The sequence below is a fragment of the Protopterus annectens genome, chromosome 14.part0, assembly GCF_019279795.1.
Source record: "Protopterus annectens isolate FY-2018-M chromosome 14.part0, PAN1.0, whole genome shotgun sequence".
Lineage (NCBI taxonomy): Eukaryota > Metazoa > Chordata > Ceratodontiformes > Protopteridae > Protopterus > Protopterus annectens.
The window spans coordinates 688,629,045-688,701,133 of record NC_056748.1 but is presented as its reverse complement, the minus strand read 5'-3'; the positions used below and the strand labels follow the sequence as shown (position 1 = coordinate 688,701,133).

Here is a 72,089-nt window from a genome sequence, read left to right as displayed (position 1 = left end):
CATCTAAGGCCAGCTTCGAAAGAAAAATTGCACAGGACACTAAGGATAATCACAAGGCTTTCTTTAGTTATGTTAGGAACCTGGGTGGGAATTCCCAGATATACTCAGAATTAGTCCAAAATGACAAAAAATACACCAAACCCACAGACATTGCCAACATCCTAGCTGACAGGTTTAGTGCAAACTCCCCCCCCCCCCCACCAAAAGGGCAAATATTTATCCCAGCAGAGTGCTGCCCCCCTGACATCTCAGATGCTCAGGTAAGAGCCGCCCTCTCCAAAGCAAAAAACACAGCATCAATGGGACCAGACAGTGTCCTGGGCTGCGTCCTACATGAACTCCAAGAAGAGCTAAACCCAAACATAAAACTACTGTTCAATCTCAGCCTTACTACAGGATATGTACCCAAAGAGTGGCGTACAGCAACAGTGGTCCCTCTCCACGTAGGTGGTGCCTCAGTGGATCCTGGAAACTATCACCCCATAAACCTGACTAGCTTGGTCTGCAAAGCTATGGAGAGGATCATCATGGACCTCATAAATAAAGATATTGGGGACCTACAGACACTGGATCCTACCCAGTTCGGCTTTAAGGGCAGATCCTGCCTCTTAAACCTAGTCGATTTCTTTGAAATAGTCACCAAGGCCATTGACGAGGGGAAGGTGGTCCACACAGCCTACCTGGACCTCACAAAAGCCTTCGATACAATACCCCACTCGGGCATTATAGATCAGCTCACCAGCTAAAATATAAACCCCTATGTCATAGATGGGTTGCAAACTGGCTCAAGGTCAGAACCCACATGGTTAGAAGTGCTGGAGCCATGTCAGACTCCAAACCAGTTACAAGTGGCATCCCACAAGGCTCAGTCCTGGGACCTCTGTTGTTCGGTATATATTTCTCGGAGGTACAGGCCAACACAGAAGGATTGTGGCTGACCAAGTTCGCAGATGACTGCAAACTGGGCACCATAATCGACTCTCCAGCTGACATAAGCATCCTCCAAAAGGGCCTCATAGAAACAGACAACTGGTGTCAGAGCCATGGCCTCAAGCTATACGCCAAAAAGTGTATAGTCATCCCCTCTGGCAAAAACAAAGTGCCCACAAATTACCACATAGGTGGTAATCCATTAAGTACAGAAGAAGTAATTAGGGACCTGGGGACCCAAGTTGATAGCAATCTCTCATTTGACAACCACGTGGCCAAAGTGGTTAGAAAAACATTTTATATAGCCCACCTAATCATGAAGGAATTCACATCTAGATCAGGGGAGGTCATCGTGCCTCTTTACTCATCCCTCATCAGGCCCATAATTGAGTACGATGCCCGTTTTGGGATGTACCTTACCAGACACCTGCAGCAACTGGAAAGACCCCAAAAGTACCTCACCAAGAGGATCAAAGGGCTCAAACAGATGCCATATGCTGCCCGGTTAAAGAAACTCCAGCTCTACTCAGTGGCATACCGCCTGCTCAGAGGTGATCTCTGTGTGACATATAAAGCCATGTCCAACCCGGAATTAATGGACATGCTGCACCTCAGAAAATCCAAATCCCATCAAACTACGCGCTCGAGAGACTTGAACCTCAGCACTGAAATAAATAGGACATGTTGGAGGGACAGATTCATAACCCAGAGGCTCCCTTTACTCTGGAATAAAATCCCAGTCCAGGTTAGGCAGAGTCCCTCATTGACTATCTTCAAGAGGAATCTTGATGAGTGGATGGGAGATCGTAGGTTTACCCTGGGTATCACTTCTGTGTCACTGTTAGACAGAGGCACAGTATACTAACCTCGAAAAAGGGCATAGCAGAATTAATTTAAAATGGGTGGCAAAAGCCAAACACACACTGGCTAGGCTTATAAATGCCCTAGGGCAGATAGCCTAGTATGAACCTATGAACCTATATGGACGTGAGCAAGAAAAAGATATTTAATATGGTGTAATATTTATGCACAGGAGAAAGCAAAACTAATTTGAAGGGAAATACAGGCAAAGGAATCCAGATATGGGGAATTTTACAATACAAAAAATAAGAAAAGGGAGAAGCAGAAAAGAAGATTAGTAATGTAGACATTGAAGAAATAGAAACTGAGGTTATGTATTACCTCTGAAGTGAAGGACTTTGTGTAGAAAATCTAATTTTGATTACATCACACCATTACAGACTGTTGAAACCCCCAAGTGAGGAGAAACCAGTGGAGAGGTAAGCATCTGATCAGTTGCCATATGAAGTTACTTTAGTGCCTGCAGTAGGAAGTCAGTACAAAAGTTCAGTTAGAGTTGCACAGCAAGGGAAGGAACAGGAAACTGTGACAACTCTGACACAGTCAGTGTTGTAGATGGATAGGCCAGTGGATTCATGTATGAAAGAGCAACATATCATAATAGGTTACCATACCAGGTTATAATATATTAAGACTAGACTTCACTTCTAGGAAAGGAGGAGGAGTAGCTGTTTTGTACAAATCCACACTAGATGTAACCATATCTAGTCCTCCACATGCTCCCTAAACTAATAATGCAGAAATACTTATTACGAAACTGCAAATTAACAAACATAAATCTATAAATCTTGTTTGCATTCATATTCCACCAGGTAACAATACAGATATTTTGGAGGACTTCCTCCAATGGCTATCCATAAATTGTCCACAAGAAGCTATAGTGCTCAGGGACTTTAACATCGACTGGAATACCTGTTCCTCAGACTCCCCTACCACCCACTTAAATTTGTATAACTTTATCAAGCTCATATCCTGCCCCACCAGAATTAGTAAGCCCCATAACAAAGAAAGTATACTAGACTGGATTCTCATAAACAACCACCCCCGCATGTATAAAACAGACACCCAATCTGAGGATATAAGTGATCACTACCTCACCTATATACTTAGGCAGAAAAATGACATCCCTCAGCTACCTACCTTTAAACTATAAGGAGCAATAAGAACTTTATTCCAGCTAATTTCCAAAGCGAGCTCATGTCATGTGACTGGACTCACTTAAGACACCCCCCCCTAGATAAAGCAGTTGCTTCCTTTATCTCTAAGTTTCTTGCTATCCTTGACCAGCACATTCCTACTAGAACAGTCAGAACCAATAAAAAAGTAGCACCATGGCTATCAAAAGATACTAGACAAAAAAATCATAAGAAGGAATAAAGCCTGGGCCTCATGGAGGACCAACAAATCCCCAAAGGACCAACTTTTATACAAACAACATAGGAATGATACAAAAAAAGTCCATAGCGATAGACCAAAAAAACTATTACTGTCTCCTACAACAGAAACACCAAAATCACCCACAGAAAATTCTGGTCTACTTTGAATAACCTCCACCCAGGACATTTCACTATGCCTAACCCCTTGACTACACTCCAAAAACCTCCAGTAAATGTGGCTAACACCTTTAATGCCTTCTTCACTGAAATTATTCAATCCCTCGCCAACAACCTGGTCCCCAGTAGCCCAAGTACTGTCAACCCCACACACAAATCACATCTGTCCTTCAGCTTTCAACCAGTACCAACATCACTTATCAAGTCACTAAGAAACTAAAGCCCACCACCCTATCGGCGGACCTCCTCCCAGCAGAGTATCTTTCGAAAGCCGCAGATGAAATAGTATGCACCATCTCAATACTAATCAATAGATCTATTGTCAAAGCCTATATCCCCTCCATATGGAATATCTCCCACGTTATTCCTCTTCATAAAGGGAATACTTCCACCAAAATCTCAAATTATAGACCTATAGCCATACTGTCACCCTTGGCAAAAATTATGGAAAAATGTATCCATAAACAACTCCTACCCTATCTCAATCTGAACAATCTGAACAATCTTCTAGCCTCTATCCAACATGTTTTCAGACCAAACCATAGTACAACCTCAGCTCTCCTTTCCTTTTCTCATACAATAAATCAAAATTGCAATAACAACAAACTCTCCCTGTCCTTTTCTTAGACCTTTCCAAGGCATTCGACATGGTAAACTACCAGTTATTACTATGTACACTAAAAACACTCGCACTGGATAACCAAGCAATTCTCTAGTTTCAGTCCTAAGTGGCAGACAACAAGCTGTATTATGGTAGGGGAATCTATCCACCCTATTACCAATCACCTTTGGAGTCCCTCAGGGGTCCATATTAGGGCCACTCCTTTTTTCCATTTTCATTAATGATTTGAATACTGTCATCCCAAAAGCAACTTGTATTAAGTATGTGGATGACTCTACCCTTATCTGTTCTGCTACCTCTCCAACAGATTTACAGAAATTATCACAAAGCACCTTTAATAAGGTGGAAAACTGGCTCACCCAATGGCGGCTCCTGTTAAACCCAAATAAACCAAAGCTGTTAGTCTTCACCCCCACTCGAAAAGTTCTTTTGCCATCACTTACCATAAAATCCAACAATGGAACCATAATTTCCCCAGAACCTACTAATAAGCTACTAGCCATATTAATCGACAACAAGCTCAGGTTTCATGCTCACATCAATCATATTATTAAGACAGTAAATAAGAAACGTGGCTCTTTATATAAGATTAAACAATTCCTTACCCCATCTGCTAGGACAGTAATTGGCTGAGCACATTTACTTTCTACCCAGCTATATGCCCCCCCCCCCAATTCTTAAAAATGTAAGTAAATCCAAACATAAATAAACTCACTTGCTGCTACAGTAACATTGCCAGATTTGCCACAGGTTCATCATATAGACAAAACCATTGTCTGAACCTTGTAGCTCTAGGCTGGCTAGAACTACACTGTCAAATTCAGTATAATCAACTAATAGTTGCATACAAAATTCTCTATCAACCAGAAATTACACCCATACTTAAAAATATCATCGTCCTATACAGCAACCTAAAAACTCTCCACTCCTCTAATAGAACATTGGTTCAAATTGTTAAAACCAACAACTTAGCTGGTGACTCTCTATTTACTTTGTTGGCAAACTCTGGAACTCACTTCCTGCTGAACTTACTGTAGTCCCCTCTTTAACTTAATTTAAAACATCTCTTAAAAAACACTTAAAAAAAAAAACATTGGCTATGCCCTTGTACAAATCCTGACTAACCCCTTCACTATTTACCATGCATCTCTTAAAACTAGCCATCATGTCGGAACTATCACAACCATAGCTCCTATACCTCAGCTGATTCAGATGTTAGATTAGTTAGTGTACTGATGAACTACCAGAGAACTTACACATCTATGTACAACTAAAATTACTTTGTTCATGCATAAATGTTTATAATTCTCAAACATATTATATATTCTTGCGTAACCAGAATACCTTTCTGTAAGTGTTTCTGTACAAGTATATAAGTGTCAAAGTATGAATCTGTTCTTGTACATAAGTATATAATTGTCATAGTCACACTGTCTTCATGTATGTAACTATGGAGCTATTCTCCCTGGGCCTCTTCTGAAAATGGACCAAAATCCAGTTGTACTCTCCAGGTTAGCAAATGTAAAATTAAATAAATAACTATATAAATAAATAAAAGTTGAAGAGATTATGGCACAGGAAGATTTTCTTGAACTTTCTGTAGAATGCCCACAGGAAAAGAAGATACAAAAAATGTGCCTTTAGTTTAGATGAAAATGATCTAAGGGAAGAATTTCTTAATTTAAAAGAGATGGATAGACATATTAAGATGTGTGATAGAAACTGACTATAGAATGTCAGTAAGACCCCAAGTGCTAGAAATTTGATAAAACAAATGAACACAGTAATTAGGACTGTCCATAGATACCCATGCAGTATAGCAGAAGTAAATAGGATATATTACTGTGCAGCTAAATTTATAACAGATACAGTCTTACCACAAAAACAAAGGGCAGGAAGGGGAGACGTCAAATGCCATCATGGAAGTACTGAAAAAAGAAAACTATAAAGCAATTAAGATAAGAAGTGTCACTGTTAGAAGAGAACGGAACAGGGAACAGATCAACAAAAATAGAAAGCTAGACATGGTAAAAGCAATGCACAGTATCAGAAAAAATAAGATCTATTGTACACTATTGCAAATAAACTAAAGATGTCAGCACAGGCAAAAAAAAATAAATAAATAAAACTTAGAATATATGCAGACAAAATATAAAAGAAAAGTAAAAAATAAACAATTTATCAATGACCCAAATAAATTTTTTTCAGGAGTTGGGAAACAAGGCAAAAGGAATAGAAATACCACCAAAAAAAAAGAAGAAACAGACATATTTTGGAGAAACATTTATGCAGATCCTGTGGAACATAAAGGTGCTGAATGGATAGAAGATGTAAAAGAAAGAATAAGATGTTCAAATGTACAGAATATGGCATGGGATGAAGTAACAGCCAGAAAAATTGAAACAAAATTAAGAAAAGCTCTTAAGTGTAAAAATATCCCAGGCCCAGATGCAGTATGTAACTTCTGACTAAAACTATTAACATCTGTACATTAAGATTTAGCAATGAGTAAGAACTATTTATATGTGCACCCCGAACCAACACCAACCTGGTTAACGATAGGAAAAAATGATACTTCCCCTCAAGAGTGAAGCTGCAAAATATCCTAAAAACAATACACCAATAACTTGTCTTCTGATGATGTATAAACTATACACTGGAATTGATGCTGACAGAGTTTATAGTGATTTAGAAGAAAACTCCGTCATGGCAATAGAATTAAAGGGCAACAAAAGAAAGTCATATGGAACAAAGGATCATTTGTTGTTAAATTCATAATGGAAAATTATAAAAAGAGGAAGAAGCGTAAGTATGTCATGGATAGACTAGAAAAAAGCATTCAACAGCATCCCACATTCATGCATAAGAGAGTATGTACAAATTTATAAGATGCATCCTACAAAGATCAGTTACATTACAGTGACCATGAAACAGTGGCCAATCACTTTGCAGCTAAGTCATGATAAAGGACAAATTCAAAGGGGGATATTCAAGGATAACTCTTTGCCCCTACTCCTCTTTTTGTCTTGCCCATAACCCATTAAGCTGTTTAGTTAATAGATGAGATCATGGCTACAATTAGCAGGCAGGAATGAGGGCTATGTGGAAGAAGGATACTTAGTTCCAATAGTAGGAGCACTGAGTCTCAAAAAAAGAATATAGAGTTGTATTTAGATATGTTAACAATACGTATAATTCCATATGAATTGCAGGAGTCAGTACTGGTATCATTGCGGGTGCTGTGATCAGCACTTTTGGCTAACATCAAATATTGAAACAATATTAATTTCATGAACTTTAATCTACTTTGACTTGGGAATGGGGTCCACTCCTGTCATGGTATTAGAAACCCAAGTCTTGGAGAAATTAAAGAGGATTGTCAAAATTTGTATAGTCTGCATCTTGGAATACATGTTTGTGTGGAAGTACACATGTGCATGTCTGTGTGTTGTTAACACCATGATGAATGGAAGGCATTCTCCCCAACATTTAAATGAGGGCAAATGTATATCCATCTTTGTTTGCATGCCATTTTCCAGATATTACAGCTCCAACTATTTCGAGTGATTCCCTTTTAGATGAACAAATGCTTAAAATGTTGAGGACGACATGCTCGACAACTTTTAAGCGAACGTTCATCTAAGCAAAACCTAAGAATATCGAAACAAAGAGCTTCAAAGTGTTATAGTTGGCCAGCCATCAGGAAGCCAACAGCTGACGTCAGAACTTTCACCTTGTCTAGCTCTTCTTACAGTCCTCCACTGTGGTGCGATGTCATTGTTCACCCTCTGTAATGTTATGACAGTCTTCCACTGTGGTGCAATCTCGGAGCTGGTTTAGTTAAGTAGGGTGGGTGTGGGGCACAACCCCCCCCACTTTGTTGATTTGTTTTTTGGGGGGAGGTTTTAATGGTGTACAGTATATTTTAGCCGTCAGCCATTGGCTTACTGATGGCTGGCCAATGATAACTTTTCGAAACTGTTTGTTTCGAAATTATGGGGTTTCGCTTAGATGGACTTTCGCTTCAAAGCTGTCGAACATGTCGTATTCAACATTTTAAGCATTCCTTCATCTAATATAGACCCATTTCTAGTTATATAGCATCAGCTAAGGAACAGCTGTATCCTTTATAAATCAAGTGCATAAATCAGGCTTTAACTGCATGTCTTGTTAACACATCTGACTTTTCCTATATCTCAGTGTTAAGGTGATGCTGGTGTCTTTTTTTTTTTTATTTTATTTTTTTACTATGCCTGAAATGGCAGTTCTTGTATATGTTAAGATTTGTATATCTAGCTTTTTATTGTGAGGTGAGCTTATATGAACTTTCATGATGGTAGAGACTACAGATACATCTCTTTCTAGCTGAAGCACTGTACTTAGATAAATACAGTCCAGTAAGTTGAATGACTTACGCTGGAAGAAGTAAATGTAAATGCTTTTAGAAATAAAATTATACCTGGATCCGTGCTTGTCCTTTACAGAGTGCTCTGCAAATGATTATGGGATGGCAACACTGCAACTGTTTAGCAAACATATTTTAGCTTCAAGCTTCTCATGTTTAAAATATCTTTGTTTCACATATATTTGCATTTTCCATTTAATATGTGCATTCAGATTGCAATATATAAGCCACAGCAGTAGACTAGACACCCATTTATGAATATTTCATGTGAAGATTCATAAAAGATATTTTATGAGTGAATTTTAGATTCTTATTCAGTATGATTTTTTTGTATCTAAAAGAATACAGTTAGGTGATGATATGAAAAGTGTGCTCAGCCTTTTAATTCAAAGTAAGCATTACTGCTTTAACTTTTACCTTTATATGCGTAGAGGGAAAGATGAAAAAGAAACAATGAACTATCTTATTCCCTAATATGCATTTAATTTGAGAGATCATGCCATGTTACAAAAAAAAAAAAAACATGAGCAAGTGATCTTTCTGCACTGTACCACTACAAAGTGGTCCAATCTAATGTTAACATATGGTAAGATTAAACCTGCCAGCATGCCATCATTTTAAATTTATTAAAGAAATGAGTTCTGCCTTTTTCTTTGCAGTTTTATGTTATTATATAAGAAGATATCTCACTCACTGACAGCAACATGATATGTGGCTGAGAAACACAGGATATAGTACTTTCCATGAAGTTAATACCATATGATATATTTTAGAAAAATGTAATGATGGCAGGTGGTACCCAACTCAGGATTTTTAAACAGCAGTTACCTAGAGGTTTTGCTGTGGAACACACAACCTTGGATATTTTATAGAATAAATGACTTGCAGTCATAAATATACTGTCTTAATCATGAACTTTGCTAAAACATCGCTTCAACTTGATAAGGGCCAAGTATGGAGAAAGTTACTGCAATATTCACAGCTGAGAAAAACGGAGAACATATTTACTGCGTGCAACAACTTTATAACAATTATGCCTAAAAAGATAAATTCTCAGCCAACCTTTGGCTTTTTAGTAAATGTGAGGAAAATGTAAATGTATTTAATAGTTATATGCCAAAAACTTTATACAGGTACAAGATAAACCCATAACTATGTTTTTTTTTAAGATCAGTATGCAAATCAAAATTATGAATAAAAGGTCTTAAAAGATTTTACCCGTTTGAGTTGTCATTTACATGTGACAAACCAACTGAAAGACAGATCCTGTTCCATTCCTACATTGGAGCAATAGTCCAGATTCTTTCAAGAAGAGCTTCCTGATCACACAGAGAGTCTGTTTTGAGATTGTTGGTCCTGCTTGGTACAAAAATCAATGTAACTTTCGCTGCCAAGCATGTTCCAGGAGAGTGGAATATTATAGCTGACAACGTATCATATTTACAGCTTAGCAGGTTAGCACATTCCAGGATGGTGGAGTACTGAACCTGGCAGCTTATCCTGTTTACACCTTTCCAAGTTAGCACTTCCAGGAGAGAGAATAGTATAGCTGACAGTTTATTTACAGCTTTCCCGGTTAGCATGTTCCAGGAGAGTGGAATACTGCAGCTGACAGCTTATCCTATTTACAGCTTGTTTGTTTGTTGGCTTCAGGGGCACAAACGTCCCTCTCTCCAGTTCCTAGATGTGACTAGTTAGAGCAGAATGATGGTGGCCTGCTACAGAATTCCCTGGTGGGGAATGCTAGGAAGCCCTACACCATTGCTATTTTGAAATTTAAAAGCTTTTATCTACAGTTACTGTACCTAGAAATGACATGCACTCAAGGCTGTTATACAATACTTCCTGCATAGATGTAATGTCCAGAATTCCCCTAGCTCATTATGCCCTCAAATTACAAGCATAGGCTGGGCCTAACCAATTTTAAAACCCATTGGTCAGTGAATAGACTATTAAAATGGCAGTGCCACTTTAAGGTGGAAGGTAATCATTCTAGATGCCCTACGCAGATTAGTTCACTTTGCATTTTAATAATAGGGTTAAACTTATCAGTAAATGATTTTTATTCATTTACATTATTAGCATCTTTTTTACATGGCTATATGCTGGAGCTTTTAACGCTAGTAAATTATTATGTTCACTAAGGAGGGAGATGTTATGGCATTAGGTTTAACAGTAATAGTATGATTAAAGAAATCCAGAACTGATCAAATGAAAATGGATAAGAACATTTCATTACAGTGATCAAAAATCTTAGCTTCATGTCCAGTACACAGGGCTGTAGCAGTCTTATGTTTACTAAATGAAGTGTCCCCTGGTGACTGTGTAGTTAGACTGTCAAATGGCCAGCCATTGATGCCTATGGATACTAATGCTGTGCTAAGAAAGCCATTGGCTAATCAGGGTATTGCTCATGAAGGTCTGAATTTACACTCCTTTAGGATAGGGAGGGCTTCAGATTTGTCCAGGGAAAGGTAAACAATTGAGGTTATTAAACCAACAGGCAGATAGACATTCATTGTCTATTGCCTTTTTAATCTATATTAGATGATTATAATAAATAGCAAAATGACTGGCAGTCCTTGGAATAAGAGCTCCATGATACAAATTCAAAAACTCAATTAATGATATCAGGTAACTGAACATGGAGCTGTCAAGGCTGAAACATCTCTTATCACAACTGCAACAGCAAGCAAAAGTCCATAAATATAAAAATAAAAATAAAAATTCTATGTATAAAACACAGGTTGGCCAATTTTGTTGGTCAATGATGCTATTGGTAAGATAGTAGGTAGTCTGCCCAGGTTCAGGTTTAAAAATCATAAGAGTTTGAAGAGACTTTTATGCACTAGTCAAAGGGGTATGGAAACGATAGGTTTTGGTTACACTGAACAATGTGGTTCCTGCAACTTTTGTGGTTATATAAATACCATAGAGGTGTTCCATCATCCAGATTTAGATAAAGATTTTAGGTTTAGAGGTGATCACAATTGCATGACCCCCCCATGTGGTATATCTAGTGGAATGTGAATCCTGTGGGGCATTCTACGTAGGAAAAACTGATAGAATATTACGTGATAGAATGAGGGAACACTTGTATAATATAAAGAAGAATCTTTCTAACAATGCCCGGTCAAAACATGTCACTGAGCAAGGAGTACATCACACTTTCAGATTTAGGGTTGTGGAGGCAATTGAACCGAGTATAAGGGAGGGAGATGTTAGAACATATACTGAATATAGGGAAACATGCTGGATTATCATTTTAAAAGCGGACAGGGGTAAGGGCTTAAATGAGAGGGCATATATTAAGCCCATCCTAATGAGGAGGAGGTTGCACAAATAGTTTAGTTGTTTTAAAATGTCTTAAAAATGTATGTACTTTCATGTTCATGACATCTTTAGTGTTAAGAATCAGATATGGATGTGTTGAATTATTGTCTTGTACAGTCTTATTTTTATATTATATATATTTTTTTTATATTTGTTGTACATAGATGTGTAAATTGTAGTTCTACCTTGGGTATATAGCTTTAATGGAAGTTTAATTGAATGATTGATATTGTCTTGCTTCCTATATATATCTGCGTTTTTTCTTATGTATTTCTTGGTCTGAAGAAGCTCCTAAGTGAAAGCCATGAACCAAAAATAGGGTGTTTGGCACAAGTAAAACCACAAAAGAAGAAAGATGCCAAAACTGCTGGAGCCACGGATGTCAGCAACATTTTTTTATTAATAAATCCACCAAGAACACCGCTAAAAACACATGAATACATAAACATTGTAACAACATCTTAAACCAATTAATATTATTAAATGTAAAAATTATATGCGTAATTACAAAAATAGTCCGTATTTATTATTATAAAATACTTTAAAAATCATTTTAAAAGGAATACTTTATATAAATGTAGCCTGCCATCTGCTGGTTAAAATGGGAAAATACATCTAAAACATCATATTATTCCTGCTTTCAATTTTAAAAGTGGCATAATTGAAATAAAATCAAGACCAGAGAAATTAGTTGCATCAAGTGAAATCTGCCACCATAATTCCCTAAATTCCAATTTTTCCTCCCATAGTCCACCCCTTACATCCTTTTTAACCTGTTCTAAAACCATCAGTTTTTAAAATTTACTTTTCATGTATCCACTGAGAAACTTCAATTTTTAGATGTGGAAATTTATAAGAGAAAAGATAGGTTTGAATCTAAAATATATAGGAAACCCACTTTTTGTAATTCATTCCTACATTATCAAAGTGCCCACACTTATTGTTGTAAAAAGAACATAGTGAAGGGACAATATGTCCAGGGTAGCCTTGGTTCTTGAATATAATGCTTTCAACAACAAAGTTACAAGGAAGGTTGTCGAAAGAGAATGGTCTAAATTTATTAATTTAACTGATTTAGACCAGAAAAAAAATAAGTAAAAATGTTAAAGTAGTATATAAAAATTCACTATCATTTAAAAATATGTTGGAAAACAAAGGCCCCCAAAGAACCAATAAGGTCAGGAAGGGTACCTTTAAATGTGGACACTGTGGGTATTGTAGTAATATAGTTGAAAAAGAAAAAGTTTTTTTAGAAATCAGTCAGAAATGGATCATAAGTGTAGACTATTATAATTGTGAAACCAAAGGTGTGGTATACTTAAGTTTATGTTCAGAATGTAGTGCTTTTTATGTGGGAAAAACTGAGAGAGTCCTAAAAAAGGAGGATATATGAACATAAATAAATATGAAATAGCTAAAAAAAAAGAGACTAATGCTTTGTATAAACACACCTGGGTTTGTCCGGATGCTAAATTCCATTTCATGGTTTTAGAAGAGGTTAAAAAGGATGTAAGGGGTGGACTATGGGAGGAAAAATTGGAATTTAGGGAATTATGGTGGCAGATTTCACTTGATGCTAGTCTTCATTTGTACCTCTTTACTCATGGAAGCATGCATAAAAACATGTTGCTATTGACATTACAAGATCATTTTTAAACCACCATGTAGCCAGAGCAGCTTCTCAGATTGGGTACAGAGTAAGTAAACTGCTGGATCTAGCCTGATCTGAATGAAACATTTATCACCCTGATGGTATTCATTTGAATGAGTTTGATTAGCATTTGTTTAATTTACAAGTAGCAATATTTGTTCAACTGAAGTTTGTAAAGTAAATAAATAAATAAAATAAAAGGAAATGGATAAGAGTGGGGATTACTAAAAAATAGAAGAAAATTAGTCATTTGCACAAAAAAGGAACAATGGACAACTCAGCATGCAGGTGGACAAATGCTTGGGTAGTTGACCAAGGGGAGGAGAGAATAGGTCAGATAAAATTAGGATTACTGAGTGAGCAGAGGAGGCATTGTGTATGCTACCCTGCTGATTAAAAGGGAATGACCTGCATGGATAGATGGATACCAACTGGCAATTCATGGAAAATTAATTTTGGTATTTTATTCAAGATTTATGCCGCCAGTGGTGAAATCTTTCAAATAATGGAGGGTCAAAGAGGTGACAAGTGCATGGTTGTTCAGGCAGACCCAATTGTCAGCTCGAGAATAGCCTGCATCGTTGCCACAGGTGTGTGACATGGGAAGAGGTTTTCTCCTGGTGCTGTCAACAAATGTCCATGCATTGTCATTTTTGTGGAAAGGAAGATGGAAGAGGTGACAACTAAGATTCCAGAAAATTATGGAAGGTAGGGAAGAATCCAATAGGTTGAATATTCTTGGATTTAACTTCTATCACAAATGTCTGTAAACAAACCACCTCTTGATTCAGGGTGAGCTGTATGACATATGTTGGAATCACTAAAGGATTTAAATATACTTAGAAGTTCAACATTAAATACATGAATTTTCAGCAAGAAGTCACATCAAATAACTTAAAATTCTCTGATTGTGTAAGCAGGGCATTAAAAGAAAAACACTGTGAATATAACATGCACAGACTGCAAAAAGACATCTAACACACTGCCACCAAAAAATGATTGAACAAATATGAGTGTGAGTTACCCTTATGCTATTAGAATGAGGAGACATTGGCTGGGTAATAACAAAGGAGGAGGTCATAGTAACTGAAGTCTGCTGTGCTGAATGGACTGAGGAAAGTCAATATTGGTGTAGCAGTGCAGAATGATTTGGAAGAACTGTACGTTTTTTTTTTTTGTGGGCTTCTCAAACTATACAACAGGTCTAAGGGAAAAATATAAAAGGGCTTTGCAAAACATAAAGAATACTTCAATGCAAGACAAAAGTAGGGTTTCTGACTGAGTATTCTCTTAAAAGTTTATCTGAGAAGTTCCATTCCAAAAAGTTGATTTTTTCACATGGATTACTGATTTTGTTCTTATTTTAATTAAAACAATAAGTATATAACTCTCAATATTGGAGTGTAAAGAGTATATAAAAAAAACGTACAAATTAATATCCACTTTTAAAAAACTAAACAGGTCTGCTGCCATAGCTACTGCTAGAAAGATTGTGCCAGTAGTGTTAATCAAATACTGCTAACACAGACAGAAGCAGACAGCACAGACATTCAGACCACCTCTCTAGTCATTGGTGCCTTCTTGATCATATGGCTACATTTTGATTGCACACATACGCACAAAGATAGACAGACATACCTGAAAATATGAAGCAGCAAATAAACTGATTAACCACATAAAATAGCATGGGGCAATTAACACGAATCCCAAATAAAACATTGTATAATCAGCACTGAATTGTATGCACAGGGGGTGGGTTCTCTTGAAAAGGAATGACCATTACAGTGTGAATTATTATAGCAATAACCCACGCCTGGGTGTGGGTAATGCTAAATTTACCCACGGTTGGCGTGGTTTGGTCCCGAGGGCGAAATCCGAGGGACCAAACAAAGCCAACCGTGGGTAAATTTAGCATTACCCACACCCAGAAGTGAGTTATTGCTATTATACCATGACATTATTTAAGAAAAGAAACTATTACTTTTCTTAAATAATGGCATAGTATAATGCCTGTTTGCTGCCCTTCCGCAGATGTCTGGCATCCGCGGCAGTTCTGATGTACTGCGCGCCTGCGCAGTACATCAGAGCTGTGGGCAAAAGCAACAGAGAAAGCAAGATCTCCGTTGCTTTTTTTTTAGTGTTTCGCTATGTTAAATGAGTTTAACATAGCGAGACAGTTTTAAAATAAGCAACGGAGATGTCCGTTGCTTATTTTAAAACTGTCTCGCTATGTTAAACTCATTTAACATAGCGAAACACTAAAAAAAAGGAACGGAGATCTTGCTTTCTCCGTTGCTTTTTTTTAAAACACTGTCTCGCTATGTTAAATGGGTTTAACATAGCGAGACAGCTTTAAAATAAGCAACGGAGATCTCCGTTGCTTATTTTAAAGCTGTCTCGCTATGTTAAACCCATTTAACATAGCGAGATAGTGTTTTAAAAAACCGAGTTATACTAATGGAAAAAAGTCCGGGCGACCGGACCTTTTTCCATTAGTATAACTCGATTTACAACGGGCACGCTGGCCAATCAGCGTGCACGTTTTGGGGGGGTCATGGTATAAAATACATCCTTTGCATTTGGGCTTATCAGAAGATTGAGAAGTCTCTTGTCTGACAAATGTCTTACTCTTCTTAATAATAAAGCTTTTAAAGCTTGTAAAACATTTCTTTTGTAATGAAATAAAACAGCTCATCCTGCAGAGGTCTTCATCTACCTGTACCGAGCAAAAGCCAAAAAAAAATAAACATATCAAGGCTGCAGGAACATATCCACCTGAACCAAATATAGGACTTGGTTTAATACCACACTTTGTCCACAGCACTATAGTTATGTTTTAACAAACATTATATCTTAGCAAAAAAGAAAAAGGAGTTAGGTTTACACATTAAAGTAATCCCACCTGGCATCCTGATGTTTTTTCCCTTCTATACCTGCAGTGATAAGTGATCATATCTGCTCATCCTAGCATTTAAAAAAAATATATATTCATTAATCATTTTCTTTAACTGAGTACCCATCACGTTTTAGGAGCCTGACCACTTTGGGAAGGACTGACTTGAAGAGAGAGAGAGTGGGAGTCTCAACTATGAGTGCAGTTGGTTGTGTGTGGGAGTTTGTTGAGTTACACATGTTTTGACATTGTTAACAGATTTTTTTTATCTACTACTGACTTTTCCACTTCATCTGTGATTTTGCAGTCTTAGTTTTAGTGGACATAAGTAATCAGATACACACGAAGAGTCAGATTACAGTATATCACAATATTTCTTCTACTCTGAGGCATAGTGGTCTGAGTGCAGGGTTATACAAGTGTCCCTGGTGCAGGGGTGCAACTCCCCCTTTCAGGAAGTACAGGGGACACTCTAACATCACTCAGCAACTTTCACCACTCACTGTATTTAGTTGTCAGTCACAATGTTTTGCATTTGAGGGATGCACAATTAACTGCCTTACCCATTTCAAATTAGTTGATTATGTTGGGTTATCTCGGTCAACTTTTGGATGGAAAAGAATATTATTTACTTTAACTTCCTCTATAGAGTAAATCAAGCTATGCATAATGTGCAACACTGATGACCACAATCTGCAGTGCTACTCTGTTACTAAAATAGTTTGTACTCTCGACTTGCATATTTAGAAGAATAAAAATCACCTAATTTAACTTTTTTAATTGCACAGTGAACTATTTAGTTATTTAAGTCACTCATTTTTTCTGATGCTTGTACTATTCTTTATTTTCTTGTGGGGGGGGGGTCAAGAGTGACTTGCAGCCGATCTCAGTAATCAGTGGGTGTGGGCAATAGACCAAGTCTTGGATGCGAGGTCAGTCTATCTAAGTATGCACACACACACCCATATACAGACACACTGGTTGTATAATTGGAAGGACTGCATTAATTAGTATGATAGTTTACCCTTTAATAATAACTAACTGTAATTGTTTTAATAGGTTATTTTGAAATAAAAAGACGGAAATCAATTATAAAAGCATGACAATAGTACTGACAATCAACATTGAAACCTTTTTCTACAGTCGGGTATGCACTGATTATAGCATGTATTCAGCTATCATATACTGCTGTAACCTAAATTCACCAGTAATCAGAGTTCTTCCTAGACTGATCATTTACACACATTCCTACAACAATTAAAATAAAATGCCACGGGCAATCAGTGGATTTGAAGTACATATTTGGTTTATAATACAACTGGAATTCATGAGTCAAAATGGTTATTTGAGCAGTGTTAGGGAGGACATCCTGTGATTTCAAACAAATGACTCACTTGATCACAGTAAAAAAAAATCCCTGGTAAGGACATTTATGTTCTGTAGATCTCAAGTATGTACATGAAAATAACTGTTTTTTTGTCAGTGATCAAATATGGATTATTGGGAGTTCTCTGTATGTTTCTCTCTGGCTGTACAGAACAGTGGGAAAGTGAGAAATCTGAAATTAACTATAATAGGTAGGATTTATTTCACTTTAGAAGAGCAAATATTGGAAGCATCTCCTATCAGAAAGAGGGCATTTGTGTGTTTGTAAGAGAGAGTTTGGTCGGCTTGTGAAAGAAAGTCATCACCCCCCCTCTGTCGCTATATGGTAGTTAAAATTATTTTCATCTTGGATTGTCAAGAGCATATTTTAGTATGCTGCTTAAATAAACTTTTATTTTATTTTTAGCAGAATTTATTTTACTTGGTCAAAGTAAACATCAGAAAAGTGTACCCATCTAAAAATTATTTTGGAAGTATTTAACATCTAACAGCAAATGACACACATCTTTTGTGACTTTGGTTAAAAGATCAGTATCCTGAACAGCTAATGCCTGTGTGAGTTTGTGCATGAATATGCATTCTGTCTGACATTTGGCTCAAAGGAGTAAGGCTGTGAGCTGTTGCCTAATGGACAATGTCTTATTCTCTCAGCCTCCATTTGTTTGTGTGAGATATGCATGTGTGGATGAGTGGATGTGTTTGTGTTTGTAAGCACATGTAGCTTATCCCTTTAACCTCCATTTGTTTAACTGTGTGCCTCTGAGCAAGTCCCTTAACCGATAGTGCTCCAAGACTCCACCTGAAAAGGTCCATGGAGATCAGCACTCTACCCTAATCCATAAATACAAATAAGATAGTGTGTTTGCACACAAGCATGTGTATGTGTACGAGACAGAAAGAGAGAGAGAGAGACCAGCTGCATATAAAAAAAAAATCATTTTATTATTGATGTTTCTGAAATATATAGACTGGCAGAAGCCACAGGGATGTCTCCAAAAACATAAAATGGAATGTGCAGATTCAGTAAAGCCTACATGGTCCACTAAAAGTGCATGCATGTTGTGACGCAACATGCACATGGTAGTGTGCCATTTTGTAAGCAGCTCTACACATGATGTAGAGCCTTGCAAACATGTTAAATATCATGGCAGCATAACCATCTAAACTGTATGCTAGTCAACGAATCCAAGATGGAGGGACTATTCAACAAGCTATAAAGCAACTGTGTAGACTCAGTGCTGAATACAGCCACAGAAACTGGGCTACTTGGAAAGAATGTTGGAGACTTATGTTGCTCTTATTCATGCGTATGTGCAGCAAACCCATGTCTGTGCTGCCTGCTGGTGTTAATAGACCATGGCTAGGAAGAAGAGTTTTTAGACCCCATTTAAATGTTCATAATCTCCATGAGGTGGAAATAATAGAGCACTACAGGTTGGATAAGACACACTACAGGAACTCTATAAACTCTGTCATCCTCAACTGAGAGCAAGGAAAACTGAGGGGACTCAACTGAGAGCAAGGAAAACTGAGGGGAACCAATACCAGTGGAGACTAAGGTATGTGTAGCACTTAGAATATTAGCTGCAGGAATTTTCCAGAGACCAACAAGAGACATGCTTGGTGTGTTGCAGGCATCAGTATCTAGGTGCCATAGACTGTACACATGTAGAAATCAAAGCACCACATGGGGAACAGGGAATGCTTTACATAAATAGTAAGGGCTACCACTCTATTAACTGCCAGGCCTTGTGTAATACTAAGGGAATCATCCTAAATGTGTGCTGGCAACCCTGGCAGTTACCATGACTTGCAAATCTGGCACAACTGTCAACTGAATGAGATGTTTACAAGGGAGATATCCTACAGGGTCATTTACTGGGGGATGCGGGTTATGCACTAAAACTGTGGCTGATGATGCCCATCAGAAATGCACAGACACCAACTGAAGAACACTATAATGAGGCACATGCTTAAACAAGAAGTATCATAGATCATGTGTTTGGGCTGCTGAAGTTGTGGTTCCATGGCCTAGATACATCTGGAGGAGCCCTGCAGTGCAACCCCATACATGTGCTGAAATATTCACCATCTGTGCCATGCTCCACAACATTATCCTGAGAAAACAGCTTTGGAAGTACCTGCAAGGGGAAAGGGCACACATCTCACAACCATTGACAAAGTCACCACAGCCACACACAGGGAGGGAGTCAGAGAGTGAGATCCAGCAGTCGCAGCGGGTGCAGGCAGATGTAGACTTGAACAATATGGCCTCATTCTGGCCAAGTAGCAATGGATAGCATACGCTCACCACCTAAGGGTCTAAACCTTCATCCTCTACATGTACATAGCGTAACATTGATGCCAGGCAATGCTCGCAACCTTTACTTACCCATGTAATGGCTCTGTACTGCTAGTGTCAGACACAGTCAGCCCAGAACTAAAACTCTTGCAACTGCTAGATTTCTTATTTTAAGTGTTGAACCTGGAGTAGGAAAATATCTAAGAATACAAATGAATGGACTATCCTTGCATGCTGTTACTTGGTAATGTAAGTATGTATAAGGTGGGTGATTTTTACAGCAATTCCATCAAGATGTGACAGCACTGAGTTATGTGAATACATAGGTCCTCTATCAAGTAATAGGCGTTACATTTAAAATATACAGATTTTCACTGAATGTTCACATTTTGCCCTCATATGTTTGTAATGGTTAATCATTAAAGACTGAAGTTAGAAAATAATGGCACACATTTCAGTTTCAGACTCCATATCCCTCAGACCAAACATAAAAATAGTAATGTAAAAACTGATATTCCATCAACTATCTAAGTTTGTAAGACCACAATATTTAAAAACTGTCCCCACTGTGTGGTCTTTGTCACTCTTTTATTTATGGCTTGGTCCAGCCTTGTTGGTCTAAGAGTTTGGCAGGGATGTACACATTACAAAAACCTGTAAGAAAGCAGCACAATTCACAAAACAGCATCACAAAAAACAGATATACTAAGCACTAAGTCAGCTTTGCTCCCTGAGACTTGTGTATCCCTGAATCCAAAAGATAGGGAACAGGGATATGGCACCGTTATCAGCATTTGTACAGGGTGTTGGGGGGGGGGGGGCAGTAGGCCTAAGCTGACAGAAAAGGTAGTGATTGAGTGTAAGTAAGAGAAACAGGCAGACATTTGGATAAAGTATCAAATGGCCACTGAGACAGGATGAGCTTTAAGCCTCACAACTGATGCACGTAACTGGTGTGTGTGTGTGTGTGTGTCTGTCTGTCTGTATGGGCACTCTTAGTAAAACTGGTGTGTGAGTGTTTGCAAGAACACAACCAAGCACTATGCTTGCTCTATGTCCTGTTTTTTTCAGACAGTTGTGAGCCATGCATGGTAGAGATGACAGTTCATTGTTGTCATTCCTGACCCCAAGAACTGGTTCTGCCAGGAGTTGCACTGGCATGTCCATGCCTACTGTCAGATGCACTGCTGCAACCTGAATGTGACTGATGTCTGCTGGATGAGGTTTCATCATGCATATTACCAGGAACATGACCTCATGGCCAGGCACATCTGAATGTGGACACCTCCAATACTGACAGCGCAGTGGAGGTAGTGCCACTACAGGAGGGTGATTAGGTACTACCACATTGGCTAACAGCAGATGATGACTGACCTACTCCCAGATGGATGCCGTCCACCTCCCAGCAGATATTCCGTCACAGAAACCTCCCTTTCCAATGTGTCATTCATCTGATCCATAGAATCAGCAGCACATTGGAGTCAGTTACACATGTCATCCTGTGATACATCTACAACCCTATGAATTTTCTCAGATTCCCTATTGGAATATGCCTGCATCTCCATGATGGCTCTAAGCATATGTTGAGTGGCACAGAAAGACACACCTGGATCAGGTGGAAGATGGACAGTGGGTGTCTTCTGAGCACCACTAACAACCATTTTGTGTGGCATTTCACCCACACTTTGGCTATGGACAGAGTTAACAGGTAAGCTGTAGTGACAACATTACCCTGATCAAGTGTCTTACCCTTCACCTGTCCATTATCTGAGGGCTCACTGGAATGGGTTTACCTAGGCCTACTGGCTGTATCCAATGGAATTACAGGTGATGGCTGAATGTCAACCTCTGTGTCAGATTCAACCTGTGCACCCCCCAATTGTTCCTGTGTTTGGCAACCATGAACATCAGAGTCTGCTGATACTCTGACATCAGGTGATAAGAGTCTTACACTTCCACTGTAAGGATCACCTGTGATAATAAGCAACAAATGCAGGAAAGGCATAATGGTTAAGGTGTTTACCTTACATACACAAGGTACAGGGTTTGATTCACACGTGGGGTAATTTGCTAGGTTTAAAATGGCCTCCAAGGACAGTTAGCCTATTACTAAACTATGAGCCTAACTGTATGATCCTAAGAAATTAATAGCTATATTACTACAGTTAAATATATGTTAAGAAACTAACATCGGTTCCACTATCACAGATGGTACAGCAATACACACACACAGTCCTAATACAACCCTCATATATATATGAGTAAACGTATGTTTCTGTGAAATGCTCATCAGTACTAAAATAAAAATGTTTGCTTACCATGTGCAGATGATACTACCCTTGCTAGGGAGGATGGTTGTGGAGGATGTTAAGCAAAATGTAAGGAGACCATACATAGGGGGATAAATCTTTTGGCGTATATATGTCTATTGACAATACATTTAACAGAAACGTGGACATGACCAGCTCAAGCCCATGTGTACTGAACCAGAATGTGTTAACTGTATCAATCTATAACTAGCCCCCCCACCCAAAAAAAATATTAAACCAACATAAGCATTGCTTTCAATATTTTACTATACAAGAAATATTTAAAAATCAGCATAGTTAAGCCTACCTTGAAGCTCCCCTGGCACATATTTGTCCTCCCCGAAACAGCAGCACCAACATCAATCACATGCTGCTGTGCTCTTTCCATTGAGCTCTCTGGATCCCTAACAGTGGACAGGAACTCTTTGTTTGTTGTCAATGGTAGCTCTGTAGCAGCCTCCCCCTCCCAGTAGCAAGCTGTCCATGGGCAACTGCAGCTGGTCTCCTCCAGGCCAATGAAATCATGTCAGTAGCCCTGTGAAGCACATGATCATATGTCCTGCTGTGTCGCCCCAGCAGCATTCATGTCTTTCACTATCTGGTTCCAAATTTGCATTCTTCAAAACATATCCACACATCCTCTCTCAAGCAGAAAGGCACCATGTTGCCAAAATGCTTGGACAATGAATAGTTTTCTGAGTCACTGAAGGGGGGGGTTGTGGGGATTAGGATGCTTGTGTACTATAATACTAGGCGACATAAAACACAAAAGGAATGAAAGTATACATAATATCATATAAATTAAAGGCCTGCTTAGATTCACGACATATTAGTTTTTCAATATTACCCGCTGAAGAAACAAAAAACCTTTTTTCAGTTATGTAAATATAAAAAAGGGTTATGTGGTTGTAACATATCACAGTTGCACACAAACCAAATTTGATCCAAAACAAGGAGAGCAACAGCAAAACAAACCTCTGTAAAAACATTTTGGCTGTGCCAACACAGAAATAGAACTTGAATCTCTAACCCCCAAAACAACAGGCAAATGACATTTTTGAATAAAACAAAGGAATAAAACAGCAGTAAATTGTTATAAGTACTATCAAACAAACTGTCCCAAAGACATGTGCATACATTTACCACAGTACAGTCATTTTTGTGTAATTGTCAGTCACCTCTACTTGTGCCCAGCACTCCCCTAGAGGTGCCCATTAGCCATCCTCGAAGCCTAACACCCATGTATCACTGATTTCACTGAAGTAACAATAGAAGAGTGTAAAGAAAAACAGCTGGAAAATTAAAACTTGTGATAAAAGTTAATAAGGCTGTGCATCTGAGAAAGTAAAATGTCCTGACAAAAATGCCTATGCTAGCAGTAAACTTCTAAGATGTGCACACAAATTAAAGTAGTGTTTGATAATGTGTGTGTGTGTGTGTGTGTGTGTGTGTGTGTGTGTGTGTGTGTGTGTGTGTGTGTGTGTGTGTGTATGGATCTAGGACTTTTGATCGAAAGATCAAAAGTCCGAATCCATTATCACCAAACACACTTTAGCGAAAGTTCTTTTCACTAAAAAAGTGCTTTCTCTGAACTGTGTTAAAATAAAAAAAAAAAAAAAAAAAAAACAGTAAATTAATGTTTATGCAGAGGGGCAAGCCCCCCTGTGCCCCCCACACCCCCCTACTTTATTATTCTCACTCCGAGATCACACTACAGTGGGGAAAAGGGAAAAATTCCCTTAACCGCACCGTAGTACGATCTCCGCAACAGTCACTCCCCCACAACTCCTCCTACCTCCAAGCATATTTCTGCAAAAGTGCTTCTTCGGTGAAAAGCACTTTTGCGTAAGTATGCCCGGCCTTGTCAGATTCGGTGAACATATATATATATATATATATATATATATATATATATATATATTTCCTAGTGATGTGAGCAAATCCAGTATATAATTGTAAAATGCAATCATACTTTATCAAGATCAATACTCTTTGCTGCAGAAAAATCCAAACTAGTAGCAATATTCTTCTGCATTATCTGCATTCACAAGTCTCCTTACCTTCAAGTTTTTCAGCTACATGGTTCCCTTTTTGTAATGTAGCTTCAGGACTGTGAGCATGGTGAAGATGGAAATGAGGTGTGACATCCTTAGAATTGCTGAATGACAAATTGTGGGTTCTGTGTAGCAGATGTATACATAGGGCAGGCACTTCCTCAGTGGTTGTTGCTAATGGATTTCAACTATTAATGATTACTGGTAGGGAGAAGGAAAACACAACAGCAATTCAGACTCCCTTAACTCCAGTGGGTGTGTCAGCAGTTTAGACTTACAAAGTATAGAAGTAATTGTATCAAGGTTTTAAGTGGAAGCATCACACATTTTACAGATTCTGTTCAGTAATATTCCTCCTCTCCTGCATTTGTTGAAAACTGTATATTATTGCTATTTTATATTCTCACACATTTTAGGGACACTGGTACAAAATGCCTTACATATACTGCATGTTTCAGATTACTGCTCAGACAAGAGAAGAACGGGCACTATACAAATATAAGACAGAGCTATGTTTCTGCAAACATTAGTCACAAATGGTTGTCTAATCTACACTACATCTGAAATTAACACATGGGTATAAAAAGCTGAGAAATGTACTAGTGCCTTATGTCTTGTTAATACTGTGGATGATTTTCGATGTGCTTGTATGCACAATGATTTTCATTCCTGCTGCAAAGCTGTTTTTATAGCAAATAAGGATAAGACACCCTTGCTGTGTTTTGTAAGGCCATTGGTGTAAGAGTTCAAATCCAGACTTGAAAATCTTTCATGTGTACTATTTATTTTGTACTGCTTTTAATTTTTTAAATTTTTATAGATGAAAGAAGTTAATCTTTGCCTCTCAAGTTTGCGTGTTCCTTCTGTCACAAAAACCTGGACTAATGTCCAACACATGAAGCAGGCGGAACATCTGCAGACAGGATGCAGACATTCTCAATTTCAAAAAGGATACATTGTTGCATTGTTTTGCTTTCCATCACCCAAACCCACTAAGCGGTATTGGGTGGCTGTTAGCAATCTTCCTCAACACCTACAGGTCTAGAATACCTGCAGAGAAGAAGCAGAGAGTAGACAGTTTAAAAATGTATACATTCTAGCAACTATGTTGGGCACTGTGCAAACACACTAAACTGTATTGCACTGTGATTAACACACAAGTTAATAATGAATATAAAAATATCCAACTGTTTTTTTTTTTTTTTTTTTTAACTATTCCTGTGGCAGCAGGTATAAGTTTAGGGCTCCAGTACAGATGATCCTGAGTTCTAATACAGCAAGTTCCACATATTTATTACTGTTGTTCCATTTTACTTTATTTAAAGATCCACATAAAAATTATTACACACACCCAATTTTATTAAGGGTCGTACACTCAATTTTAATAAACTTATATGAATTATTTGTGTGAGTGAGGGCATACTAAGTAATGTTTCTGTAATCATAATCATGTTCTCTGCCCTTGGATGGTTTTCAGACTTTGAGTAGTTATACACACAGGGATGTATAAACCATGACCTTGTCAGGTTACATACATACATGGTTAACCCCCCCCCAAGTCTGACGTGTGTTTATGTTAATAGAGTATGTCTGAAAAGTACTTCTTCTATGGCAAGGAAGAAAAGTCACCGTTGTGGAAGAAAATGTTTTGTCCCTCATGCATAGGTTTGAATATCACATTCCAAAAATGTATTTTATCAGTGTGTAAAGCCACACAAAAAATGTGTTGGATCATAGGTTTTATGTCCTCAGTACATGTCTGCAAAGTTAAATCTCCTAGCAGTTACAGCGCAAACAACCTTCAAATGAATGCCATCTGTCAGATTAATCTTCCGGTTTCTAAAGCTGCTTTCTTCTTTGCCTTGGCACTGTTGATCTCCACTTAACATCATGCAAATATGGTTGGCATCATTATCCAGGTTTGCACACTACCAGTAAATGCGATAACAGGAACTGGTGGGAAATCATTCTTAACTATTGTTTTTTCCCTGGATGGTCATGTCTGGTGGTAGAAGGGAAAATGCCCAATTTAGGTTACAGAAGTGGGATGTCGAGGAATCCAGAGTCTTCACTGGACTCCTTGTAAATAGCCAGAGTGAAAGGTTCTTTAAGGGGGACTATATCAGCTCCCAGTAAAAGTCTGAGGCTTGGAGTAGTCTGGCCAAGGCTGTCTGCAGTGCTACTGGCATTCCATACACTGGAGTACTGTGTCCACCTCACTTAAATGATCTGAAAAGGCATACGAGGGATACACTCAACCAGTGGCTGCATCAGTTCAGGACTGCTGGCATCCCACAGTTGTGTAAGTATACTAATATAGGGAATTTATAGTAGATAGGAAGCTGGATATAGGCAAAACATGTATGCATAATGCACTTTTCTTTTTCTATCCTTTTTATTCCACAGCCAGTTCAGAGATTATGGTAAATAGAGGGTGCCATGCTGGGCATCTAGAAAGACTAAAGGAAGCAGGGGTATGTTTGCAGTACAACAGAAATATTTTAGCTAAATAATTTTCTCTACAGTTGTAACAAAGTAAGCATGCATACCGTAACTGTAAAAACAAACTTGCTTGCTTCTGTCTATAGCCCAAGTCAACTGTAGAAGTTAAGTCTAAAACTGTAGTCAGACATTGTGGGTTCAAATACCACAAGTAACAAATATAAAGTGAAGCCCTGTAAATATATTGCATAATTTAATTTCAGCACAAGTGGCATTAATGCCCTGCTGTTATACACATTAAGTTATGTGCAGCATATGCGCTTTGCAAGGATTACTTTCAGCAATCCTTATTTATAGTTTGTAGTTAAGAAGTATACTTAAATGTTAAAGTTAGGATATAATAATTAATTAATTGTGATACTGCATTGTATGTCACATATGATCATACTGATTTTAAATATTTTTTCTCTTACCCTAATACTTCATTAGCTCTTATTTTTCTGTGTGTCATTAAAACATTTCCATGTCATCCATCTCTGAAAAATCATAAATTGCTTTACATCACAGGGAGATAGGCAACCTTCATGGCTCAACCAGCCCTCCGCATTGATACCAAGCACATCTGGACCCAGTCTGGCAGTACTGCCTCTCCTGCCTCTGTACTACCTGTGCCCTCAGGTAGCACTGCCTCTGCAGTTGTTGTTGTGATATCCTCTGGAAGTATGGTTGGAGATAGGGATTTCATCACCTGCCAGGAGATGCCAGGGTTAGTGCATAGGGTTGTGCTTAGCTTCATTAGTGCATGCCTATGCCAGATGGATAGTGTGCTCTGTCCTGGTCCATAAGAGAAGATGTAAATCACTCCAGCAGCCAGGAGAGTAAGGGGACAGTGATGACAGTCTTGTGGGTGAGGACTAGATTCTCACTGTCCCTATGTTTGATGGGCATTGGTATCTGTTGTCCACTCCATAAACCCAGTCATGTTGTCCCCCAACCTATTCTGTCCCTGACTGTCCCTGTGTCATGTCTTGTTTGCCTTGTTTATTTGCATATGCTTCCTAGCCTACCCTAATCACCTGACTCAGAAATGTCTATTTCCCTTACCCAACATTCCTCTCTTACTGAAGTAAAAAAAAAGAAAAAAAAGTCACCTGCCCCACAGAAAAAAATATTGTCCCGTACGTAGCTCTCCACTTCTCACACATTTGTTCTTGACCCACTTCATTCAGTCCAGTTGGCTATATAACATGATTGTGTTGTTGTTGCCCATCTTTGTTGAGGTGACCGTCCAAATTCAGGTAATTTTCTTTACAAATGTTCATGTTACACTGTTTTAGAAATGGATAGGTCGAGTTCTTTCCTACCTCCCTCCTGCACATTCCTATATTGCTTTTCCTTTGTTCGTTTCCCTGCTTGCCCCTCATATCACCACTTTCTCCATTTTAATACCTATAATCTGGATAAAAAAACAATCTCACACAACACACACAAGAAAAAAAATTTAAAAAAGCAATGGAGCCCTTCACCTTTTGACCTCTTTGTTTGCACAAAGCTTGGCATCACTCACCAATGCCAAGCAATGATGAACTGCTCTTCAGTTGTGCAGTTAACTCCATGCATTGCCACTTAAACACACTGCTCTGAGGTAACACACAGCAAATGTCGTATAAACATTTATTTAATTGCATTATCAGTACATATTTAAAAGTATTCGGTATACCTGGATTTGAACCATATGTCATCTGGGCTCCAAAAGAAATGTGTCAACGCATTTATATCTGCTGCAGCAGAGTCCGCTAAGCAACAGATGTGTTTCTTACACCAAGTGCTCAGAACTCTCATAAATTTAGCAATGGGGCTTGTGTTTGCTCACCACTTAACTATGCACAAACAGGAATAGCAGTAGAAATGTGTATCTTCCATCTGTAAACACTTTGCCATCAATCATGTAAACTAGCTGATCAGCAGTGCACTATGGAATGTGCACAATAGCATGTATTACTTTACTGTCCATTTATTCTTCACCCCAGATCATTAATATCTTGACAGTTGTATATGGCTAGCTATCCATTTCAGATAGGCTTTCCAACATCATCTCTCAAACATCCAATGTTGATTTCATCCACAATATATTGTCCTGCAGCCATGTAAAAGTAAGACACATGCTGTGGCACTTGCATTAAGTACTGATTTCTCTAATCAGTGTACTTAGGTAGGTAGAGGTTCTAATCTCACTGCAGTTAACGTGTGTGTGTGTGTGTGTGTGTGTGTGTGTGTGTACATGGTTAGCTATGCATTTCAGACAGGTCTACCAACATCATCTGTCAAACATCCAGTGATGATTTCATCCACATGTCCTGCAGCCATGTAAAAGTAAGACCCATGCTGTGGCACTTGTGTTAAGTACTGAGTTCTCTAGTCAGTGTACTTAGGTAAGTAGAGGTTGCAATCTCACTGCAGTCACCTGGTTGTGTGTGTGTATGTATGTATAGTCAGAAGAGCATAACTGTGTATCCTTTGGTCATCAGTACAATCCCATAGAGTGATATTTTGAAAGCTGCATATGCCTACATGTCGATTTAATCCAGGCCTCTCAACAACAACTCTCAAACATCCAATGGTGATGTCATCCACTATGAATTGTCCTGCAGCATTGCAGAAGTCAGACTTTTTCTGTGTAGCTTGTGTGTTCACTTGGTTGACATTCGAGAGAGTATTTTACACCAGCTATTGCCATCTTCTTCTAACCAGACACTGCTGATTTCATCAGCTATAATGTGTTGTCAGACAATGTAAAAACCAGACTTGGGCTGTGGCACTTGTGTTAAGTACTGTGCCGTGTAAACAGGTAAGTAAGGGTTCTATTCTCACTACAGTAAACTGTGTGTGTGTGTGTGTAGTCAGTAATCACTATGGTGACAATTTTAGAATGATATGTGAATCCACAGATATGTTAAACCTTCCTATGCCCATCTCACTGTAACATACAATGGTATCATCATCCTCTATAACATGCACTCTGATAGTATTCAAGACAAACCTGTGCTGTGAAAGTAACATTTAACTACTGCATTTGCAAGCTAGTTTATATATATTTGGGTTCTATTCTGACAGCAGATAACTTGTGTGTCTGTACATACACCTATCACTTTTGAGACAATTTCACACAGGGATGTGACTCCACATACATGTCCTATACTCCTCCCGACATGTTCTCCTCAGCATACAATGATACTATCATACTCCATAAAGTACAATATGACATATGTTTTGCAGTCAGACATTTGTGCGGTTGCTACTGTGACATTAAATGATGTTAATATTCTACATTTATACGGCTGTAATTTTCAAATTAGGCTCAGTCTACTGCTGTGTATATGTGGTTGGCAGCACTTTATGGGCATTGTATGATCTTTGGAATCATTACTCATTTCACTACCACTTGGAAAACCTTTCACATTGACCCCACGAATCCTTTATTCCTCCTTTTTCCACTGGCTGCATGACATCCTTCCTGTAGGGTAGTGGGGGATGTAGACATGACAAATATGCATACACGCAAGTCTTTGCAAACCTCTCAAGATCACTGCATGTGTGTTTGCTAATTCTGTCATGGTGTAATGCACCTTTCCCATATAGACAGTGGCAGGATGTAATGCAATCAAGTGTACACATATGCACAATAGGCTTACTGCCCCCCATGATATATGTATTAAGGATTTTTTACAGGGTATAATAATGGCTAGGATTCCATGTGATGTTGGCCATTAGCCTAATAATGTCCTATGAGCCTATAAATAATTGACATGTCAATGTTGTTGTCATTGACGTGCTATTTTGAGGTGTGAATATACAGTATGGCTACAAAGGGGTCTTACAATCTGTGATGCAAGCTAATGTATTTATGGCCATTGATGCCATTTCAGTACATGCTCCTTTTATAACAGCTGTAGTAATATGCCTCGTGATAATGGTTGACATTGTATGATACACTTATGTGTATTGGTGACATATTAGGACATATTTTTGTAGTGGAGCAGGTCAACCTTTTACACAGTTCACATTTCACCATCATGGTGAAACTTGCAGTATGGCACAGGTGTGCATGTGTCTACATACCATCATTAAATATTCTGTGACTATCAATTCATATTGATAACATGGTCATATAAGTCTTGTCTCATACACATGGTTGTTATGATGTAATATACATGACCAATGCAGCACATGTTTTGATGCAGCTGCAACCTTATAGAATTCATTGTATGAGCAGTTGTGTTGCTACACCAAAAGATTATTTAGGTGGTCAGCAGGACCATTGTGCAATTATTAGCATTTGTGTCAGGAAATGTTCTGCATAAACCACAGACAACTGCTTTATACTGATATGACATCAGGCCACTGAAACATAGTGTGCCTGTGAAACACATATAGGCATATGTTGTGCAAGTGTACATTGCTACAGCTGTAAGTCTGTGTGCATAGCGACATTGTGTGGAATTTGATGAATGACCAAGGCTGTATGGAGATCTTGTCACAAATTATTTATTCCAATACATATGAAATGTTATGTGGAATGCACAAACACAGGTGTGTGTGTTCATGTCAGTAAACATATCCACCCAGTGGATGAAGACAATCTATTAGCTGACAATTTCACATGCCACCACCCTGTTGCCACTGGCCATCAGCCGAACTGTACATATAAACATTACTCAGTTGTTATTCTCAGCAGGGAAGCACATCTCCACACTCTCTAAGGCTAATAACAGAGAAGCAGTGGGCTTGGGGGGGGGGGCATTATCTGATGCATGGAGTTATAAACCCATCTGGAATATCCTCATCTGTGAGGTAGGCCAAGGAGTCATAATGAACCTTCTCTAAAAGGACACAGTGACTGTGTACTAAACCCACATTTGATTTGTTCAAGCTAAATCATGTTTATTCCGTCTGTTCACCGTCTTCAAAAAGGTTACCAAGGGCATGCATGATGACAACACTATCATCCTGTGTAACTTGATCTGGCCAAGGAATTTGACACAAATCATCACTCAGGTATTACAGAGAAACTGTTGCATGTGGCCATAAACACCTATGTCCCCAAGTGGGTAGTCACCTGGACCACATACATGACCATGACAGACAAATATGTTTCAGTGTGTGAAGTCACCTGTATTTAGAGCCCAGTGACCAGGTCCATACCTCAGGGTTCTGTGATAGGTCCTTTCCAGTCCATTATTTGTCAGACATCAAAACTAACTTGCACATCCTTTCTCCAACCAGCTTTGTGGAGAACTGCAAATTGTGGACAATCATTGAATCCAAGTGTGGTATTATTATTGCATACAGTATCAACACACACACAATGGATTCATACCACAGCCATGGGGACACAGTAGACAAAGGAAACTCATAGTGGGATTAGGTCCATTATGAAGGCAAATACACATGGTAATTATAATATGGACAACATACCCCTGTGAGTAGACAAAATGGCATGCACACTTGTCAACTAGCCAGAATTGCTCATTATTTCCAATACAAATGAAGCCGTGTCCCTCTGAACAATTCAGGCAAATGTTACATTTTGAGGGAGTTGGGCTTGTTTCCCATCAGATATTGCTGACAAATCATAATATATGCACAAATGGGTTCTTGCAGAACCATCTATCCTCACTCACAATTGCATATGGTATGTGGATGACATGGGATTACTGGTGGTGTTATTGTGATATTGTCCCTGATTGTGCACGCTTCTGTCTACTGTTGTCCATTGGCCTGTTACTGTGTGTCCTTTTGTATATACCATTCCTGATATATGTCTTGTCCATTGTCCATGTCAGGACGCTTATTTCACAAAGTAGCCACTCCATTAATATGTCACCATGTGTGACAGTCACATAATATACAATAACTGTGCAATCTGTACTGTGACACGACAATATGTGATTACAGTTCATGCTACAACTCTCTTCATTGGCATGCCCTCATCTGCTGTACATTATCATGTTTCACCTGTCCTCTTCCCCTGTGTTCATTCTTGTAATTCATCTGTGTGCCCCTTTTCATTATACACACTTCCCTTGACTATTTATTTATAATGCAATCTATGTATCTTTACTGATCATGTACATATTTATTCACTATGCCTGACACAGGCTTCCACTCTACTCTGCATTGTATTCATGTAAATTGTAATGTGTTGAAACTATATACATTGCTTTATTAAAACCCCTGGTAGTCGTCATGGCTTTCTATGCAATCCTACAGAACTAGTTTGCCTGTAAGTAAACAGGTATACATGTCTGCAGGTGTTTGTGTTGCTTTACACAGTTTCCTGGCCAGCGCCACTGTTGCTGTCCATAAAACCACTCTTGTTTACATTTAAATGCAGTGTGTGGCATCATACCTCTCACCTGTACAGATTTTCACAGGATGGCCAGATTTTTGCCTCATATTTTTGTTCTTTTTCTCATAAAATGTTGGTTTTCTAGGAAATTACTGGCAAATCATTGAGGGCTGAAGTCAGAAAATAATGACAGATATTTGAATTTCTGACTTTATACCCTTCAGAAAATTCATGTTGGTGCAAAACCTGTTATTCTGCCAACTTTCTAAGTTTGTGATAGCAATATTTAAAATGCGTGTCTATTTTTGGGCCTTTGTCACCCATTATTTATGGATTTGTCCAGGTTTCTTGATCTAAGAGGTAGAGAGAGATGAGTGGCATACAAATGTAGTTAGTGCAGGTGGTCCCTGTTCAAACCCATAAACTTCCCTGTAGGCTTCACCCTGTGCTTACACAGAGTTTATTGAATCCCCGGGGAAATTGTTGCACATTACAGAACACAAATAAGGTTCATGACTCCAAGAAGGGTGAATGACACAAATAAAGCATTATTCTTATTCAAATCGGGTATGTGAAACAGACATGGTGAGAGAGTTCTAGGGGACAGGAGTGTAAATTATTTTTCTATGCAGGGATTAGGTGGAGTACTTTCTGAAATATATACCATCATCTAGCAAAAAGTGCTCTGCAAACCATGCTATATCTAAATTTGCACAGCTGATTTAAAAAAATGCCTTTGATTTTGTCTTATTTTTGGTCTGGTCCTCATAAAATGTGGGTTTTCTGGCAAATTAGTGAGGATTGCAGTCACCAACTAGTGACAGACAATTGAGCTTCAGAATTCATACCCTTTAAATAAAGCATGTCTGCGCTAAACTGTTATTCTAGCTTCTTTGTATGCGCTTAACAGTAATATTTAACTTCTGTCCCTAATTTTTTTATTTCTTTCCATCATTATATTTTGGTTTGTTCAGTATTCCTGTGCAAAGAAATTGATGGGTGTTATTTTTATCACAATCAGATGAGTTATACACAGAAAAGTTGATATAACTGCTGCTTTGGAGTAGAGGTGACTGTTTATGAATAAAAGTAACTTACATTCTTGTCATTTGCTTTGTGTAAACAGTCTGGCTTTATAGAAGTATTATGCATTTGTGGTTGGATTGCTCTGTGTTTGTGTGAAGGGAACCTCAAATACATTATTTAATTTAATTTTATTTTCTTTACCGGGAAAGTCTGACTGAGACTGAGCCCATTTTCAGAGGAGGTCTGCGGAGAAATGCTCCAGATGCAAGTCTTTGGAATTGTGTCCACAATTATTATTTTATTTTTTATCGCAATCCGATACCTGAGGTGTACACAGACAGTGACAGAGCTATAAACTTGTTATAGAGGCTGTCTGATGGAGAATTACTGACCCTGCTGTAATGATAACTTGGAAGTCATTATTCTGGCTTTGCAGTATTGGTTTGAATCTGTGTAAAGGAAGTTGGGACATTTTACAGTGGCAATACTTTTATCACAACTGGAAATATGAGCCCATAATATGTTCCAGGTGACTGGTGTTCAGTTAGTGTCTTGGACAACTGGGGTGCTTTCAAAGTAGGATTTCTGTTCCCATCTTGGTGGGAAGGAGGAAGTGACAGTTGCACAGGGTACACTATGCAGTTGGGTTTCCCTGATGGAGATGAGGGAAACAACCACAAGCTTCTACCTGAGGGTAGGCTGGGTATACTACTCACATCCGTTCTTTGTACAGAAGTGAGAGTCAGTGCAGCACTGATACTGATTGCATGCCCCCACCCTCTGAGTGTTACTGGATTTGCAAAGGGGCAGGGACATTAATAGAGGAAAAAACACTCCCAAAGCAGCACTTTAACACAGTTCCAAAAGGGATCCATCTCTTCACTTGCACTATCCCTAAAATGAGTAAGTCTAGGCGATTTAGGAGGGATCGACTGAACTGGTGATGGTTTAAGGACACAGGTCAACTAATTAACTCTGTTACAGAAAAAAGAACTTGACAGAAAAAAAAGAAAAGAAAGAAACAGCTATTTACATTGCACTTAGTTAATTGTCTGCAATTGACTGGTGCAGGTATTTGTAGATTATAATGACAGTAGTATGAATAGTATTTAATTGAAATCTTCCAAAATAGGTAATTTTGCTATTATTGATTAATAAATTTTCTTTCACTTGCAAAATTTTCAAGACTGCTCAAATTAAAATAATGCCTTATGAAACAAATATAATATGGTGAGTAAGAATATATTTAATCATTTAGGAAACTAAATGCAAATGAACATGCACATTTATGTGTAGTAAAAAAGTGTCAGGGAATCATGTAGGTTTCATGGTTGTAAAATGGCCTAGGGCCAATCCCACACTTAATCTGCCAGTAGATATGATGGTCTTCAGCGGAGCTTCATAGCAATGAAAAATGTTATTTAATGTTAGGTTATTACTACATAAATATCGCATGACATTTTAACAGTAGCCTTCAGACAAGTCGTGTGAATGTGTAGGCATAGTTTTTATGCATTTCTATACAGGAAGAGAAAAAGACATCCCCTATATATTAAATGCAAGAGGTACAGATCACTGGCCCATACCTCTCAACTTCTTAGTGCAAGAAATGTTGACAAAACTGACAAAATGGGGGGCAAAGGGCCAAAAATAGGGACATACATTAAATATTCCTCTTATAAACTTAGAAAGTTGCTAGAGTAACATAATTTGTTTCAACATGCATTTTCTGAAGGTTTTGAAGTCTGAAACTCGTGTGTGTCATTATCTATTGACTTTGGTCTTCAGATCATCCCAGAAAACCACAAATCGTATGAGGAACAGACCAAAAATGTGAGCCAAAAATTTGGACATTCTGTGAAAATCTGGGCAGCTGAGGGGTATCACTGAATCCGCACATTGTGTACAATATGTATGAATGGTGGTCACATCTACAACCCTTGAGGCTTGTGTCCTATCTAAGCATTCTATATCCTTTCGTAGTGTTTTTTTTTGTTATGGCTATCAGATCTTAATGAAAATTTCCTGGCACTGCTGTCCTGCACTTCATAATATTCCAGGCTAGGCTGCAAATGGCCTATAGTGATCAGTGTGCTACCGCTGTACATAAATATCCACTTCCATTTTTTCAGTGGTTGTAGTGAGACACCTTGTTTACAGCTGATGTAGTTTGCTGCTTATAATGCCTTAATATGTACCAATTTTATAATACACAGACCTGTAGCAAGAGAATGTTGTGTCTTCAGCATACAAGGGCTATGCATTTCTGATTACTTAATGATAGCTTGCAAATTCACAAATAAAGGGAAGAACTGGGTATAATTCTTGTCAATGATCTGTCTTTTCAAGATTAGGTATCAGGTGTCAAATATCCTGTTTCATTCTTTCAAATGTTGCTTGGAACAAGTCTTGATTATCTATGATGGAATTCTTGACAGTAATTAATGCGGTGGTGTTGTCCAGCTTGATCTACCTGTTATGCCTGCCGTACTCTTCAGTGAGATTAATAGTTTGTGTGGTAATAACTAATAGTATCAAACCACTTGTATAGGATCTGTGCAGTCTGTCAGTTAGATAGTTAAACTATTATGTTCCTATAAATGTTCAGCATTACCTAAGATGCCATCCTTGAGTATCTTCTTGAGACAGTTTTACAGTGCAGGAACCTACTTAGTTCAAATGCAGCCATCTGCTAATAGGCATTGGCAGTTAATATATGGTGCCTACAAAGCAAACTAATGAAATGATATTTCAATTAATACACAAAAACTTTTATAGTCAATAATTTGAACTGGCTAACAATCTTCATCTAGCTAGTAAATGCATTTGCCAATGTGCAAGTTACATGACTTTTCTAAATAGTCAAAAGGATCCTTCTGTCTTCACTGTGTTGGTTACCTTCTGTTGATAATATAGTATTCACTTTTATGTTACTTACACTAATTCACTACATGGACTTCTCTTCTTTATTCACTCCTTTCCTTGTTCCTCCTTTTGCCATCCCTACTCTTCCCTTGACCAGAATCCTGTGAATTCTGACTTCCTTTTCTACTCCTACATTTTTCATCATACTGTGTTTATCCTTGGTTTCATTTATTAAAGACCATTCATACTACTGCCATTATAATCTTCAGATGCCTGTAACCGTCGCAATTAGTTATTTCCTTTGCTTATTTTTCTTATAAAGCCAACTGGATATAGCATTTATTTCCTCTACCTTGCTTTTATAGGTTCATAGATAAGTACTAGGCTAGCTGCCCTTGACAGATATTTTAAGACTAGCCAGTTTCTCTTTTTGTGTTCAAATTAATCTATTCCATTTGATTAGAAATTGGTATTACCTAGCCCATGGTCGATAATTATGTTACCCATAATAAAAATAACTGGAATCATACCATAGATAATTTGAATATGGGATAAATTATTTAGGAGCTACCTTTGTCCATTAATAGTACAGGGGTAGTCCTGGAGTAAATTTTTTGTTTCCCTTGTATAGGTCCAATTTGCACTTAAATATGAACAGGGATGAAATTTGTTTTATGTGGAGAGTTTGTTCCAGAGCAGTGGTATCTACTGCAAGGATTATATGTCCCTCTAAACCACTCTGCTGATGTTCCTCTTAATATACTAAATAGCCTTCATACCTCACAGCTTTTTTACTCAAGAGTTCTAGACTATGTTAAAATTAATGGTGGATTAAAGGGTCAAAATCAGAGACAAAATTTTTAAAGTTGCTCACAAATTCTTAAAAATTGCTAGAATAATATGTTTTGCATTAGCATCTATTTTCTGGAGAATAGCACATCTGAAATTCAAATGTCTACAATTATTTAGTGACTGTAATCCTCAATTCAATGATTTGCAAAAAAAAAAAAAAAAAAAAAACATTCGGAACAAACCAATATTATGAGGCAAAAATCTGGAAATTTTGCAAACTTCTCATCAGTTGAGAGTTATGGTCACCTTTATCAGCCTATCATACCACAGTAAATTGTATCTTATAATCTTGCTCCACAGTTATTAGGATTACTTTGAATATTTATGTGTTGCTTGGCTTACCAAGTAGAATAATGTGCCATTAGAGCAATATGTCCCATTGAATTTGATATTCTTGGTTTAGACTGGTATGAATATTATGCACTACTGATTCCCCCAAACTAAACTTCTCATGTGAGAAAATGAATTACACCATTACCTTGACAATGTATTGTTTTTTTTATCTAAAATAAGTGCAATACAAACCACAGAAAAAAACATCCAAAAATATTTGTTGCAGGTAATCAACAAAATTCACTGTCTATGAATTCACCCAGATTTCTAAAGACAGATAACTATTTTAATGAGAGATTGAATTACGTGGTAGGTGCAGGAGTGTTTCTCTTTCCTAGAGAGTAAGTACACTATTGCCTTTCCTTGCATTTAGCTTTACTTCATAGTCCTGGCAGTTAGTAAATGTCAGAATTTTGGAAGGTATGTATGTCTTCATGTGAGCTAATGAGCTAAAGACAGCTCCATATTTGTAATCATCATCTAAGGTGATTTAAGCATAAGTCTTTGATGTCAGTTTTGCATTGATGAAGCAGATGCTAAAGAGATGTGGTTTCAGCATGGAACCCTGATGGACAGGACTTCTGACATGACTTTCAGTGGAAAGTATGCCACAAACTCTGATTTAGTGGTCTGTGTCTGCAAACCAAATAGTAGTTCAGAAAGTTATGTATGGGTTTATATTCAATTATGACAGTTTGTTTTATAATACCAGAGAGAGGAATAATATTGAAGTGTGGATGGGATTGCCTTCATTCAGTGCCTTTGTGAGTTTCTTAAAGGAGTCCACCAGGTTCTGTAGATAGGCTGTACAGTTTACAAGGCCAAATTGTCTGAGCCAGTGGCTTCTTAGCTTTGAGTCTCATTATTTACAAGATCCATGATCATATGTTCCATTATTATAGAACTGATACTAATAAGGCCAACTGTTATGCAGTTTCCAGGATAAGTGTCATTACTGTCCCTGTGTGTTTGTAGTACAACAGTAGTTTCCCAGGCCTATGGTGCAATCCCCATGGAAAGGCAATGACAAATTAGTTTTGTGAGGGGCTCAGTAAAATAACATTTCAAAATAACATGGAAAAAATCTTGTAGGCTAACCTAAGTCAAACATCTGGTGTTTTTAAACACCTCTTACAACCTCTTAATATCCCATAAAAATATGAAAACAAACATTAACAGAAAAGGCAAATAAACCACATTAATAATGTTTTCCCTGTTAATACATTATATATCATATTTTCTTTTTTATAACTGTCATCAGTCCAACATTACATAAATTGCTGAATTCTTGCCTTACCTTAAACCTCACTACTCCTCCTATTCCTGAACATCATTCTGCAGCTATTGTTCCCACAATTTCCACTTATTACTATGTCATTTGCTCCTTCCCTTTCATAAAGATCCTTCTTCCAATTCTTTTAAGTCTTTTTTAATATTCAATTCTTCAAATACAGTTGGCATAGACTTTGATTTCCATTTTCTAGTGATTGCTTTTTTAGTATCCAACAAAATTAAACTTAATAAGCCCTTACTTTGGCCACTGTTTGTTCTCTTCTTTTAAATATTTTTTTTTCTGGTTTCTTGCCCCTGCATCCTAAACCCCACAGGACCAATAAACCCATTAATTTCACTACAACAGGGAAAGTGCCTGCTGGGAGAGGTCATTATTTAGGCAACCATCAAGGGTGATTCAATTTTAATTTACTTGGCCACATCCCTCTGCATGCACTTGGTAAAGAGATTGGGGGTGGTCACACAGTGGGCTTATCACAGAGGCTATACCCCTTTCTTCTTCAAGTTGTGCTCTATCCAAGTAGTCCCATCCCTACAATGAAAGCAAAAACAACGGTTTCCACAGTCTTTACTGGGAAAATAACATTAACTCTGTATGCCTCTAAGTATGTCCAACCCTCCTCACCCAATACAGAGAGCGAAAGGTAAACAGGCCATGCTCCTTCATTCCTTTCTCTCTCCTTGCTTATGTCATCCATTGCAAGAACTGTTAAACCCAGGTTGCCTGAATTGCAGTAATGGACCATTCCTCTGTGTCACATTGTCAAGCTTATTGTAGGGTTTATTGATACTGGTGCCCATAACAAGGACTTATTTTTATACTTGCCAATGTTTTTTTGTGGCAGATAGAAGCAGATGCCACAATGCAGGAATTTAGGTGAAAGTAAAAGTCATTGGTATAAGCAGCAACTTTAGTTGTGGGGTTATCTTGGAGTGGAGACCACTCAAAACTCCTTGTATCAGCTAGTTATAGGAAGTCCACCTTAGCAATGACTTGACAGTAGGATTGCATCATGTCTGGAGATGGGTTCTTAAGGAGAATATTTTGACATGGGGTCTGATTGCACCAGTGATTGGGGAACAGCAGGTCTGCAGCATACTACTATAAATCAAGTTAGTGACAAAACTGAGTAGGCTTGCATCACTGGTAGTAAAAGGGACTATATGAGTGATGTCATTTAGAATGGCATGGTCTGAGACAAAGATGGCCGCCTTTCTGTAGACACTGTACATCTACAGCTCTCCAGTTACTCGCAAGAATAAGTAACCCTGAGGATATACTACAAGTCTTTTTGCATTAATTACCGGATATAACTATTTTACTACAACCAAACTACGACTGAGAATCAAAAGAACGAAGGAAAAACTAATTAATTTCACAGGATTAAAGCTGATTGTCTGCCTGACTCTGAATAGAGCTATAAACAAAGGATCTATCTGATTTCTGTTTCAAGATGTCAAAACTGGACAAAAATATGGACACAACAACAACTAAAACTAAATTATCAACGCTGATGTCACCAGAGAAAGACTCTACATTTTAAAGACAGAAAACTGTAAAACCACAAGATCTTTTAAAAACAGGAGGAACAAACCAACCGGATCAGCTAGCTAACATGGAGGACATTAAAACAGCACTGTTACCCATACAAGAATCTTTAAATGCACTTTCAAACCAGATATTTGCTTTTAATGCCACATGCAGTCAAATTCTCGACAGAATAGATAAATCTGAGGCTAGAATATCCGATAATGAGGACAGAATAACATTTCTTACAAAAAACAGATATTCATGACCTGGACATTCAAACTATGCAGACCAAGATCCTGGATTTAGAGGCAAGATCCAGAAGAAACAACATAATTATTAGAGGAATCCCGGAAAATATTCAATATAATGATCTAATGCCTACCATTACACAGATACTGGAAATATTGTTCGAGGACTCGGGTATGGCTAAGCAAATAGTCATAGAAAGAGCACACAGAGCTCTCAGGGAATCACAAGCATCAAATATTCCTAGACCGGTTTATGTCAAAATTCTGAATTACCAGGATGTAAATAAAATAATTCTAACTATGAAAAAGAAAGGAGGTTTTGTAATGTGGCAAAATAACAGAGTTTCTATGGGTCAAGATCTACCACTGCAAATCAGACAAGCCAGACAAGCATTAGCCCCTTACTGCAAATTTCTTATTGATAAAAATATAAAATTCCAGATGAAGTATCCAAGTACATTAATCTTTACATTTGATGGAGCCAAATATTCTGTTTCTACAAAAAGGAAGCAAAACTCACCTTTTGAAGACTTTTAAATCCCTTCCAACTTCAGAAGCTTAACTGGAACATTCAGTCTGTGTACAGCAATACAGATTCTGGGATTCCATGTCTGCTATACCTCAAGGCTTCAAAATCCTTTGTTTGCTTCTTTTTTCTCACCAGGCCCCCTGTTTAATCATTAACCAGTATTTTCTTACAGGTCCAGCTAAATCCAAAGATTTCATGAACTCCTGCAGCCTTGATGAACTGTGTGCGTCTGTGAGTTAACAGGAAGTCCTAGAAATGCTCCAGAGGGTCAGCTTTTGTTGTGGCACTTCTGGAAGTCTGTCCACATGATGGGTCCCCCTTTGAGAACTCGAAATCAAGATTTTTATACCAGGAAGTAGCCAGAGCTCTGTGGAGCCAGGGGAAGCTTTTAGAATTGCAAAACGAGGCTCCTGGACTATTTTAGAGAGGTTTGACTTTTATTTTGTATAAAGAAATGTCAGCTTATTCAGATAAGGATTTAAACTGGGCTGTAACATATGGTTAAATAGAGTAATTTAACTACAATGTTAGAAACAATATAAAGTTACTACAGTTATTCTATTTTGGTTCTAGATAGTGTGCCTGAAGATAGAAATGCAGTTATAATTATATACTATTGATATTTTTGCTTTTCTGCCTTTGAAATGACTGTTATATTGTTTATGTTACTCCAAAAAAAAAAAAAAAAACTTTCTCCTTATTAATGCTATGATAATCTATATGTGTTAACATATATAATTCACTCTCCTATTCCTAAGGGAATGGAAGGATATATATTTTATGTGGTTCTAGAGTTTCTGTGCATTATGTTAGCTATTTATTTCTTACAGTATTAATACATTAATGGTGAAAAAAATGTTACTGATGTTGTTTTTATCAATGCTGCTGTTAACATGTTATACTTACCTAGGCAAAGTTAGATAAGACAGTTAGTTATTCTAGGATAATATAACCAATTATTTAATTAATAATGTATGTAAATCATTAGAGGGTAGAATAAGAAATTGGTATGTAAGACATAACAGTGTGTTAACTAACTAATATGTTCAAGAGCTGTAGATAGGTACTAGTGTTTAATGGGGAATGTGTAGGTTAGTTTTGTAGGGTTAGTTGTAGTTATCATAGGTTTTGTATATCTTGTTAGGGTGTTATTATATAATAGTCATTTAGGATTGATGTATACCAATAGAAGTCTAAACAGTGTTAAAACCTATGTTTGTCCTGGTCCAGGAGAATAGTGGATAGGCACTGGTTAGGGATGGGGCATTTAGTTTGCTTCCAGATATTTCAAAATCTGATATTATACCCGAATCTAGTATCGTTTTCAAATTCAACATATACACTAACATTTTAAAAGTATTTTTATGTGGATAATAGACTCATGGAATGTTAAAGGTTTCCAGAATCTGAAAAAAAGGAAACTATTTTTTCATTTACTTCTTCAGTCAAAAGCACCATTTATATTGTTACAAGAAACCCACTTGGCTAATGATCAATGGACTGCCATTAAAAATACAAAATCGATCAGGGAGGTAATAGCTCCGGAAGGGACAACTAATAGTGCAGGTGTAGCAATAATCATCAAAACTCAGTTCCAAGAGAGAATTTTAGATTTTAAAATGGATAAAGAAGGAAGATGGTGCTATGTAATTTTTATAACAAAATTTTACGATAAACCGGTGATTCTTCTTAATATATATGCCCCATGTACCAATCAGCAAACCTTCATAACATCACTTTACTTTATTTTAAACCAATATAACAATTATTATATAATAATAGGAGGTGACTGGAATACATACCAAGACCCTAAACTAGATAAAACAAGTCCCCATAGATCTTATAATAATCAGGCAGTGATAGCACTGCAGGAACTTAAAGCAGATTTTAAACTTTATGATCCATTTAAATGTAATAAGGACCAAATGAATCCAAATAACTTCACATTTTATTCAAGCTGTCATAAAATGTGGTCCAGGATCGATTTCTTTTTAATATCAGATACACTAATGTGTTTTGATCCCTATATATACATACAAGCTCGTTATTTGTCGGATCACTCCAGGATCACATTAACCTTTAAGAAAGATACTTGTCATAAATTGCATGTTAGGGGTTATAATTGGACATGAAATCCATATCTATTGCATAAAGAGGATGTATTAAAAGAAGCTCAGGAGTTTTTTAATCAATTATTAAATAATCTTTTAGAACACCGACATCCATCAGACATAGAATGGGCAACTATCAAAGCGCAAATTAGAGGAATGTTTATCCAAAAGCTACTTTCTACAAGAAATTACAAGTGAAAGATATGCATGACTTGGAATCAAAAATTAAATTATTAGATCAGGAATTAATTAGAAATTATAGTAAACAAACCGAACGGAATTATTAAATTGTCAAAAGAAACTTTTTTTATTACAAAACAGTAAATTATCATTCCATGAACAGAAAATGCTGGTAAAATACGCTAATCACATACAGACCCCGTCAAAAGCACTAGCACGTATTATTAATCAATCAAGTCACCTTCCCAAATCCCTGAAATATACTTCAACAATAAAACATACACCAATACGGAAGATATCATAAAGGTTTTTGAACTAATATTTTCAGAACTATATGGTGAACAACAGGATGTAAATCCAAATAAGAATAATAATGATTTTCTTCAGAAAATTATATTTCCAAAGATTAATGATGAGCTTCATATGAACCTGATTAAACCTATTTCTTCAGAGGAAATAACTGATGTTATCAAGAAATTGAAGCCATACAAAGCTCCGGGACCGGATGGTTTGACTACAGAATTTTATAAAACTTTTAGTGATATTCTGGGGAAAATACTGTCAGTGGTCTTTAACTATATTATTAACAATAAAATTACTGACCCACACTTTAATGCATCGAAAACTATTCTCATACCGAAAGAAAATACTGATCGACAAAACCCGGATAATTATAGACCCATCTCACTTTTAAACATAGATATGAAAATTATGACATCGATTTTGGCTAACAGGTTGAAAATGGTAATTAACCCTATAATATCTGATGAACAAGCCGGTTTTATAAATAGCAGACAAACTATAGATAATACATTAACACTGCATACAATGATTTCTCATGCCACCCATAAAACCATAATCTTTACGCACTTATAATTGATGCACAAAAAGCATTTGACAGAGTGAACTTAGAATATTTATTTGACATTTTAACATGTTTTAACATACCACAAGAATTCACTTCAACATTAAAAAATTATATACCAATCCTTATACAAATCTAGTCATTAACAGGAATCTTTCAAAAGAATTCAAATTAAAAATGGTACCGTCAAGGCTGTCCTTTATCTCCCTTGTTATTCAATTTGTATTTGGAACCTCTATTTTTGCACATTAAACAAAATATCTATCATAATGCTCCAAGGATCTATGGTACGAAGATCACAATGGCTGCTTTTGCAGATGATTTGAGTATTTATTGCACAACACCTGTTTTGGATACTAATAAAATATTAAAGGCAGTAGAAGAATTTGCGAAAATTTCCAATTATAAATTAAATTTAAAAAACTAAGATATTCCCATTAAAGACACCTACACCTTTTTCACTATTACCATTAGTAGGGCAGGTAAAATCAGAAGAAAAAATAAAATACTTAGGAGTGGTTTTCTCAACAGACAACAGAGATTTTATCTCAATAATGTTAAGGTTATTTGGGAGCAGATAGTATCTGACTTGAAAAGATGGGATAATCTGAAATTACCAATAATGGCGAAGACTTCAATTATTAAAATGAATATACTTCCTAGATTACTATATATTTTTAGAGCGTCACAAGTCCAAATCTCCAAATAATTCTTCAAACAGCTTCATACAGAACTAGCTAGATTTCTATGGGAACCTAGAAAAGTTAGGATATCGTATGATAAATTGATGGCTCCAAAAATAGGGGAGGGTTGGATCTACCTAATTTCAAAACATATTATTTAATAATAAACACCAATAGACTTTTAAGAATAATTAACTTTGATGGGTGTAACTCGAAATGGGTTCCCAAATGGCTGGTTCTTAATCATAAACATGTCAAGGAATTGGATATTAACTGCAAGGCATTACCTTTTTAAACAAAATACTCTTAAAGGGTACTTCGTGTTGGAACATATCAAAACATATATAGTTTCAGTACAAAATCTTTTTAACTCATTAAATCTTTTGCAAAGTATGATAATTCTTCAACCATTTCACAAAAATCCAAATCTGAAAATTGGTAACCAGCTGATAGACCTTAAGAAATTCCCACTTATAATTAATTTAACCCTACTTGATTTGTATCCTTTTTTAGGTATCCCGATTCACAATATTTTAGAAGAGTTGAATCTCCCCAAATCGTATCTAATTATAATAAGACAATTAAAAGACCTATCAATAAGTTACCTTAGTAAAGGGAATGACATAATTAAAGAAGAAGATTTAAACATGTGTCTGAACTTATGGCAAACCCTTACACAGGAATGTAAATATATAACTGCAGCATATGGTTTGATTAAAGAAATAAAATATAATAATCAAATATTAATTTCCAAATACTGGAGAGAGAAATTGTTGACAATTGAAGAAAGTAAAATACTAAAAGCAATTCACTTAACCATAAAATCTGTGTCCCTTCAGAAGCTATTATTTACCCAATTGATGATATTTAATAACGCGTATTATACGCGTCTCACTCTACACAAATTTAACTCAAAGAACTCACCAAAATGCCCATATTGTATAGATCAAACAGCCGACCTCCTACATATGTTTTGGAGTTGTAAATGTATTTTCAAACTCTGGAATTCCTTGAAACTTCAACTACAAAAAATGGGATATCAACATTCCACACTCTCCTGGGAATTTACGATTTTGCATATTCCACCACCCAACTTGGAAAGAACCCAAAGAATTATACTAGTCAATATTTTTTTGTTGATGAAGTTATATATAGCTTCCAATTGGTTGAACCCTTTACAGGCATCATGGCAAAATTTCAAGATAGTAGCCACCAAACATATTCTAGCACATAAATTTCTAATTAGTGATTATAAGAAAAATGTAAACAATACAAAAATATGGGAACAAATCTTTAACATTGTATTAGCTTAAACTTCCATTCCACTATTCTCTGGGAAAAACTGAATAACTGTTGAATTTTATTGAGATAAGTCTTATATGGTTACTAGTTCTTTTTTCTTCATTATTTTTTTTTTAGAAGTGTATAGGTATGTATAATGATTCTATGTAACTGTTGGAAGCATTCATGTACATATTGTAAGTAGTTGGTAGTACTGTATTAGTTGTTTGGAAAAAATAAAATAAAGAATTATTATTGAAAAAAAAAAAAAAAAAAAAAAAGAATGGCATGGCCTAGGAAACGTTATGCATCCTTGCTGTTTGTAGTGTATCCATGCCAGTTTATTAACTGATGAGTACAATTAACCAATAGAATGGTGTTATTTCCAATAGCTGGAGACAAGTCTGGTAAGGTGGGCATCAGTGACAGTGTCGGTCATAAGAGAAAGTATCAATGATGTGGTAAATCTACTTGCTTTTAGATACCTTAATATGGAGCAGTTCAAGATCCTTATCTTGTTTAATTATTCAGTGTGAGTGGAGATGTCAGTATATTCAGATACCCCCTCTAGGAAAATTGCTACCTTCATTGTAGGGTCTAAAGGAGTAGGAGTCATTAAACCCAGATAGAAAGGGAGTGCTGTCACTGAATTGGAACAAAATTTCATTAACTTTTCACATCTGGATTAGTGATCATAGCTTCTGTTGCAGGCAGTTTTGTAAAGGTTTCAAACAATGAGTAGTACCATGTTGATAGTTCTTTGACTGGAATTTTATGGACTTGTATTAAAAGTGCTTCCAGTCAGAAGATTCTTGAACAAAACAGCAGCTTTATTCATACGCAGATGTTAGACAGCATTTTCACATAGTTAGCAAGTCAGCATGTTATATACTATTTCTATCTACTATCACAAAATACAAGCATTGTTATAAATGTTTAAAGGCAACCTACTATCTGTTAACTGTTATAAATGGAGGGAAACTGGTTTTATTATTATTATTATTATGATTATTATTATTTATCAAAATGGAATGTTCCAAGAGTACCTGTCATTTTTCCTTCTGTAACTAGGCAGTGGAATTATAATGGATCAGATGAACAGACTGCCCAAGTCCATGCACACACTGTACATCTTAATATTAAGAAAGCAGTCCTTTGTCATGTCAGTATGAACTGTATTCTCAGTTTTCTCGATGCATCAAGACGTCTGCATACAATGCAGTACACATTCAAGGCTACCTGCTATTTAGAATTATCCTGTATCAACCTGACTGTTAAAACCAGTTAGAAAAGCACATATTAAAATGACAGATGCATGTAAACTGTTTACCAGTGTTCTACAGTTTGTAGGTGAAGGAGACCAGTTTTAAGTAAGATGCCATGGGATAGAGAATGTCTTGGCCAAAATGTTGAAGCCCTGTGGAGAAAGCTGCCCTAGTGAAGCAGGTAAAACTGACCACCATCTTATCCATGCTGTTATACATTAAACCCTCCCTAGAAAAAACAATTACTGAGTCAATTGTTGAATTTATTTTGTATGCCTATATTGTGGCATCATTTGCAGTCATGGCAGGATACTGCTTTCCTGTTTGAGTCCCAGTTATTTAATTTATTTCACTCAGACTGTTACTCCTCACTAGCTGCCAAACTAATCAGGAAAAACCTCTGCAGTATAATTAATCTCAGAGGTCCCCGTTAATGCTAGTTGCACAAGCACCCAGAACCAATCTACCATTTGGCAATCAGTGCTTCTCAATTCTTAAACCTTTCCTTTGACAGTCTCTATCCTGCATCTCGTACAGTTATCCTTTCATACAATTATCCTCTTATGTGAGTTTCCAGTCACACCTCAAAGTGTCTCATCTTAAAAATGCTTAGTGCAAATGCTTGCCATCTGGACATGCCAGCTAAATCTTATCTACCTCTTCTCTATTCTTCCCATTCAATAAAATGTGTTTACTATAATGATTTCTGGAAAACTAATCTTATAGTTGTCTTAAGATGTGTCTCTTAATCTCCTTCATGCTCTCCTCCCCTTTTGTATTTCCTTTATTATCAGCTCATTTGGGACCACTTATACACATCTATTTGTAAAGTTGCTGTTAAATTATTCATTGTGTATAAATTGTCAATATCTCATTCTTTTGATTAGCTTAATAACCTTCTACAGTCCATACATTATGTATATAATATGTCTACCTTTTTGTAGTAATCTTTTCACATATTATTCATGATTTACCTAATTTTCAAATGTTTACCGCTGTTTTCTCCTAGGATGACCATGATTCTTTTTTCTCTCTCTAAATGGTGTTCTCCCCTGGTTAACAAATATAAATGAATTATAACAATAACTGCTTTCCAAATGTTAACATTTATGAAGGAAGCAACATCATCCTTCATGTCTTTCTAATTCAAGGTGACCAACCATCCCAGTTTTTCTGGGAAAGTCCCAGTTTGGATGTCTCTGTCAGCAGAATCCTGAACATTGTCTTCGGGATGTGGAAATGTCCCTGTTTAGACTGTTTAGTCTAAATGGTGAACTGGCTTCCCAGGGCACCGTTCAGCCCGCCCACACTGATGGCCAACTCCCCCGGCTGGCCCCAGGTATGAGATGCAGCACTGGCCCTATTTCTTCTCCCCCAACAGCCAGTGGGATGGGATGCCCACATCTGGCTTCCTCAGACAGCCCTCTCCCAGGAACTGAGGACTCACTGGGGTGACCCTTAAGCCCAAGTAAGCAATCCTCAACCCCCTCCATGCTCACAAGCATTTTAGCTATCTGCATTGAGGTACCAAAGAAGTGATGTGAAGGGGTGACCAGGGCACTTCCACCTACATGGGAGGCCAGATCACACTACCTCATCTCTGGCCATACCTTGCCTCTGCCACCGAGTACAAGTCCCACTGGTGATATGTACAAAATCGTTGAGGGGCACTGGGTGGGACAGATAAGGATGGGTCTCCCCTCCCCTTGAAGGCACGGAGTCCATCCTCCATGCCTGCACAAATGCTTTCAATAGATCATAGCTTGTTTTGCTGCTGTGCTGCATATGAAACCCTGACCTAGAATCAGGTCATCTATGAATGATATAGTGGTTTACTATCATATTTCCGAGTCGAAGTCCGTCAACTGCACTTTTGACGAACATGGAAGTTCAAAAACGGTAATGTTGAACAACAAAAGCCAACCTAGGAATGGGTTTTAACATGGGTCGAGATAGGGGATAGGTTTGTAGTTCATAACAGTGAAAATAACAGTGAAAACCTATCTCGACCCATGTTAAAACTGTTCCTAGATTGGCTTTTGTTGTTTGACATTGCCGTTTTCAAACTTCCGTGTTCGACAAAAGTGCAATCGACGGAGTTCGATTCGGAAATATGATAGTAAACTGATATAGCACTTGGTTCCCCACAAACATGCAGTGCACTGCTGGAAAGAGGTGTCTCCCTTCTGTCAGTACTCTGATCCAGTAACAAGTAGTGCTCCTTACCAATCTTGCGGCCAGCTATCCTTGGCCAACCGGACACCTGCATTGCTGTGGTATCTTTATGTATAGGTGGGATTCTGACTTAGAGGAGTTCAGTCATAATCCTACAGACGGTAGCTTCACACCATTGCCTCCTCAGCCAAGCACATACATCAAATGTCTGAACTTGCAGTTCCTCTCGTACTGAGCAGGATTACTATTGCAACAGCACATCATCAGCAGGGTTAAACTAACCTGTCTCATGATGTTCTAAACCCAGTTCAAGTTGCCTACTAGTGGGTGAAGACTCCAACACTTGGCAAATTCTGCTTCACAATAATAGGAAGAGCCAACATTGAAGAATCAAAAAGTGACGTCGCTATGAATGCTTAAATGCCACAGCCAGTTATCCCTGCGGTAACTTTCCTGACACCTCCTGCTTAAAACCCAAAAAGCCAGAAGGATTGTGAGGCCCCACTTTCATGGTCTGTATTTATACTGAAAATCAACATCAAGCAAGCCTTTGCCGTTCTGCTCGATGAGAAGTTTCCATCCTACCTGAGCTCACCTGAGAACACCTGCGAACACCTACATTACTGTTTGACAGGTGTACTGACCCAGTCAAACTCCCCAAATGGCACTGTCACCAGAGTGGTTTGTGCACGGATGCCGCTTAGAGCCAAAAGTGAGAGCCCTGGTTTGACTCACCCCCCCACCTAATCAAGGAAGTGAAAAAGTGATAAGACTAGTGGTATTTCACTGGTGGCCAAGGCCTCCTACTTATTCTATACCTCACATGTCACTTCACAGTTCCAGACTAGAGTCTAGCTCAACAAGATCTTCTTTCCCTACTGATTTTGCCAAGCCATTCCCTTGACTGTGGTTTTGCTAAATAGTAGGTAGGGACAGTGGGAATCTCATTCATCCATTCATGCACATCACTAATTAAATGATGAGGTATTTTGGCTGCCTTAAGAGAGTCAAAGTTAATCCTGCCTTTTACCTGTGCTTTATTGAATTTCTTCACTTTGACATTCAGAGCACAGGTTAGAAATCACATTGCGTCAACACCTGTCATGGGCCTTTGCAATGCTTTGTTTTAATTAAACAGTCTGATTCTCCCAGTCTGGACCAGTTCTAAATCAGCTGCTAGCGGCTGGACGATGCAGGTCTCTGGTCAGGACCGGTGCCTACCATAGCCAGGGCGATCCACAGGAAGTGCCTGGCATGCATCAACATTTGCTGCTGCCATTTCCCTGGCCCCACCAGGATTAGAGCATGGTGAGGGGGTTGGCACCTCGTCCAGCCATGGTGAGCGGCCAGACCCACTTCACACCTGAGCCAACCAACCCAGCTCTTGGAGCCAATCCTTATCCCCAAGTTATATGGAACTGGCTTGCCAACTTCCCTTACTTTCATTGTTCTAACATTTCAGAGTCTGCTCACTTTGGATACCTGCCATGGATATGGTTATGGCCTGGCACGAGACTTACACCCTCTTCTCCTGGATATTCAAGGGCTGGCGAGAGCTCACCTGACAGTGCCAGAACCTTGATGCTTTCCAGGTGGCAGGGTTCTCTCTCAGGGTGAACCCATTCCAGGGCACCCTGCCCTTGAAAAAGAAATGAGAACTCTCTCAAGGGCCCTTGCCGGCTTCTCCAGGATCATTCGCATCATGTACCTGGACACCGCAAAGTACCCACTTCTGCTGCTCCAGATTCGGGGTTCTGAACCTGACTCCCTTTTGCTCGGCCAAGGACGATGGAGGCCATCGCCCATGTCTTTGGAATGGCGCTCGCCTATCTCTCAGGATGGACTGACCCATGTTCAACTGCTGTTCCCATGGAACCCTTCTCCACTTCAACCTTCAAAGCTCTAGTTTGAATGTTTGCTACTACCAATAAGATATGCACATGTGGCAGCTCCACCCAGGCCCTCTCCCTGGGCTTCAGTGCCACTGTGAGGGTCCTCCTGCTTGTTGTAGCATAGCCCCCTTGGCTCACAGCATCGGCAACAGCCGGGTATGGGCCCAATGCCCCAGTGCCATCCATTTTCAGGGCTAGTTGATTTGGCCGGTGAGCTGTTAAACACTCCTTAGCAGAATCCAACTTCAGTGGCCACCGTCCTGCCATTTATATCAACCAACACCTTTTCTGGGGTCTGAGTATCTATATTGGATGCCTTAACCCTGCATTTGGTTCATCCAGCAGCACCAGTTCTGCTTACCAAAAGTGGCCCATTGGGCACTTGCATTCTACACCTGACTCCAAGCCAGCAAGTCAGGCTTCTTACCCATTTAAACTTTGAGAATAGGTTGAGATAGTTTCAGCCCCAAAACCTCTAATCATTAACTTATCAGATAAAATGGTGACCATTGAGTGCCAGCTATCCTGAGGTAAATGTCAAAGGGAACCAGCTACTAGATGGTTCAATTAGACTTTCTCCCCTATATCCAGGTTGGATGACTGATTTGCACATCAGGACTGCTACAGACCTCCACCATAGTTTCCTCTGGCTTTGTCCTGCCCAGTCATAGTTCACCATCTTTTAGGTCCCACCAGGTACATTCACTCTCCACCTCTCTGATGGGATGGGTGAGACGGGGCCATGGTGCACCACCTGCAAGGGCCAGGGGGATCTCACCTTAGCTGGCTCATGCTGGCCCTCACTTTCATTGTGCCATGGGGTCTCCTACCCACCCTTGGACTCGCGCAGTAATTAGACTCATTGGTCCGCATTTCAAGACAGGACACATGGGTCACCAACATCTCCATGGACCCTGGGCATGGAAGATGAGCCCACCAGTCGGATATGGTCAGCTGCACTGAGGACAGTCTGGCCCAGTTGACAGTCTCACCAGGATCCTGTTGAGAGGAAGGGGATGAGTTCAAAAGTGATTAGCTCATGCGACCCCAGGGCACGAGGAGAGCTGATGCTGTGGGCTGTAACAACCCCCTCCAAAGAGGGGATCCACCCTCCATGCAGCCTTTCCAGCTGACCCAGAGCTGGTCATGGTACACTACCATGGAAGGTGTGTGCCAGACAGTGGAGAGTATGCCTGGGGAGACCCCCAAACTCCCAGAGAGGGAAGGGGAATGACCCTCAACCAGGCAGCCAATGTGGCTGCTGACTTGAATCCTCCAGGTTGACAGCATGGACCCCATCCATTTACTACTTTCACTCCCTCTTGAAGTCTCTTTTCAAAGTTCTTTTCAACTTTCCCTTATGGCATTTGACTGCTATTGGTCTCATGTCAGTGTCTAGCCTTAGATGTAGTTTACCACCTGCTTTGGGCTGCATTCCCACACAACCTAACATCAGGAAGACCTGATCCTGAAGTGCCAAGGACCACCAGGGAGATGAACTTCCATATGCCACATTTCTCTGTGCCCATTGTCCAGGTGGAGATTCGGTACTTGGCTCTACCCTCTTTACTCATTGTTACTGAGGGAATCGTAGTTAGTTTCTTTTCCTCTGCTTAGTAATATGCTTAAATTCAGTCGGTCACCATGTTTGATCTGCTGTTACATTCCATGCGTTGTCACTGGGGGTTGCAGGGACAGACATGCCACTGTCCTTTCCCTGGCCTGCACACCAGTTCCCCCAACTGCCAGACTGTATACCGTGCAGGAGAGCTGATCTGGCCCCGGCACCCAGGAACCCAGCAGGCAGTCATTGGGTGGACCATGCCCCTGGGAGTGCAGCCAAGTGGTGGTACCACTGTCAGGCTCCATGGTAGGCCAGTTGCTCTCCTCTACTCTCCTGTCCTTGGTGCAGATGGTCTTTCTGGCTTGGGGTGGCAGAGACTCTTCTCCTCCATCTGCATCTCACCCTGGGGGATTGGGGCAACAGCAGGCTCCTTCAACTCCCCAGCTGCACCCTCAATGGGGGTGGGACATCATCAGGGGTGATGGAAGGCACAAAGATCCTCAGACAAGCATAGCCTCAAGAGTAACCCAGGGCTGCAAAATGCATTTGAAGTGTTGATGATCAATATGTCCTACAATTCACATTAGTTCTCACAGCTAGCTGCATTTTTCCTCGAAGCATGAGCCAAGTGATCCACCCCTCAGTCATATAGATCTCACTCAGTTGCCACAGGCATTGCTGCCAAGATGGTGTGGCACTGAGGGATGGGCAGGCGAGGTTTCACAGGCGTCATCGTTTGAGCCCAGTCTGGGGTTATTGGCCCTGCACTGTGGGAAAACAGGTAGTCCTGTATAGGCCCACGTGCAGCCAAACTGCTGACTTTCCAGGTCTTCAAACCAATGCCCCATGGGGAATGGAGTGTTCTCCTCAGGTACCCGTGACTGACATCGAGGGGAGAAGAGACAGGTTTACACCACTGGGTGGCCTGGCATGGCCAGAATAGAGGGTGTAGTGACCCCTGCCAGGATGGCACCCCCTTACCCTATACATGGGGAGTCCATCATCTCTGGGGCATGTGGTGGACCACACCACTGGCCAAATGCCTTGCTGTATCCATGCCCTCATTATGGCAGAGTGCACGCAACTTATGTGGCATGGCCAGAACCCCTCTCCTGCTTGAGGGAGGCAAGGGAGATAGAAAGCAGTCCCCTCCCCTCCCTCACTCCCCAGGAGTCACAGGCTTGGTCCCGCCAGCCTTCACCAGGGAAGGTTGAGAGATAGAGAGAGACAAAGGGTCAAGGAGGTGGAGTGAGGTGAGGTGGCCCCAAGAGATGGTGCCATACAGGGACTCTCCAAGTTAATAATCCTTCTACAGGTTCACCTATGGAAACCTTGTTTCAACTTTTACTTTCTCTAGACAGTCAAGTTTGATTGTCTTCTCTGTACACTGCTGGTGCCATGACTGACTCCAGCAGTGCCAATTCTAGGACCTCACTAAACCATCCAATTAGTAGTAGCGATGGGCAGTATGTACAAAGGGCAGGGACTTAATCAACATGAGCTTATGACCCACACTTACTGGGAATTACTCATTCCTGGGGAATAATTGCAATCTCCAGTCCCTATCAAAAATGGGATTCAGCAGATAACCCTGACCTGTCGACCAAGTATAGACACATGCTGATCCATTCAGTGTAGCACGCATGCAGCTGTGGGCATCTAAGAGCATCACAGAATTGTTATTGCTAAATCTCTTGTGGCTGAAAGTAACTTGTCCCTGTAAGAAGTTGGAGATGACTGCATGGGGCTGCATAACTAGTTTGCATGGTGCAGGCTCTTTCTTTATCAAAATTAACCAGACAAATCACTCCACCACCTAAGAACAACCATGCACCACCACCCACAGAATCAAGAAAGCTATCAATCTGTAATCCTTACCATGTCCTGGCCTGCTGAGGTTTCCCATGTTGAGTCAAATTAAGCCACAAGCTCCACTCATGGTGGTGCCCTTCCATCATTTTCTTTAAGTTTCAACTTTGCAACCATACTCACCCTGGAACCCAAAGACTTTGGTTTCCTGAAAGCTTCCCACCAGGTCATGGGAATAATGCCACCAGGTTGCTAGTCAGCATCGTTTATGGTTGGAACTACAACGATATCCAATAGTCTTTGAACCTCCGACTTTCATCCTTGATTAATGAAAACATTCTTGGCAAATTCATTCACTTTCATTCATCTTGCACTGGTCCAAGAATTTCACCTCCAGCAGCACATTATGAATGCCCCCAGCCATCCCTCTTAATCATGGCCCCAGTTGCAAAAACCAACAAAATAGAACCTGATTCCTACTCCATTATTCCGAGCTGAAGTATTCAGGTGACTAGCCTGCTTTGAGCACTCACTTTTTTCAGAGTAAACTCTTTGGACCCCCTGGATACTCAGTTAACAGCATCAAGGGAGCACTGAAAGGCAGGGGCTGGGACAAACTGTATCTCACTTCACTGCGGACTACCTGTCTGATCCCAAGATCAAACTATGAACTTTTTGACTGCAGCAACTTTAATATTTGCTATTGGAACTGGAATTTCCCAGCTGCTGTTACCAGACCTTCCCTCCAATAGATCCTCATTACAGCATTCAAAGTGTACTCATTCAAATTACAGGCCCTTGAAAGAGTCCTTTATTCTTATTTTTTGTCACTACCTCCCCGAGTCAGGAATGGGTAATTTGCATGTCTGCTGCCTTCCTTGGATGTGGTAGCCATTTCTCAGGCTCCCTCTCTGGAATTGAACCCTGATTCTCTATTACCAGTGGTCACCATGGTAAGCACAGATAGTGCCACTGAAAGTAGATAGGGCAGATATTAGAATGCTGTTTTGCCACCATGAAGGCACACAATCAGCCTAAGGTTATTTAGAATTACCAAAGCTGCCATACTGAGACATGGATAAGTTTTGGTCTGATAAATGCAAACTCCCCTGGAGCTCAGCACTCAGCATGTATTAGCTCTAGAATTACCACAATTATCCAAGTAACAGTGGAGTGATCAAATAAACTATAACTGGTTTGATGAGACCTTTGCAGTTTCACTATAGCATCTGTGTGCACTGAGACTTGCATGACTTAATCTTTGAGACAAACATATACTACTGGCAGGATCAACCAGATAGTAGCACCTCTGTGGCAAGGGAAAAGAGGGGCTAGAGCCCATACCTCCGCCAATGGGAGAGTTCCTTGTCCCCATGCAGGTGGCACCATGGGTGATGGTTGTGGACTGTTGGACATGACCCTGAAGGGCCTTGGGCAAGTGCAGTGCATGGCAGCAGTAAAAGCCAAAGAGAGAGAGAGAGGGTAGACCTCTCTCCCTCACTCTCACATTTGGGGCTCATGGCTGACAGCAACTACAGAGTGGACTGGCCTCGCACATGACAGGACCCCTTCACCTCAGCCCAGGCCCATCCAGTTTGCCTCAACTTTTAACCCAGTGGGATGTGAAATGCTCCATGCCCAGACCTGCTCCTTGATCGCCGAGTGGAGAAGCTTGACCTGCACACCGTGACCCGGAAAGCCACGCCATGGGGGCCCTCCACCATTAGGAGTCGGTTTGCCTGATAGATTGATTGACATTGGGGCTGAGGTGACTCTCATCTTGGGCCAGGAGTTGGCTTCTTACAGATGCACCTCACTTCCCATGGATCCTGCTGCCCTCAGACGTCCCCCGGTGCTGGGACCTGGACTTGGTCTCACATGCTGATAGAATGCCCAGTCTTTGCTTAACTGCTGAAGGCTGCTAAATCATGCTGGATCATTCTTGCCTACCAGTCTTTCCGGGGAGTGAGCCTGCAGGGTGTGACCTACCATACAGAACACTCCTTGGCCCCACAGTGGGAGATCTACTCTAATAGGGACTTTTGGTTGGGTGGAAGAGGCCCAAGGAGGAGTCTCAACCCCACACAGACACCTGGCAAGAGATCCCCAGAGTTGGGACCCGGACTCTCACCCTCACACTCTGATGGGTCGCTCCATCTACTCTCAAATCCTGAATGCTGACAAATTGTGCGATCTCACATGCCCATCAGCTCTTCTGGGGGGCTAAATGTGCAGGGTGCAGCAAGCTGCTATGAACTCCCTTGGCCACAGAGGGGCAGATCTGCACTTCTGGTCAGTTGGAAGAGGTCTGAGGAGTTGCCATGACCTAGTGCAGACACCTGGCAGGCCATCACCCATGTCTGAGACCCGGACTCGCTCTCTTGGCAGTCTACACCATCTACTTTTAACTCCTGAAGGCTGCCAAATTGTGTTGGATTGTGAGTGCCCATCGGGTGATCCAGGGAGTGAACTGGCAGGGTACGACCAGCTCCACAGAACTCCCCACTGCTGCAGATGAGCAGATCTGCCCTCATAAGGATTTCTGAGTCCCCCTTCTTTCAGATCCAGATCACATCTGGGACTATGCAATTTTTCAGGAACACCTTTGGGTGCAGGATGAGGTCAAATGCCTTCCCCTGGGCAGGAGCTCTATGGGCCCTGCCATCCACCTGGCACTCCCTTATGGACTTCCATCAGGGCCAACCCCTACAGGCCTCCCCTTCGACCTGGCTGAGAGACTTCCTTTCCTGGCCGTGGCCTTTGCCTCACCTCAGTGGAATCCACCACCTGTATGTCTCCTGTAGGCTGCCTAATCATTCTGGATCACCCATGCCCTCTGACCCTCTCAGATGACTTCCTTGTGATCCTGGCCATCCCCACTTAACTTCCCTTGGCCATCGAGGGGCAGATCCACTCTCATGAGGCCTTCCAAGTTCCCCTGCATTCCTATCCATAGCAGCTCTGGGGACTTAGCAATTTTTCAGGGATGCTATCAGGTATGAATAGAGGTCAGATGCCATTGCCCTATCAAGAGTCTTCTGCCCAGTGCTCCCTTCAGGATTTCCCTCATGTGGGGGCTCTGCCTGACCCCACTCACCCAGGTAGGAGTTCTCCAGGCCCCACTGCTGTCCACCCAGTGCTCCCTTACAGACTTTTGTCAGGGCTGACCCCCACAGGCCTCCTCTTTGACCCCACAGTGGCCTCCCACCTGGCCTTGTTGGACTCTGCTGCCTCCATGTCTCCCGCAGGCTGCCTAAACATGTGTGATCTCGCGTGCCCCAGGAACCTGTCTGGGAACTTCCCTCTGATCCTGTCCAGCCTCACAGTACTCCCCTCAGCAACCAAGGAGCAGATCCGTTCACATGAAGACTTCTGAGTTCTCCTACTTTCCTATCCAGAGCAGCTCTATGGTCTTTGCAGTTTTTTGGTGATGCCATCTAGTACGGGGCTAGATCGGTTGCCTTCACTCAGGCAAAAGCTCTCCAGGAACTGCCTCTATTTGCCTGGCACTCCCTTAAGGACTTCCGTCATGGGGGAGTATCTGCCTGACCCCACTCACCCAGGAAGGTGCTCCCCAGGCCTCGCCACTCTCTGCCAGTTGCTGCATTAAGGACATCAGTCATGGTGGGTTCTGCCTAACCCCGATCACCAAGGCAGGAGCTCTTCTGGCCCCACCACCTTCTGCCCAGCACTCCCTTATGGACTTTCATCATGGGGGACTCTACCTGACCTCCACTTACCCAGGCAGGAGGTCTGCAGGCCCCACCTCCATCCATCCAGCTCTCCGTTAGGGATGTTTTTCAGGGCCAACCCCTACTGGCCTCCTCCTTCAACCTGGCCAAGAGAACTTTCTCCTGGCTGTGACCCCTGCCTCACCTCAGAGGACTCTGCCTTCTCCATGTCTCCTGCAGGATGTCAAATTCTGCTGGATCATGAGTGCCTCTCGAAGGAATTTCTCTCCAATCCTGGCCAGCCTGGGGAACTCCCCTCGGCTGCCAAGGGGCAGATCCACTATCATCAGGACATATGAGTCTTCCTGCTTTCCCATCCAGAGCATCTCTGGAGACTTTGTGATTTTTCAGGAATAGTTTCAGGTACAGGTTGAGGTCAGGTGCCTTCACCCTCTTAGGAGCACCCCAGGCTCTACTGCCGTCTGCCAGTCACTCCCTTAAAGACTTCCATTGTGAGGGGGGGGGCTCTGCCTGACCTCTCTTATCCAGGCAGGAGCTCTCCAGGCCCTGCTGCAATCTGCCTGGTGTACCCTTATGGACTTCCATAGTGGGGGGGTCTCTGTCTGATCCCACTCATCTAGGCAAGAGCTCTATAGGCCCCACTGCCAACCACCTGGTGCTCCCTTATGGATTTCCAACAGGGCCAACCCTTGCAGACCTCCCTTCGACCTGAACAAGTGATCTCCCTCCCTGGCCATGGCCTCACCTCTGAGGACTTTGCTGCCTCCATGTCTCCTGCAGGCTGCCAAGTAGTACTGGATTGTGTGTGCCCTTGGAGCCTCTCAAGGGAACATCTCTCTGATCCCAGCTGGCCCAGTGCAACTTCCATCGGACACCAAGGGGCAGATCCACTCTCATGAGGATTTCCGAGTCTGCCTGCTATTCTATCCAGAGCAGCTCTGAAGACTTTGCAATTTTTTGAGGACACTGTCTGGTACAGGGTGAGGTTGGATGCCTTTGCTCAGTCAGGAGCACTATGGCCCAGTCACCTTCCACCAGTCACTTGTTTAAGGACTTCTGATGTCAGAAGCTCTGCCTGACCCCCCCGCTCACCCAGACAGGAGCTCTCCAGGCCCCAGAGATATCTTCCAAGCACTCTCTTATGGACTTCCATCAGGGCAACCCCTACATGCCTCCCATTTAACCTCGCCATGAGACCTTCTTTCCTGGCTGCCTTCCCTCCGCCTCACTTCAGGTGACTTCTCCACCTCCATGTCTCCTGCAGGCTGACAAATCATGCCAGATCACATGTGCCCTTGGAGCCTCTCAGGGGAACTTATCTTCAATCCTGTCTTGCCTCACAGAGCTCCCATCAGTCGCTGAGGGGCAGAACAGTTCTTATGAGAACTTACAAGACCCACTGCTTTCCCATTCAGAGCAGCTCTGGGGAATTTTTCTAGGATGCCATCGGGTACGGGTTGAGGGGGGATGCCTTTGTCCTGGCTGGAGCACTCCAGGCCCCGCTGCTGTCCTCCAGTCATTCCTTTAACTCATTAACGCTGAGTACAGTCTCATAGCACCTCTGTCGAATTTCAGTATCTCGAGACCAAAGTGTCGAATCAACAGATCTGCAAAACTGCATTATATCGAACCCACAGTACTGATGGTGTGTTAGGTAAGTGTGGTGTTTTTAAAGGTTTTGGAGAGGATTTGTGTGTTTGTGAGTGTTAGGTGTGGGTTAGGGTATGTAGATGAGAGTGTGTGTGTGTGTCAGTGTTGATAGTGGTTGTGTTTGTATCTGTGTGATGTGTGTTTGTGCGAGGGGGGGTATGGAATGCATGTTTGTGGGTTTTGTGTGTGTTAGTGTTTAGTGTGACCTTGGAGTTAGTATAAGTAGGGGGTGTGTGGGGGGTGCAGGGTGGCTTGCCCCCCTGCTTTTATAGTAAGTGTGTGTGTTGTTGTGCAGAGATAGGTGTAGTTGTGTTTGTGTGCGTACTTTAACGGTCGCGGTTTTGGCTTTCAGTTTTTTGGTGTTTCGACTTTTTAGTTTCAAAATACTGAAATTCGATATTTCAGTATTTTGAGATTATAAAGTGAATCCGTCTGTGCATATATCTGAGTATATGGATATATATGTATGTACATAATTTACTTACATAAATATACATAAACACACGTGTGTGTGTGTGTGTGTGTGTGTGTGTGTGTGTGTATATATATATATATATATATATATATATATATATATATATATATCTTGCTAGACAGACTATTTCAGCAGTCATGTGGCAAATGTTTCATCGTGGTGCTTGTGTATATTTGGTAATGACTCTGTCATCCTTTACATCTGCACCAGGAATGTAATGAATGCCTGTTCAGCAGTATATGCACAGCAATTATCACCTTTTCCTGAATATTCAGAACCTTTTCAGTAATGAAATGCAAGTCATTATCACATTACTAATTTACAATATGTGCATTCACAGTTCAACAGTGAGTCATTATTACTGGCCAGGTAAAACTCTCAGCTTTTCAAATTAGTAAAAGTCATTATCGCATTGATGAAAGCACATGTAAGACTTTGTTTTCTGTCACATTGCAAGCACAGGTGTGGGACACTCCATATGTTTTTGAGTGCTACAGATATTTTTCATATTTAGTTGTAAAAGTCTGGAACTTGTCATCTTGAAGACAGTGTTAGTACTTACAAGATGGAAAAAGAACTTTGTATGGTGTACACATATCACAGTTTCGTTACAATTATGGTTATGAGAGTTATGATTTTTTTCCCTATTTTGCTAGATAACATTGTCAGGGAACATGTCATCAGGGTAAGTAATACCTCATTTTAAAGGCAGTATTAGTTACAAGATGGAAAAAATAACTGTCTGTATGCAGATATCACATTTTGTTTAGGACTCAGGTTATGAGAATTATGATATTGTTTCATATTTGGTCAATAACTTTGTCAGGGAACATGCCAACATGGTAAGTAATACCTCATTTTGAAGATGGTATTAGTACTTACAAGATGAAAAAAAACCGTCTGTATGCTGCACACATACAGATATCACAGTTTGTCTAGGACTTATGTTATGAGAATTATTATATTTTTCATATTTGGCAAATAACTTTGTTAGGGAACATGCCAACATGCTAAGTAATACCTCATTTTGAAGCTGACACTGAGCTGCACAACTTCTACATTGATATGTAGTGTGTGTCTGCTGCAGGTGATGAGATATGCTTTGTTACTTATCAGATATATATAATATAATCATATTTGTGTGAATATCTCAATAACAGAGCATGACAGATAATTGACTAATTTATCTTTTTAAAGCTGGTATTCCTGTAAAGTATTTAATAAAAAAAATGTAGGGAGCTACATGGCATGTTCATAGAGATATTGTGATTTGTTTTACCAAAAAGACAAAAAATATGCATAATATCAGAATTCACCTGGCAAATATTTCATAATAATTTGGATGCACACTATTAACGTTTATACTTTTGGAAAGATCATTGTCTGCAGAACAACTTTCGCATTTACATTTTTAGTCTAGCTCTTATGGTTAAAGAGTTATGAACATTTGTTTTCTGTATGATGTTACAAATGGATTATCAGGAAAAACATTTAAGGCTGCACTGTTGTTCCTGTGGTGAAAGTAAGCAGTCAGCATCCTCTGAGCTGCTGTGGAGTGAATGAGTTAAGGATGTCCATCATGGAGGGCTCTACCTGACCCCCTCATCCAGGCAGGAGCTGCCCCGAGCTGTCCACTTTCTACCTCACTCTCTCCCTTCTGAACTTCTGTCCCAGAGGGGATGGCATGATCCGGACCCCCTCACCCATGCATGAGCTCTCCTGGCCCAGCCACTTTCAGCCTCTTTCTCCCTTCTGGACTTCCATCGGGATAGACCCTCACCGAGCTTCTACTTTTACTGAGGTGAGAGAGCTCTTTTCCTGTGTTACATATCTCCCAAAGGTTGCCATATTGAGCCGGATCACGTGTGCTCTCAGAACCTCTCAGGGGAACTTTTCTTCAATCCTTCCTAGCCTCGTGGAACTCTGCTGGGCCATAAGGCCTCAGACAGTCCCTCATTGACACTTCTCTGATGACAAGTCACCCCTTTGGCTTACAGGTAGGGCTTTTAAACTCGGAAGGGAGATGGCCCTGGGTCCCCACATCTCCGTGCCTTTAGCAGCACACCTCCATCTCTCTCCTCTGCAGCTCCAGATGCTCATGATTGGGCATCACTTCAAGTCTCCTGGCATGTGGCTCCTTGCCTCCTGGGTGGTGCAGTTCACAGACTGAAATCCCCATGGTGCTGGGTGAAGGATGGGAGGCAGACCAGAAGCCCCAGCCGGCCCCCGGGTGTGAGAAGCTGTGGCAGCCCTATCTCCACCCCCTCGGCCAGGAGGATGGGATTGCAGACCAATCGAGTGTCTTGGTTAAGGTCCTGCAACATAATGGTCACCTTATTCTAATTGGATCCCTGAAGGTCATTCTGTCTCATGTGCAATAGGTGGTTGGATGCATATTTTCATTAAAGGAATCTGAGTGACTAGACAACCTAGTTAATCATGCAGCCTGAAAAACATCTGATTGTTAATCTAACTCAGTGTTTGCTTAGTCTGGTAAGTGATATGTCAGCTACATCTAACTGCTGAATCATCTATGGCAAGGCTTTTATATGTATCAGTATCACTGGCTTCTCTAGTTGTGTTATCTTACTGCATTGTTAACCCATATCTGTGGAGGAACTAGTAGTGCACTTAATGGGAGAATTGTCACTGCTGCTGAAATCTAGATAAAATAGTGAATTTATTTAATACCGGAAACATTTTTTCTATTGGTATTATAGGTTCATAGGTAGGTAGGTACTAGGCTATCGGCCCAAGGGCCTACGTAAGCCAAGCCAACAAGTTTCCCTGCTTTACACCACCCAAGAAAGTTATTTTCCTGTGCCACTGTCGAGCAGGGACACAGAAGTGATCCCCAGGGTGTATTTCCTATTTCCCATCCACTCATAAAGATTTTTCTTGAAGTGTGCTAATGAAGAACTTTGCTTGACATAGATGGGTAGCCTGTTCCAGAGTATGGGAAGTCTCTGGGACAGGAATCTATCCCTCCAGCATGTCCTTTTGTGGTGACAAGGTTTAGGTCCCTAGAGCATGTAGCTCAGAGGGATTGGGATTTCTTTAGGTGTAGCATGTCCAACACCTCTGGGTTTGACATAGCTTTATATGTTAGGCAGAGATCACCTCTGAGTAGGCGATATGCTATGGAGTAAAGCTGGATTTTTTTGAGGCGGTCAATGTAGGGCATTTGTTTGAGGCAAGTAATCCTCTTTGTGAGGTTCTTCTGTGGCCTTTCCAGCTGCTGCAGATGTCTTGTGAGGTACATTCCAAAAGGCGCATTGTACTCTATAATGGGTCTAATGAGTGTCGAGTACAGAGGAACAATGACCTTTTTTATTCCTGGATGAGAACCCTTTTATGATGAGGTGTGCTACGTAGAAGGATTTCCTGATTACCGTGGCGATGTGACTATCAAAGGAGAGACTACTGTCCACCTGGGTCCCAAGGTCTTATCACACATTCAGTGTTAAGTTGATTGCTGCCTATGTGGAAGTTCATGGGTACAGAGTTTTTACCAAAGGGGATGACACTGCACTTTTTGGCACTGAGCTTGAGGCCATGGCTCTGACACCAGGCATCTGTCTCAGCGAGGCCCTTCTGTAGGATGTCCACATCATTTGTGGACTTGACTATGGCTCCTAGTTTGCAGTCATCTGCAAACTTCATTAGCCAGAGGCCTTCTGTGTTAGCCTGTATTTCAGAGAAGTAGATAGCAAACAGGAGAGGTCCCAGGACGGAACCCTGTGGTACTCCACTTGTCACTGCTTTGAGGTCAGACTTAGAGTCTGCAACTTTTACAGTGTGCGTTCTGTCAATAAGCCAGTTGGCAATCCATCTTGTGACGTAGGGATTTATACCTAATTTACTGAGTTTAGCTATAATTCCAGAATGGGGGATGGTGTCGAAAGCTTTGGAGAGGTCATGATAGGCTGTTTGAACCACCTTACCCTCATCTACGGCTTTGGTGACTGCCTCAAAGAAGTCGATCAGGTTCAGGAGGCATGATCTGCCTTTCACAAATCCAAACTGTGTGGGATCCAGAGTTTGGAGGTTTCCAATGTCTTAGTTTGAGTTCCATGATGATACGTTCCATGGCCTTGCAGACCAGGCTCATCAGGCTAATAGGTCAATAGTTCCTGGGATCAGTGATGGCTCCCCCTTTGTGGAGTGGGATAACTGTTGCTGTGCGCCATTCAGTGGGCACAAAGCCTGATGCGAGGCTATTATTGAACATGGTGCTTTAGTGGGGAGCCAGTTCATTCTGAAGTTTGTGTAAAATGCAGCCTGGGATGTTGTCTGGTCCCATGGATGCTGTGTTTTTGGCTTTAGAGAGTGCAGTTTTTACCTGTGTAGTTGTGATCATAGGGACTCTGCATTCTTCCTGTATAGATATGGGCCCTTTAGGGGGTGAGAGGGAGGTAAAGTTAGCACTGAACCTATCTGCCAGGATGTTGGCAATATCAGTTGGTTCTGTAATTTTCTTGCCTTTGTGCTATAACTCAGAGCAGATCTGGGTGTTGCCATCGAGATTCGTGACATAGCTATAGAATGCTTTGTAGTTGTCCTTGGAATTAGTGGTGATTTTGTTTACGTAGCTAACTTTGGAGGATCTTATAAGGGATCTCGGCTTCTTACTGAGGCTGAACAGGGAGCTCCTCCACTCATGGGATTTTACTCTCTTTTGCAACAGTTTCTTCCTTCTGTTGTACAGTTGGTTTATGGCAGGGGACCACCAGATTGGCTTCCTTTTTTTGGAGGATAGCGTCTTGGTTCTGTTTGGGATAGCATGATCCATGCACTCATACGTGCTTATAGAGTGCATTTGTGTAGGATTCAGCAGTTGTAACTGTATTGTCCATCTGCATGGGTGTCATGAAGTTCACCACTTCTGTCTTAAGAAGCATGAAGTTGGCTTTGGAGAAATTTTTTACGGTGGTTTCCTTAATGGGGGGATGTGGATATCAAGGGTGATTAGCTTATGGTCAGATTGGACCAATGAGAATTTGGCTTCAGGTGTGGAACACCAGTCACTCATGTTGGTAATGACTAGGTCTAGGATATTGTTGCCCCTGGTGGGGGTGGGGGTAAGTTGATCCAGGGAATTGGAGTTTATGAATTCCAGGAAGCGCTGAGCTAAGGAGTTGGTACACAAGTAGTTTTCCCAGTTAATGGTGGGGTAGTTGAAGTCGCCCATTATTAGAGTGTTTGGTTGAACCCTAATATTTTCCAGTACATCAAGAAAAGAGGAGTGGGAATCCTGGGGCATGGTGGGGGATCTGTAGCAAGCTACAATTCGGATTGCAGTTTTGCCCAGAGTTAGTTGCACTTGGATAACCTCGGATGCATTATGCTGAGCAACTAGCCTGGAGGTGTGGATATCCTTAATGAATATGGACACACCTCCACCTTTGGTGTTTCGGTCCAGGTTACATGGCCAAAAAGTGTGGTATAAGTTATAGCCTGGTAGTGCAGGGGTGCTCTCTGGAGACTTGAACCAGGTCTCAGTCACTGCACAGATATCGATGTTTCCCATTTTAAGGAGTGCCTCGACTGAGTGCATTTTGAGATTTAGACTTCTAGCATTGAGTAGCATTACCCTCAGTTTTTGCTTGCCTGTTCCTGTTATGGTCGTGAATTTATTTGAACCTTGCCTAAAAAGGCACTATAGGGGCAGCAAGAGCCTTAGCCAGTATCCGGAATCTCAGGGGTGACAGGTGCAGGCCATCTGTGGCAAAGCATCGTGGTCTATCGACCATGTCATCCCAAGCGGACAGATGCTGGATCCCCTTAGAATGACACCAGAAGCTTAGTCAATTGTTGAAGTAAATCATTATGTCCTTGCACTGCGGTATCATTCTGGGCGATGGCAGAATGATCCTGAGGGCCAGTGTCATACCTGCCTGGGCTACAAGATCAGAGAGCTCTTCCATGTCTCTTTTCATGTAGTCCAGGGAGGTACGTCTCTGGTCATTCACACCAACATGGACAATGACAGACTCATATTTGTACTTGTTGTGGAGTGACCTGAGTGCGTGGGTTATGTGGCGGATCCTGGCACCCAACAGGCAGCTGACAGTAACCTTCTCCTTGTTTAGCCTGGTGAGTGGGACATCATTGTGCCTGACTATAGAGTCACCTATGACAAGTGTGTTGTGTATGTTGTTTTGCCTTTTGGCTATGTTTGAGTGGCACACTGAGTCTGTGGGCTTTGTCATTTGGGTTGTGTTGGGGGATGGAGGTTGCTTGTGTTTCTGCTTTGGAGGTCTCTGTTGCTTAATTATTATTGAGAGCCTCTGCAAATGTTTTTGTGTTACTCTGTGTAGATTTTGGTGGTGTAGATTTAGTGAGACTATGTGATTAGTGTGGTGTGGTGCAAATGTTTACCTTCTCCTCATGACTGTCAAGTTTAGTCTTGGTTGGAGAAAGCTTTACCTCCAGTTTGACTAGATAAGTGCATCTCTCCCAGGCTGTAGTGTTGGGTGGTAGAGGAGAGGGTTGTCTGTGTTCATGAGACAATTTCTACATTGCCTCAAGATTCCCAGATTCATCAGATAGACAGGAGAGAACACTGGAAGCTGACCCCTGGACATGCCTGAATAAAAAAATATTTTCCTCTAGATAAGTGAGGAAAGCGAGTACAAGAGCTGTTTTTCTCTAAGCAAGTGAGAAAAGTAAGTACAAAAGCTGTTTTCCTCTTGGCAATGAGGAAATTTAAGTGCTAAAACTAAGAATCTGTATCTGCACTAGACGAGTAACAGGACAGAAACAAGTGCAAATGCAGGCTTTCAAATCAGAAAGTTGAGAGAGATGGGAAAGATTGCCCAAACGGCCAATAACTACAATTTCTGGGCTAGTGATGAGATGTGGTGATGTGTATATTATGTTTGGAAATGAGTGTGGATTCTATAGTTGCAGCCTATGTAGATGATGGATGTGACAAGATTCCCTTCAGCTTCTACACTTTTCACAGGTAGACTGACAGCATCACACACTGGTAGTAATAGCTGGATGTCTGTGACACAGTGGCTATTGACAGAAGGTTGGAAATATTAGGGATGCTAGCAGACTGTGGCTCCACTGTGTTTAGTATACTGATGAGGAAATCAGTAAAATTAGGTTCAGACTAATACGTTTTAAGATACAGTAACATAAATAATCATTAACTCATTTAATCCTGTACTGCAGGAGGCCAGTCAACAACTTTGTTTTCTGAGGTCTTCAAAGCCAGGAAACCACTTACTTTCTGTGAACTTTTCGCCCAAATCCAAAACTGAAAAATCATTTTATTAGATTTAGAATATCTGATAATGAAGTGAGTTGCACAGTATGTAAAATATGTTAGCTCTTTGGTCGGCAAAGGGCTATACATTGGTGTTAGGACTGAAGGCTCATCATGAAATCCTGATTTTACATTGCAGATTTATTAAACAAAATTATATTTTGTTTGCTAAAAGTAATAGTGTTATGGCCAAACAAATGCTTATATATCTGTAAGTGTATATAATAGACCCAAGATATCAATGAGAATGTTCACCTATCCAAGAGCTTTCCAATGCTGTATGACAAGAAGGGATAGCATACCACCATTTTCTGATATTGCTGACTATATACAGATTATGCATCTGATATTTTCACAATAATTCAAAACAATATTAATCTATAAAAACATTTATGTTACATGGCAAGTATCAATGTCAACATTGTTTGCCTGAAAGTTTTGTGTAAGATCATGCAACCTTTGTTAAATCAATGCAGTTATGAAAATGTAGGTAACAGTCAAAAGTGCTTTACCAAAAGAACATCTGTATCTCAGAATGACTGTGCATTACTTTATAGTATTTTACTGCCATTATATTCTGACTGTCATTTCTTGAATACACTACCCCCAACAAGACAATAGCACACACTGTGTTTGCATTGATTTAAACATGGAAATATGTCACGTTTCATAACTTTTTGAAAATACTCCTTAATAACTCCATTTCTGCACATTCGCTGCTGACAGTTTCAGTCCATTGTTTACAAATCATGTCAGCTTGTAGATGACACCTTGCTGCCTTTCTTTTATATTGCTTTACCAGGACATCAAAACATAGACTTTGAAAAAAGTGGAAAGTATACTTCTTTCAGGAGTACAGGGAAGTCTCCTATAATTATAAATATATTCTTACAGTATACACAGGAACTCTGCTTACCTGATGACTGTAGTTAACTATTTATCTGACAGTGCAAGATATGAAAAGACTACACTGTAGAAAAAAAAAAAACGTACAGTCAATTCTAATGTTCTCATTATAAAACACTGCCCTTAACTCTGCAATGTGTGCAAGCATAGTCATAAAGGGTACGTGGTTTCAGTGGTCTCAGTGCAGTACAGTGAAACAACACATGTTGTAGACATAGTTACCAGAAAGCTCTGCAAATACCACTATATGACAAACATTTTATGAGCATTTTTAAAGCATTCATTTAGTTTTTTTGGCAAAAATTATCATTTATGTGTGTGTTGGGTTTTATAGTTCTGTAGGTCTTCAAATCTCCTTGCAGAACAATTAATTAGCCAGGGATTCAGTTGTTTTTTGTTTAATCTATGCATACTTTTGCTGTGATTTTACATTAAGAAATTCCAAGATCATCCATTTTGTAGTGGGAGGGTGCTTACTTTGTGTCAGTGAGTTGGGGAGCACGCAAGAAAGCCTGAAATGTGGTTGCTTCTTGGCTAGAGAGCATAGCTTACAAGATTTTTTTTGGCCCACTATGAGTCAGGCAAGTTTGCAAAGCTCTTTGTTCACTTTCTTAGAACTCTGCAATCCTTTCCAACCGTTTCAATTGTATCCAGAGCCACCTGAGCTAAGACCAGAATATTTCCTTGATTTACTGCATTTGTACTTGCTTTATCCACTGACCATTACTGTTTCTGAGGATTCTTAAAACATTTATTTGTGTGGCAAAGATAGCCATTTCTCTGTTTTAGTTCTGTATTCCTAAAAAAAATCTCCTTCCAGAAGAGTGAATTAGGCAGGGAAATGATTGTTTGGTAGTTGTCTGTGGCTTAACCTGCACTTGAGAGCTGCATTTGTGTACTTTTACATTAAGAAATTCCAGTATCACCCATCTTCTAGAAGAAGGGTGTGCACCTGGTCTCTCTGAGTTGTTTATTGGCTAGAAGGTATAAGAGGCAATTTATTAGCTTTTTTTCCTATACTTTAAATCAGGCAAGTTTGCGTGGATCTACCTTCAGTCAGCAGCTGTCAGTAGTGCCTTGTATAGCAATTAATACCAAGAAAGTAAAATTTCTCTATAAACTTAGAATTTGCCAAAAAGACAAAACTGCCAACATTGTCTATAAGCAACCATAAGATTTTACTGTTCAATGCTTGGAGCCTAAACAAAAAAAACTCTGTACACTTCAAGCCCTCCTCACTCTGGAGAATGTAGCTGTCTGTGCCATGACAGAGATTTGGTTTAAAGCCATAAAAACTACTCCAGTAATGAAAGACTCCAGTGCCATCCACACATGTTTAAATCTATAAAAGTGCTGCAGTAGTGCAGGACTGCAATGCCTTCAACACATTTAGACCAACAGAAAAACAGACTGGGGGCCAAACGTGAAGTTGTCTCAATCTGAGTTAGCAACAGACATACATCCAGGTTGGTTAAATAAGATGATACCATGGAGGTCAACTATGTGCAAGTCACCATAGATGAGGTCCCTCACTACTTCCCGGCTAGCTACAGGTCACCATCGGGGAAAGTTACAGTACCACTCTAATCAGCCCTTATCATACCTATCATTGAATACTATGCTCCTTTAGGCAGGTATCTAACCAGACACTTGCAACAGTTGGAATTCTCACAAAGACTTCTCAACAGGAGAATTCATTGCATGTATATCCTGTCCTTCTTGTAAAGGCTATGTCGTTGTATTTACTCTCCTACAGGCTGCAGAGACTGGATATTTGCCTGGCTTACAGGGCTTCCTCAGACCAAGCCCTGATGTATTTGTTTCACATGCACAAGACAAACCATAGAAGAAACACTTAATCCAAGGGTCTGAATTTCACTTGTGACATAAAAAGAATGAGAAAACAAATGTGCTGGAGAGGCAGATGTGTCTCAAAGGATCCCCATACTATGGAATAGTCTCCTCAATCATGTAAAACAAAGTTCATCCTTGACCATATTCAAGCAAAACCTTGACAACCGGATGCAAAATCATAAATATAAACCCCCCTCAGTCTGGCTCCCATGTTCTTTATGGACAAATTCTTAGTTACCTCCTTATTAACAAGCCTCTCATATAGATGCACATGATACTGGGGACCCAAATGGTCTGCAGGCTAGGTCTGAAAGGTCCCCAGTGGTTGTTAGCATAACAGCCTATGAACATGAATCAGATTACTGGCACACTGTATAAATAAGCTGAATATCAAGCCCACAGTGGTGACCATATAGTGTAGGTTAACATAGCTCTACACAAAGCACAGCATGCAAGAGTTTCCAGGACCATCCAGATAGATGCACAAGGCAGTTTGAAATAATATAGTAGAAAACAGCCCTTCAGGACAAGTAATGCTAGCAAACAGCAGTTTTAATGTTGGAAAACTGCTGCTTTCTTTCTCTCTTAAACAATCAAACAAAAACCCACAGCAATCATCCAAAGAAATTTAGACATCGTGTCTT

The 72,089-nt window shown here is 40.0% G+C and overlaps 2 pseudogenes; both read right to left on the bottom strand.

Moving 5' to 3' along the window:
- Positions 1–50,128: 50,128 nt before the first annotated feature.
- LOC122789526 lies at positions 50,129–53,881 on the bottom strand (annotated as a pseudogene).
- Positions 53,882–54,277: 396 nt separating this feature from the next.
- On the bottom strand, positions 54,278–54,431 carry LOC122789539 (annotated as a pseudogene).
- Between the last annotated feature and the right edge of the window lie 17,658 nt (positions 54,432–72,089).